Source organism: Electrona antarctica (genome assembly GCF_951216825.1).
Source record: "Electrona antarctica genome assembly, chromosome: 14".
Taxonomy (NCBI): Eukaryota; Metazoa; Chordata; class Actinopteri; order Myctophiformes; family Myctophidae; genus Electrona; species Electrona antarctica.
In genome coordinates, this window is record NC_136795.1 from 8,445,726 (window position 1) to 8,517,814 (window position 72,089).

A 72,089-nucleotide genomic window follows, 5' to 3' on the forward strand; every position below is an offset into this window, starting at 1 on the left:
TTGTCACCTTATAGCAAGGAGGTTAGCAGGTGGAGATGCCGCAGTCGTCGTATTCTGTGAGAAATAGTGTTGCCTGGCTGCCGCAATGGTGGCTTCCAGCAGAGGTTTTAACTGCACACGTGCTATATCCCCATATTTCTTTTCCAACTTATTGTTTTTATTGTCATTGCCGGGGTAGACAATACATTTTATACATGAAGCATCATATAGCATCATTCAGTTCTCAGTACAAAATTGTCTCCCCAAGGAGACAGCAGCAACATTGAAAGTAACACATTTGAAAAGAAATATCCCCATCTTTGAGGAGGGATTTGACATCTCCTGTCAACCTACTTGTCCCCCGGCCTATTGTGTAAACAGGCCTCCATTTTTACACTGCTGTAGAGAGACGTACGGTTGTTTCACCTGGATGTTAGCCCAGATGGTTTAGCAGGACCATAGGCGCACCTACAGCGAGGCCATGAGGATTGCGATGCGTGCCCGAGTGAGGCGCCAGGTGAGCAGCTGCCATGCTTATGGCCTCGCGTGCCGACAAGTACACCGCCCGGGTTCCATGCCAATAGTATCGGAATCTTTTTTTGGCATAAATCAAGGCTATTGAACACCCTTTACGTGTGTTGGTTCAAAAAAATATTGAACCAATGAAAAGTTCTTCGGACAAAACCTCTTAACTCCATTGGACCTATTTTTTTACAGTCTATGCATTGGACCTTCAAACTGTCTGCTAAAGCAGCTAACTCCACCACCTCTCCCACTCTCATACAATTATATAAAGTCGCAATACCAACTTTGATGAGGCAGTATTGCTTTGTTTTAAAAATATAAGGTTTCTTCATTTTCAGAAGAAAGAAAATATATATATATTTTTTTAATTTCCTGATTTTTTGGAGTTAAGTGGTTTCTTCCCGACAGCAGAGATGTACTGTATACATTTAAGAGTTACAGGAAAGAAAATATTGTTCAGAAGCATCAATGTTCAACGTACAATGCTATATATTTCTCTGACGACTATGCTGCAGCTGGCTGCATATAGTGAAATCGCTCGCATCGAGGGCTCTAAATAGCATGGCCAGTCAGTGTGTAGAATTCCAACCCCACCCACCAAATCAAGCTCGGATTCTTCTAAGCGACTGTAGAGTCTGTTTTCCTATTGACCTGTTTTCTATAACCCATCGAGGACTATTAAAAGAGGACAGGAAGCGATCACCGTACGGTGGACTCCATGTTGCTCCCTGGAAGGAAAGAAACATGTGCAATGGGCTATATGCAGCCAACACTTCCACGTTCAGCTCCCTTGGTCTCAACTGCGCATGTTTCTTTCCTTCCAGGGAGCAACATGGAGGGGAGAAGATATTTAGGAGACCATTTGTAGGCTTTGTGTACCATTTCGCCTCTAGTGGCTCCAATGAAGTTGGCCCATCTTCATACATAAACCATCTTTGATAACATCCTCTTCCTCTTGCTGTGTTGACAGTTTTGCAAGAGAAACAAGTGGCCAGGTCTACGAAAACAAGCACACATGAAAATAGCAGATCTACAAGCTCACAGTGACACATTGTGAGGTTGTACATCTGTTATTTAAAAACATATTTAGAATAAATTGAAATATTTTGAACATTTTTAAAACATTTAAACAAAAATGGCACAAAATAGTTTTTAGATGGATCTAGATTAATCTGAGGTTCCTTGACGTGAAGAAATGTGGGAACCACTGGTTTAAACAACATTAGGAAGCAAGCCCAAATAAGCAACTATAGGCTACTGTACACATTAGAAACAAGCAAAAAAAAAACACAACCAGCAACTACCAATCATTTATTTACAAGCGACTTTACAGAAAAACAAGCCAATAAGGTTGCTTATAATAAGCAGACATGGCAACAGTGGCCCAAGGAAGTGAAGCACACACACAAGGAGCCCCAGTATACCGTCGAAACAGGTCAATGTACGGTAGTGACTGCTGGACCCTAACGCCTGGATGGGTGCTACAGCAGAATGCTATACGTCAGCCAAGATGAACATCATGGGTCGCTACCGAGGGTGAGTGAGAAGATGGCGGCCATGAGCATGACGCGGGGCGCAATCTTCTGTTTTTAGGTGATAACCTGGCCTCGGAAACCCAGGCGTTTTTATTTTTTCAGGGAGAAAAAAAAGTCTGGGTCCGAGTCCACTTCAATTCGGCATAGAGTAGCGCAAACATCACTCACTCTCTGCTGATTTCTGATCGCCTGCACCTTTGTTAAATTGACACACACGCACACATACACACACACACACACACTCCTCTCTCTATCTGTCGCTCTAATTAATTAGTTTCATGTCTAGCAGCTGCGCATAGTTTCTCCCGGCGGATCCTGCCGGGAGCTGCCTATGCCATAAAACGCATATAGGTGAGTTCCAGGCTAGTGATAACCTGACCACTGTGGTTAGTAAAAACAGACAGATGTGCTGGGGTGAGAGGTGAGTCACGTATCACTCAGTGATAACCTGACCAATGTGGTTAGTAAAAACAGACAGATGTGCTGGGGTGAGAGGTGAGTCACGTACAGTTGGAGGCCATCGATATTGTCCTTTTCTTTTTGCTGAGGTTTGCGTGATCTGCGCAAAAGGACAGTTAACCCATGTTATAATTTAGCTATTGAAAAATAGCAGATCTACAAGCTCATAGCGCGCCACCGAGTGGCGCGCTACAAGCTTGTAGGTCTGCTATTTTTGAAAAATCGTGAAAATATTTATTTCAGAAAACTGGAGGATTTATAAGGATTTTTTTAAACTGGAGTATGCGTCCCGCATGTCTGGCCTGTGCTGTCAACACCGGGAGCTCGGCCAGCAAACTTGTGCTATATAGGAGCCAACACACAAGCATTGATCATGCAGGGCATCACATCACACACCTATGTGGATTTATCGAGTGTCAGAAAGTGCTAGAGGACTGAGATGACTGCAGATGCCACTGGATGACAGAGAGAGAGAAAATAAGGAGCAAAAACCCTAGTGTTACCTTAACCCATTTTGGTGTTTTAAACATTGTTATAATTTAGCTATTGAAAAATAGCAGATCTACAAGCTCATAGCTTGTAGGTCTGCTATTTTTGAAAAATCGAAGAACGACTGACATAGAAACAAAGCTTTTTCAGAAAACTGTCAGGATGTAGAAGACATTTTGTAGAATCTGATCTCAGGTCAAAATGGGTTAATAACAAAATAAATTACATTTAGGCGTGTTGTATCCTTGAATTCGTAAATTGTATTTTGTACCCAGGCTGCCCCTGCAGGCTGGGTCGTGAGCGTCATTATTCCGACCCATTACTAAGCCTATCCCTAACCGCACGCAAAGCCACATAGTCGGAATTACGAGCCGATCCCGATTCAAACGGTCCACGCGAGCTACATTTGACGACAAAAACAGCCGGTGGATCATATCTGCATCTGTGCGCCGTTCTACAAGGCAGGGGCACCTGGTTTTTAGGAGTCCAGTTGTTATGTGCTCACTTAGATGTGCTTAGTATTCTATCCTGGTCAAATCATTGAAATGTCATGTTTTGTAATACTCGCCGATATGGCAACCTATCAGAGGTTTATTATTTCTACAAATTGTTTCAATGATTGTGTTTTAACAAGTAACTTGCAGCACTTCTCTTTGCTGAGCATCCCCTGGCTCTACTCTCCAAGATTGGATTGCATTTCTCCTACACCTGTCAACTTGGAACCAACAGGTAAGCGTATGATTAATTTATGTTACGTGATGTGACCCACAGCGCTTTTTTTCAGGTGAAAATACATTTTTGAATTATTTTAACCCAGCTCACTACAACTACAAGATAATCACGGTGATTTTGGGGCAGGAACTACAGCCATGAGCGATTATCTGGCAAGAATAGTGTGAACGGTTCAAAGATCCAACTTTAAGCCTCCCTTATTAGGCATGGGGAGAGATGTTTTGCACTCCGTCCGTCCGTCCGTTGTGTCTCCGTCCATGTGTGTGTGTGTCCGTGTACAGCCATCCGTGTACAGCTTATCTCCGGCACCGTTGGCCCGGCCGATGTCAAACTCTGCACACACACTCCCTGGTCTATATTTGATATTTACCAGAATGTCCGGGTGGTTGTGGCGCGCAACGAGAGAAACTATGTGAAATTAACGCGGTAATGTTTGTCACTGTGACAACCAAAGCTTGTTTTTTTGCGCAAGTTTAAGATAATCTTATATCTCTGACGGATGTATGGATGGATAGATGGATAAGTTACAGATACAGAGTATAGGAAAGTATCGGATACAATAAATGCAAAGGTTAGAATAAAAATAAGGAGTAATTAGAAGCACCATCAATAAAGAACAACATTATACAAAAGTATGCAACAGGTTCCTCCCATGAGTATCTCGCCCCAAAACAAAGAAAGTGTGTCAAACCGCGCAACCAGTACAATCTGTGCAATGCAAAGAAAACTATAATCAGTACAGTATAAAGACAATCTACACGTCTTTCGCCAAAGGTATTTCAGGTATTTACAAAACTCTACAATAATGGTACAGGGCTATGCCTTCTGCCATATAGGCAAAACTTAAGTAAGATATCTGAGTGCTTCTGGGGGGCATATACGTTAGTCAGACATACCATTGTACCAATAGTCCGACATACGTGGCCGGTTAAGACTCACCCATGGCTCCGACATGCGCTGCCGGTTAAGACACATAGGTGGTCGGTTAAGACTCACCCGTGGCTCCGACATGCGCTGCCGGTTAAGACACATACGTAGGTGGTCGGTTAAGACTCACCCATGCATGGCTTCCACGTGTGGTTAGGGTTGGGTTAGGTTAGGGTTTGGGGTAGGGTATACACACACTTTTGCACAAACACAAGCACACATCTTCTCCCAGCTGTGTGATTGTGACACTGGCCCTGGAGGGCATCCAGCACCCTGCTCGGGCTGAGGAATGATTGACAGCACATGCAATGCCATCTGATGATCATGGTAAAGGCTGTAATGACCACGCATTATTCTGACCACGACTTCTCCGTTTCCCTCCTCGTTTTTCTCTCCGTTTTTCCTCCCCCTTCCCCTTTGAATGTAAAGATGCCTTTACTATACCAACAGGACTGTTGAATGTAAAGATGCCTTTACTATCTCCGTCATCAGCCCTTATCAACACCATTCAATGCAGCCAGTATGGACATTTTACACATATTGACATTGTTGTTAGCCATTGTCCGAAGTGGCGTTGGTTGCGTTGTCCGACTGTTACTAACCGTAACCCTACATCTAACCTCAGTCTTACCTCAGGTGGCGGTGGCTCAGGGGTAGAGTGGCTGGATGGTAACTGCAAGGTTGCCAGTTCGAACCCGGGCTCCACCAGAGTTAGTGTCGAAATGTCCTTGAGCAAGACTCTGAACCCCTAATTGCTCCTGATGTGCTGGTTGGTGCCTTGCATGGTTTCCGCAGCCATCGGTGTATGCATGGGTGAATGGCTGAATGCTATGTAAAGCGCCTTGGATAAAGGCGCTATATAAATGCACCATTTACCATTTACCGGCCACTTGAGTCCCCTAACCTCATATCAGTCTTAACCGGTCTTGTAAGTCTACTCGGAGTACTTGCGGTAGGCAATATGTGGAAATGTCCATAATTGCCTCCATTGCATGGTCCCGATAAGAACAGACTGGTGATTATCGGTTGATAACATTGAAAGCGGGTGGTTAGCCTGGACAGACTGACCCATGATTCCACTGGAAGCCGGTTAGTTAGAGTGTCCGTCCTGAGATTGGGAGATCAGGGTTCGAATCCCAGACCGAGGCATACCGAAGACTACAATAATTGGAGCTAATCTATGGCTCCCTGCTTGGCTTGGCACTCAGCATTAAGGGTTGGATAGGGGGAAAGTCCCTGCAACAAACTAGCTTCATGTCCAGGGATCGACATTGAGCTTGGCTTTGTTAGGTTTATGTGTGTGCCTGCGTGCGTGCGATGTGCGTGAATACACCATGGGCGACAGGAAAAGGGAGAAAGCTCTTCGGATAGAGGAGGGTTGGGTAATTGAATCGAGGGTGTCATTCCTTTTAGATCAGCCAGTATCAGCACTTGTGTGGGCCAAACAGGATGATGCAGGCAGGGGAATCTCTGTGTGTGTGTGTGTGTGTGTGTGTGTGTGTGTGTGTGTGTGTGTGTGTGTGTGTGTGTGTGTGTGTGTGTGTGTGTGTGTGTGTGTGTGTGTGTGTGTGTGTGTGTGTGTGTGTGTGTGTGTGTGTGTGTGTGTGTGTGTGTGTGTGTGTGTGTGTGTGTGTGTGTGTGTGTGTGTGTGTGTGTGTGTGTGTGTGTGTGTGTGTGTGTGTGCGTGCGTGCGTGCGTGCGTGCGTGCGTGCGTGCGTGCGTGCGTGCGTGCGTGCGTGCGTGCGTGCGTGCGTGCGTGCGTGCGTGCGTGCGTGCGTGCGCGCGCGCGCGCGCGCGCGCGCGCGCGCGCGCGTGTGCGCGTCAGCCAGCTCGACAAAAAGGCGGTGACAGATCATTCCTCTTGCGTGGCGCGGCCAGATGAGAGAAAGCGGGGAGAGCGGACGAGAGAAAAGGGCACTCGCTTATTTTGTCATTCTCCATTCTCTCCCTCGCTCCTCACGAAATCACCCCCCATTTGATTGTTACAGACAAACAATTGGCACGGTCAGCTCCTCTCCATCCCTCGTGCGCGTGTGTGCGTGTGTGTGTGTGTGTGTGTGTGCATGCGTCCTGTAAAGTACAGTATGTAGGTTACTGTAGTGCAGGCATGTACATGATACATCATGTGTCTGTGAGTGTTTGGCCATGGATTGGGCCTCTTATATCTTCCCAGAGGGAATCTTTGAAGCTATATCTTTCCTCTTCGCACACGTGCGCATACACACACGCACGCCACTTAAACCCTCAATAGTACACAATGAACTAATAGTTGGTGTACTGGGGTTTGCACTCTACTTGGTCGGCTCTTTTTCCCCCGGTACACCAAACGTCCAAACCTCAGCCGTTTTCAGTACTTTTACTTCTACTCCACTACACTACAAAAAAAGACTTTTACTCCACTACAATTATTTGAAAACTTTAGTTACAGTACTAGTTACTTTGGAGATTTTAATTTTGATTAGAAAACATTAGAACACAAAATAGCCGATCTACAAGCTCACAATGTGCCGCGATGCGACGCATTGTGATCTTGTAGATCGGCTAATTTCAAAAGATTTTGTACACATTTTGAACTTGTGAAATGGGACATTCTGCAATATGAGTACTTTTACTTTTAGTACTTAAAGTACATTTTAATGCCGATAATTTTTGTACTTTTACTTCGGTACATTTTTAATACGGGACTTACTTGTAACGGAGGACAAGTACATTGTAGTATTGATAAAATTTGAGTACTTTTTCCACCACTGAGAATAAGGATGCTAGAAGTGGTTAAACTCTTCCTCCATGGAAGAGCAGGGTGGAAGAAATGGGTCTGAATTATTAGAAGAAAGAGATCAAAGTGCTGTGCTTTAGCTCACTATCCCATACCTTCCTCTCCATGGTCCTCTCACACAATAGATCCCTGCCATAAGAAGGCTCTTTGAAGACAGAATAGGGTCAAGCTTTTTTTTTTCTCTCTCTCGCTCAAACACAGTATATTATATTGGCTACTCCTCCATAAGTACACTATAAAGGCCCATGCATTTGAGATTGACTGCCAGCTCAGTGTTATTGTTAGCGACTATTTCAAGCTGTAATTGAGTTGCCGCATGCGTCTTTTTATGAGATTAAAGTCACTGTGAACTGAGGAAGTCTCCAAAGCGATCACAAACGTGCCTCCACGACCCTCAGTGGGATAATGGGTGTTCCATTGTGCACATCAGATTAATTTACACAACCAACCTCAGTGTTAATTTACTTTACTTCCCCTGCAAATCGCACTCTTTACGCCAATATACAGTATCTTATTCCTATTGTGCAGTTGTTTCAAATGAATGACAATTGATTTTAAGGTTAACTAAATCTGCTATACAACGAGATCTGTTTCTATACTACCCACCTGAATACAGATTTTTGTGCAACCTTTACTAAAATAAATTGGAAAATAGAACAATGCAAAGGCAGAATAAGGACTAGCTTTACAAACCGCTTTTTAACCTGTTAATTAACCCCAGCCACAACCTTTGGTTGTGTTAAAGGCAATTACTGTGCCTTTCTCTTAAATGTCACACAGTCAAAGAACAATGAAGGCTTGTGACAAAAGAAACATTGATCAGATTGAGATTCAATACACCACAGGTTTACAGCTGTTAAAAGTGGGTGGTCCCAGTTAGCCCATAATACAGACCATGTGGGACCGACATGGGCCTGCCCACTTCTAACCCATGCCCAGTTAGCCCATAATACAGACCATGTGGGACCGACATGGGCCTGCCCACTTCTAACCCATGCCCAGTTAGCCCATAATACAGACCATGTGGGACCGACATGGGCCTCCCCACTTCCAACCCATGCCCAGTTAGCCCATAATACAGACCATGTGGGACCGACATGGGCCTGCCCACTTCCAACCCATGCCCAGTTAGCCCATAATACAGACCATGTGGGACGGACATGGGCCTGCCCACTTCCAACCCATGCCCAGTTAGCCCATAATACAGACCATGTGGGACCGACATGGGCCTGCCCACTTCCAACACATGCCCAGTTAGCCCATATGATAACCATATGGGACCATCATAATTTGCTACTGTATACATTTCTAATCGCCAATGAATAGATGAATTCAATCAAACTCTGGTAATATTGACTTCATACTATCATCTTCCAAATTAGGCATTTCTGCCTTTGAAGGGTTATTTCTCCACAACAGAAAAACATACATTGAATTAACACATTGACTACATAACCCGCTAAACCTGCATTTTATTCCATTGTCTTTCCCTGCGTAATAGGCTAAACCCGCTATTTGTTTTATGTGTTTGGCTTTTCGCGGACATCGTGATGAGGGCGACGCGTTATGATGACGTAACCGGAAATATATATCTATATAACTCTACATCTCCATATATGGAGCCGGCCAGCAACTCTACATCTGACCTCAAAACTATCCCCCCCCCCCATCCGTTCCAAGATGGATGCGGTTTGAGGTGATAAACGCTGTATCCAAGAGGCCGTTAAACCACACCGTAAAACGGATATTTACGACAGTGGCACTAAAGTGACCGGCTTTGTTAATCGTAAATATACGATAATGGCTCGAAATGTGTTAAACACACAACACGGTTCCAGTTTAGTTATCGTTTCCTTTTCTAGTTTTCGTGTAGTTCAGTTCAACGGAAATCCATCCAATCACCCGTCTTCAACCGCTTATCCGTAGTCGGGTCGCGGGGGCAACAGCTCCACCAGAGAGCTCCAGACTAGAGCCCTGCACGGGAGTGATTTACAGGGTCAGTTGATTCCCATTCCCGTTGCAGCCCTCGACTCCAGACTTCCCTCTCCAGAGCAACATTATTGACTTCCTCCTGGGGGATCCCGTTAACGAAAATGTTTTTATTTTGTTTGTTTGTTTTTAGTTTTTTTAGTTAGTTTTAGTTTACTATAATAGCTTTTGCCCACCATGAATTTAAAATCAAATGTTTTATATAAATGTTTAATATCTTTCTATACACACTGAAGATATAAGATACAAGTAAGACGCGCGGACACGGGAAGCGAACGCAGCTCGTAAATTGCAATAACAACAATTAGAACAAATTATGTACTATAAAAAGTTACTTAGTAGTCATGGCTGCCAGTTCCCACCTGATGTCGTGTGGGAGTTCAGACTGATCCAGACCGTACTGAATAACTGCTAGCTTACATAATGTCTTGAGGCTAGGACTGAAGTCTAAGACATACAGGTCACCTGGTCTGTTGCGTGCTCCAAAGAGGATGACATGTTCTCCCACAATGCAACAGCACATCCTACACATCTTAGACGGGCGTTTCCCCTTGGACTCAACCTTCTTCCAGGAGAACGTCTCTGGACTGAATTTCCACACATCATTGAGGATCTGGTTACCGTTACCGTAACCACCGCCAAATATGTACAGCTCTCCATTGTAGGTAAAGGCTGAATGATCATCAAGCTGTAGCTGTAGAGAAGTTATTGTTTTCATCCAGTGGTTGGTCTCTGTGTCAAACACTCTGATGGTGTTGTAGTACGGACCCCCCCAGCCCCCAAATACAAACATCTTTGTCCCGATGATGGTGGCAGAGTGACAGTATGTAGTATGTTCAGTTCCTCTGGTGTTAATTAAAGTCCAGACCATTGTGCTGGTGTCCAACTTGTAGATGTCATTAGTACATCCAGTCTGGGTCTGTCCTCCATGGATAAACATGACCTTCCCCAACACACAGGCTGAGTGGTAGCTCCTCCCCTCTGGAATAGTCCCAGAAACCCTGGGTATGAACCATATGTGGGCGTCGACATCAAATGCATAAAGCACGTTGCCGTAACCTTGGTTAGTCCCCCCTCCCCAGAGGTAGACAGTATCTCCAATCAGAACAGCTGTTTGGCCCAAGCGCCTGGAGGGAGCCCCAAGGTGACGTTCTCCTGTTCCAGGGGTCACTGCAGGGGTCAACTTCCTCCAGCGTAAAGACAGTGTGTTGAAGACGAACACTTCAATGGGATCTCTTCTCCTCCGGTTTCTGTCTCCTCCAAAGCAGTAGATATCGTGTCCGACCACCACAGCAGCCTGGTTCTCCCTATGTTCTCCTTTCAGATGTATCGTCCAGTGAAACATTTCACACAGCAGCTCCACCGTCAATGAGTGTTGACAACTAGTTTACAGATGAACTTGTTAGGATGAAGGCAGCTCGGTTTCCTCGTTGCAAGTCACTAACTGATATTTAGTGCATCGGACACATCTTTTAAAAGAACAATTACACGGTTGTGATGTCATTGCATGATTACGTCATGTTGTATAGAGCTGGCTGTTTCTGACATAACAACACTTCATATTTGGGCATGCCTGACAAATGGGTACTCTACACGGGTACAACGGGTATTGCATAGCCGGGTGGGGCATGTTAAACCGAAACGTTTTTTTGGTGTTTTTGTAACGAGGTACCAAATGGACCCGACATGGAAACAACATTATCACCACTACCAAATCAATGGAGGTCCATGTATAGTGTAGACTCTACTAGTGTATAGCCATTATTCTATATCTATATGGAGCGATGTGCTTGGTGGAATCCTTAGTGCCTATCAGTCAACACACCATATTTCTTTAATCTTTACTACCGTATAAAGAGCAACATTTTGGCAAGTGTCTGACAGTGTGCGGGACCCTTTATTTGTTTTTCAAAGATACCCTTTTTAAGTATGCTTTCTTGCCTCTGCCATGGCATGATACTTGTTGAAAGCTGCAATCAGGTTCTGTGTTCCGGGCTAGTGTCGTTTCGATTTTATTTTATTTTATTTAGCACAGTATAAAAACAATACAACAAAATAAAGAAAGGGGAAAGTGCTAGGGTGAGGCAAGAAGCCCAAGGGGCTTATACGAGGCCTGAGTCTACCTATGTAAGATACAATAGAACATTTTGAACATGATTGTCAACAAGTAGTATAACATTTCCAAAATACATGTCATGTTCCAAAATACATCGTTCACTGATTGGAGACTAGAGATGACTTCAGTTCTTTTTGTTCTGCTGATAGGCTGAAGGGGGCTGATAGGCTGAAGGGGTTGTCTGTCTACGCTGTAGTCCAGACTCCACTTGCATGAATGGAAATGAGGAATTTAATTCAAGGGGCAGTGGTTAACAAGGCTACGGAATTATTTGACTCATTGGTAAAGGTCACAGGTCTGAATGACTGTGAGCTTCAGTTCTTGAGCGATTCTCACGACTCTCTACCATTATTGCCGAATTCCGTGGAAAACGACAGCACATAACTGCGAAAAATGGTGGAATCTGTATGAAAACAATACAATATGTCAAACATTATGTCACATATTGCTAATACAATATGATCAATGCCAAAAATATACACAGTGTACAATTAAATATAATAAGATGATTGATGCAGATAGAAAAAAGCGGCAGATGGAAACAGCTCCTTGTGCTTAGTCTCTTGGTCACTTACAGTAGCATCTAAAGAGTTAAGTCTTAAAAAGACAAGAGTGGCTGCGTACACTGATAGCCAAAGAGCCGATTATTTATTAGGATGCAGAGTAAAAACCAACGTTTCTACAGTACAACTGCCTTCTTCAGGGTAACATAGAAGAAGGCAGAAGGCAGTTGTACTGCCGAAACGTTGGTTTTTACTCTGCATCCTAATAAATAATCGGCTCTTTGGCTATCAGTGTGTTTCTGCCGTGAGCTGGCACCACTACTAAGACTTGTGTGCGTTTAGCATCCTCCTGCACAGTATTACACTTACAGTAACAGCCTACAGTATATGTAACGTGTCAGTTTATACATAAGTGACAGTGCAGCTGCAAGCGTAGGCCTACCCAACAGTATATACTGTACACAATAAAAATGTGTACAGTGAGTTTGACAGCCTGATGGTTGCCAGGTGGAAACGGCTCCATAGACTGGTGGAATGGCCTGATACGTATCACCACGCAGATCCAGCCCTGATGAGATGAGTGAACACTGGTGTGATCAATCAGTGCAGCTGTAAGGAGGAGGGAAGAGTGGTACCTGGAGACAGACAGCAGAGAACCGGCAACAAGAAGCGGCACGCATTACAGTCGTAACGGATGGAATAACTCTTGTTCAGCTCAAAGCTGGCCTTTGCAAACCCCTCTCTTAGGTTTTTGAGGGATTGCTACACGTCAAGCGGCATTTGCAAATAATTCCGCAGGTTTGTCGACCTGCGTGGAATGTCAAGTTTACCGCATTTCACCGCAGCAGGACAGATCCGACAGTGTTTTGTCAGAGGTTGTTTGTGGAAGCATGAATTGATTTCACGGTGTGATTGCCTACGGAAGTGGTTCTCCGGGGGTACCCCAGGGGTCCGCAGCAAAATGATTGATAGTTAGGAACCAAATGGACCCTTACGATGACTATGTATGACTATCACTGACTATGGATGACAACCGAGGACTATGGTACTGACTATGACTGACTAGGCCTACAGGTCTGCAACTCTGACAAATGGAACAGAAAATTGGTTCCATTTGTACACTTCAGAGTTATGGGGGTCCATGGCCTTCTTACACATACCAAATTGGTATAAAAAGGTTGAGAACCACTCACTTACAGTATATCTATTCTACAGATGTGGACAAGTGGTTTTGACAGGAGCGGTACCCCCAGGGGAACGCTTGTTGAAAATGTACCGTTTTGTGGGGGTCTGCAGGCTTTAGCCCATTTATTTTTCCACTGTGCGGAGGAATAGGTGGAGCCCTGTGTGAGACTAAAGATGAGAGACTCAATACTGCTGCACCATTATGCGTACAGCCTGTCTTGTTGAGATGTGGGCCTATGGCCAAAGTAACCAGAAATGTTGCTCAAGGAAGAGTGATGATGACAGCAGAGGGAAGACCAACAAGCAAAAGGGATGGAGACAGAGATGGATGGAGGGGGGTAAAGTGTTTAGCGTTGTTTTTGCTTAATGGATTTGTGATGTCACTCATGGAGGATTGATGACAGCTTGTTTGATTATCAGAGGGATGGAGATACTGGAGAGAGAGAGAGAGAGAGAGAGAGAGAGAGATGGATGGATGGATGGATGGATGGATGGATGGATGGATGGATGGATGGAGGAGAGAATTGTGTAGGTAAGGATGACAAAAAAAATGTAGGAAAGGATGAAACAAGAGATGACAAATCAGATGGAAAGAGATGGAAGGAATGGTTGACCAAGATGCTGAGAGAGTGGGAGAAAGAGTTAAAGAGACAGAAAGTTTTGCATGGATGCAAATGGATGGTTGTTTGCATAATATATGGTTGGTTGCGCATGCTGGGAAATAAAACATTTGAGGCAGTTTTTTTTGTTGTGTTTGTCAATGCCTTGTTTAGTTGGGCAGCAAAAAGGGATTGATCTGCACCACGGTTGTATTACTCAAAAGATGGACCAGTCAATGAAAACAATTCATGCCAAGATAAGATGCATAATATTCCAAAATGATAATATGCTCCCACATTACATTCATGTACATTATACTGGAACACAATATATCCTACCATTATTCTCAGTTGTACACCTCAGCTTGTCAGTTGTTGCTTTACTGTAATGACATCGTCCCAGAAGTAGTAGATCATAAAGGTCAGATTTGTTCAGGTTAGAAACCTCTGTGTTGTTATACTGTAGTATGGATGCATATCTATGTATACTAGGCCAGATCTTCTATCTCATACTAGGCTAAGGCTATATTGCTGTACTTCCCAAAAAGACTGAAGGAAGGCTCCAGCTATTATCAAAATGCTGCAGCCAGAGTTCGAACTGGGACAAGAAACCTGAGCACATTAGTCCTGTACTGTATGTGGATTACTTGGCTCCCGATACAGCCTTTTTTATTTTTTACCATGCTCTTAATAGTTTAGCACTTAAATACATCTCTGACCATGCTCACTGCCTATATAAACCATGTCATCATAAATGAATGTGTGAACGTGTGGAACTGTGGATTCATGTTTTCACATGCTTTTTATGCAAAGTGTTTTCTGACTCTTGTGATGCTCATTTCTCCATTCCAAGTGGATGTAAGCATTTCAGATCTGTCTGTCTGTCTGTCTATGGTACAGCATGTGAGGTCAGGTGTATTGTGGTTAGCTCCCTAGCTGGAACGCCATGTAAACAGAGGATTTAACATACTTGTCTGTGGATCATGCTGTGATTCTCATTAATCCCTTGTCTTCGTTTTGTTTGTGTGATGTCTGCGTGTGGAAGATTAACAGGGGGAGGCATGTGTCAACATCCCACGCTGTTGGATCGGCGAGTGATGCATTTTGTTGATGTGGTTCTACCGCTTCCGAGTTACTGAGGATATGACGGGCATTTCACTCAGTGTTGTTTTTGGCAGCAAATTTTGATTTTAGTTTTAGTGATAGTCTCATGAATAGTTTTCCTTTAGTTTCAGTCACATTTTAGTCACCTGGAATGTTAGTCGACTAAATCTACAGTTGATTTAGTCGAACAATTTTTTTTTTGGCGGGCCTTGATGCCGTCGTAATGAAAGGTTTTACACTTAGCTGATCTACAAGCCCACAACGCGTTGCAGCTTGTAGTGTAGCACTGCATGAAAAGGAGTTAACGGACAATTATGAGTCCGTGTGTCCGTGACGTGCGTGCGTGCGTGCGTGCGTGCGCAAAGAGCAGCTGTGGCAATAAAGGTAAATGGCTCTAACCCTGAGCATGATCACCAAGTTATGATCCACAGCAGCTCCCCATCACGGCTGTGTGTGTGTGTGTGTGTGTGTGTGTGTGTGTGTGTGTGTGTGTGTGTGTGTGTGTGTGTGTGTGTGTGTGTGTGTGTGTGTGTGTGTGTGTGTGTGTGTGTGTGTGTGTGTGTGTGTGTGTGTGTGTGTGTGTGTGTGTGTGTGTGTGCGAATTAGGAAAATAAATGTCAAAACTAAACTATAATGAAAAAAACAAAACTATTTATAACCTTATATTTATCTTTGTAAGAGACAATTCATCGTGCTTATTTCATCATGCTTTTGTCAGAGTAAAAACATGTGCAGTTTATTGATGCCAGATAAATGAATCTTTGTATTTTGCATTGCTGTCATAGTACATGTCAGATAAGATTTTTACATGCTGCTTTTTTCTGTATTTACAGTTTCACACTTTTATTCTTTATTAAACAACGTTTTAAACGAAGAAGACAAGTGTTTGCTATCTGGTGATGCGTACACACACACGTGCTCAGGTGCCAGAATAAGTGTTAAACCAGTCTTTAACTAGTGTATAGGCTGTCTCTATTTCCCTCTCGTTCTAATCAGGGACCACAGCAGAAATTGCATCATCTTGTATGGCTGCAGTACATTGGATCATCAAGTTGTTTGTCTTTTTGTATTTTGCTGGATCTATGACCCTGCCTCAGCCAAGAATTTAAAATCTGCAGAATATGAGATTGATCTGTACTAAACGGGTGATATACTGTATAATTCAATATTTATATCTCATATCTATTTACACTACACCCTCTTGGCATCCTCTCTCTCTCTCTCTGTGTGTGTGTGTGTGTGTGTGTGTGTGTGTGTGTGTGTGTGTGTGTGTGTGTGTGTGTGTGTGTGTGTGTGTGTGTGTGTGTGTGTGTGTGTGTGTGTGTGTGTGTGTGTGTGTGTGTGTGTGTGTGTTAAAAGTGGTCCTCAATCAATGTAACAGTTTACGTGTCAGGAAGGCAGGATTCTGACCGCAGCAGCTCAGGGTCCACCTCATGTTTTCCCTGTGATGTTTTGGTGCACAGAGAGCATTTGTTTTCCCCCTGCGTCCCTTGACACCATTATATCACATTAGCTCTCTTTGAGAGAGAGATAGAGAGAGAGAGAGAGAGAGAGAGAGACATGAAATAATGAGTCCGATGGGGACTACAGCTCACTCTGATAGTTACAAATCATGCTGGTTTAATATGTCCTCCTATAGGCTATACTTTGGTGACAGGGTCACCCAGGGGCTCATTTTCTCCTAATTTTCAGAGCAGTTTCAGATCTTATCTCCGTATTTAATGTAGCCTATATGCCATCAGCCATTATCAATTCCATTCAATGCAGACAGTATGGACATTTCCACATACTGAGGTTGTTGTCAGCCATTTTCCGACGTGGTGTTGGTCGCGCTGTCCAACTATTACTAACCGTAATGGCTAAATCTAACCCTAACCTCAGTCTTAACCGGCCACGTAATTCCCCTAACCTCGTATCAGTCTTAACCGACCATGTAAGTTTTCGCTTCAGGGGCAGTCATTTCACTTCCGCATTTCCTAGTCGCCTATATACTCGCAGTAGGCAAATTAAGGCAATATGTTGAATTGTCCATACTGGCTGCATTTAATGGTCTTGATAAGAACATACTGGTGATGGACATAGGTTGATAACGAAGCGGGTGGATTTTCATCACGTTGCGACATTTTGTGAGCTTGTGATGTTGTTGTAGTGGAATCAGTCAAATCTATTAGGTTGCTTGTCAAGACAGGCGGCCCATGCCATGTTTAATTTTGTGTCTGCCACGCAGAAACCTCCTATCTCCATATTCTAACTTCGTCACGCGAAAGCATCAAAAGTTGTTTTTGAATTTGAATCGTGAAAAGTATAATAGTTTTGGACATGTGAGGTTTCCACCCGACAGAGACAATCTCAATTGAAATGGCCATCGCAGCTGGAACAGGCCTCTTCTCCATCGCAGCTGGAACAGGCCTCTTCTCAGATGGAACAGGCCTCTTCCATCGCAGCTGGAACAGGCCTCTTCTCAGATGGAACAGGCCTCTTCTCCATCGCAGCTGGAACAGGCCTCTTCTCAGATGGAACAGGCCTCTTCCATCGCAGCTGGAACAGGCCTCTTCTCAGATGGAACAGGCCTCTTCTCCATCGCAGCTGGAACAGGCCTCTTCTCAGATGGAACAGGCCTCTTCTCAGCTGGAACAGGCCTCTTCTCCATCGCAGCTGGAACAGGCCTCTTCTCAGATGGAACAGGCCTCTTCCATCGCAGCTGGAACAGGCCTCTTCTCAGATGGAACAGGCCTCTTCTCAGCTGGAACAGGCCTCTTCTCCATCGCATCTGGAACAGGCCTCTTCTCCATCGCAGCTGGAACAGGCCTCTTCTCCATCGCAGCTGGAACAGGCCTCTTCTCAGCTGGAACAGGCCTCTTCTCAGATGGAACAGGCCTCTTCTCCATCGCAGCTGGAACAGGCCTCTTCTCAGATGGAACAGGCCTCTTCTCAGCTGGAACAGGCCTCTTCTCAGATGGAACAGGCCTCTTCTCAGCTGGAACAGGCCTCTTCTCAGCTGGAACAGGCCTCTTCTCCATCGCAGCTGGAACAGGCCTCTTCTCAGCTGGAACAGGCCTCTTCTCAGATGGAACAGGCCTCTTCTCAGATGGAACAGGCCTCTTCTCAGATGGAACAGGCCTCTTCTCCATCGCAGCTGGAACAGGCCTCTTCTCAGATGGAACAGGCCTCTTCTCCATCGCAGCTGGAACAGGCCTCTTCTCCGTCGCAGCTGGAACAGGCCTCTTCTCCATCGCAGCTGGAACAGGCCTCTTCGCAGATGGAACAGGCCTCTTCTCAGCTGGAACAGGCCTCTTCTCCATCGCAGCTGGAACAGGCCTCTTCTCAGATGGAACAGGCCTCTTCTCAGTGATGAATTGACAAAGAAAACAATATTAAATCAGTAAAATCCCCACAGCAAATAACTGCATTTCTATCTCTTCTGCTCTCTGGCCTTGGCACTGTCTATGGTGCTGAATGGTGCATCTCAGAGAGAAGGTTATACAGTTGGGTGCCACCGATATTGTCCCTTATCATTTGACCCATTTAGGCCTGACCTCAACATTTTAAAAAATCCTTCTAAATCCTCCAGTTTTCTGAAATAAATATTTTCACGATTTTTCAAAAATAGCAGACCTACAAAGCTCGTAGCGCGCCACTCGGTGGCGCGCTATGAGCTTGTAGATCTGCTATTTTTCAATAGCTAAATTATAACATAATGTTTAAAACACCATAAGGGGTTCCCGCCCAAAATGGGTTAACTGTCCTTTTGCGCAGATCACGCAAACCTCAGCAAAAAGAAAAGGACAATATCGATGGCCTCCAACTGTAGGTTATTGATTTACACATCGTGTTGCCTACACAACTCATCACAGTGGACGGGTGAGACTGCAGGTCACAGTCTTCCTTGGATGTGGTAGCCGTTTGTCAGGCTCCCTCTCCGAAATCGAACCAGTGCCCATTGATGCCGATCAGTACCATCCCTCAGGGGAATTGGAAGAATGTTGGGGGTCAATGGAAGCAATACGTCTCTGTATTCGACATGCACGTTCCACACCACCACAGGGAGTGCAGTGCCCAGTGTCGAGTCGGTCGGACCAACGGTTGTCCAGAACAAAAGGCCTCTGCCCGGGCTCTGGACTGGCCCGCTGCCCAGACTTCTGGCCTGTTGGATCTCCAACTTCCATAGTTACCGACTCGGTGCTCTACAACCGGCCACCAGTCTAGAGTAAGATAAGGCCTTCACCTTACTCTCAGGTTATAGTATTAATCGGGATGAATCTGAGATCTTGCCACTGTCAGGCTTTTTACCCAGCACTCTTTTTAATCAGTGGAAGTTCAAATGTTCCCCAAAAGGGTATTAAGTATCTTGGCATCCAACCCGCATGCAGCTGGCTATATGAATGTTTCAGGAAAACTTCAAGTCCCTACTTCAGAAAATGAAGAATGGCTATATACCTTTCCCTAGATGCTGTAGGTGTCGGGAAGGTTTTGTTAGTGTACTGCCGTTTGTGCCATTCCCATTTTCTCTTGTTTTGAGTTAGGAAGAGTAGGGAGACCTCTTTGAAGCACACATTGTTCTATTTGCTCTCTAATTATGTGACTATTTATACCCTGTTGTTTGTTGACTTGGGTTCATTCTTACTTTGCTCTGATTCAGTACGTCACCCTGGATAAGAGTGTCTGCAAATGCCTAATGTGAATTGCAATTTGTTTGAGTATATTAGTTTTTACTTTCTTGGGCATTGTGGTGTTAATTGGTTTATTGTTTTGGACTTGGTCACCCAGCATTTGTATGCTTTCCTGCTTCTTTTGTCTAGATTTGTTAGCCAATTGCCCTTAGCAATAAATCACATTTTCTTCTAAATTTGTTTGTGCCTTGCGTCACTCCGCCCAGTCTTGCAGACAGCTTTTAGGTCGTATTATGGATTTAATAGTGTGAGCCAGACAATTGCACGAGTCTCTCCGATCCGAGTCCGAGTCGAGTAGCAAGTCATTTGGTCCAAGTCTCAAGCAAGTCTCAAGTTTTTCTGTTGTGGGCAAGTCAAGTCAAGTCGAGTCTCAAGTTTTTACCCTCAAGTCCAAGTCGAGTTGCAAGTCGTCAAATCAATGACTCGAGTCGGACTCGAGTCGAGTCATCGAGTCTCGAGTCCAATACTCTGCCGGACAGGCCGGTTACTTAAGTTGTCCGAGTCAGCTTGTCTCAAGTCGAGTCGAGTCTCAAGTTTTTACCCTCAAGTCCAAGTCGAGTTGCAAGTCGTCAAATCAATGACTCGAGTCGGACTCGAGTCGAGTCATCGAGTCTCGAGTCCAATACTCTGGTGTGAGCGGTGTGAGCTTGTAGATGTGCAATCTTTGGTGCATGACACTGTGTCACATTCCCGTTGGTCTATAGTTGAGAGGCCACAGGTCCAAAAGCTCAACGAATAGTTTAACCTGTGATGTCATGCCGTACTTTTTATTTGTGTTTTTGAGGGGCGCCCTCCTATATATAGGTTTAATGTTTATTTTTAGTTTGTTTTAAAAACGCCATTGACAATGAAGGAAATAATTACGTCATATTGTCCCTCATTACGTCATATTGTCTCTTTATTGTTAATGGCATTTAATGTTTGTGTTGGCACCGTTTGTTTTACATCACCTAATCAACATGAGTTAGACTTTAATATATTGGCGCCCCTCATTTGGTCATTAAGGTCCACAGAATGAGAGTCCTGCTCTGCCGGAAACATCACAATTTTTGTATTCCACACCAGAGACAACCTAACCTGACTCCGCCAGATGGGGCAGCAGAGAGTACACTGGGTTCCCCCCCTCCTGCTCACATCTGGGAACTCACAGGCCGACTCGATGCTCCGGCCACCAAACGGCCTGGCCAATCAGCGGCAGCTAGAGGCGGGATCAAGGCATACACAGTCCTGCCTTGATCCCGCCTCTAGCTGCCGCTGATTGGCCAAGCCGTTAAATTCCCATTGACAATAAATGGAGAATTTTACGTCATAGTGTCAGAGCAAATCAGCTTTTTGAGGGGTGCTAGCCCCTCCTATATACAGCTTTTGTCCACACACGTCTCAATATTTGCCATTGACAATGAAAGGAGAAATTAGGTCATATGTGCCTCAAATATGACGAAAATGTTGTCCCCACACGTGCCATTGACAATGAAAGGAGAAATGATGTCAAATGTCCGCAAATATGACGTACATTTGTGGCAACACAAACATTAAATGCCATCGACAATGTAGGAAAATTTACGTCATATGTAGACGAGCAAATCGGCTAACCAATCACATCAATTCAGTTGTTCATGAGATGATGTATGATGATGTATAATGATAAGAGCGCCCCTCACTTCACACAGGTGTGATTTTTGTCTTACACAAACATTAAATTCCCATTGACAATGAATGGAGAATTTTACGTCATAGTGTCTGAGAAAGTAGAGATAGTGTCTATTTTATGTCATGATGATGTACGATGATAAGAGCGCCCCTCACTTCACACGGGTGTAATTTTAAAGGTATTTAAAAGTGTCATCAACCCTTTTAACCAAGAAGCTATAGTAGCCTACAACTGCACCGATCTGTGTAAACCTTTGTATGTGTAATCCCTAGAGGCCAAGGAAAAGTCTTTGCCCTGCATTTTTCACATCTGGTCACCACAGTGGTATAAACCATGTTTAAATGTATACCGTTTTAAAAGTAGTATAAAGCATTTTTGGAACGGCAATACCTCTCATTTTATGTGGCCCTCTGGAGTGAGTGTGGAAATATAGTGGCCCTCACGGGCCCTCTCCATTGTCAAAGTTGCCCACCCCTGGAGTAGACAACTACGTCCTTTCCCAATCATTCTTTTTTTTAATTTATTTGTATTTTTTTTTTTCACTATGTAATGTCTGGCTCACGAACTCCCCCAGGCACACAAAATGGATGCAATCAAGTGCTCCCGCTAAAAAGCTGAATAAATAAAGAAGACAGTTTCTTCAACAGAGGGACAGAAAAGCCTGTGGGCACAAGTTACCAAGCACGCAATGTAGAGTGTGTGTGTGTGTGTGCGTGCGTGAGTTCGTGCGTGCGTGCGTGCGTGCGTGCGTGCGTGCGTGCGTGCGTGCGTGTGAGGGCACTTTATGAGCAGATTCTGAGCGAGACAAACTTCAGATGTGCCTTGCACATTAAATGTAACGAAACAATTGTTATTTTTTTCTGTTTAATCTCAGCTGTGGTGTGTGTGTGTGTGTGTGTGTGTGTGTGTGTGTGTGTGTGTGTGTGTGTGTGTGTGTGTGTGTGTGTGTGTGTGTGTGTGTGTGTGTGTGTGTGTGTGTGTGTGTGTGTGTGTGTGTGTGTGTGTGTGTGTGTGTGTGTGTGTGTGTGTGTGTGTGTGTGTGTGTGTGTGAGCAAGAGAGAGATCCCCTTGCCCCCTTTCTTCTTGTGTATCCTGAACATGACCTATCAGTGGCTTGCATCTCCATAAATGGAGCCCATAAATCATCACAGATGTCCTTGATGTGCCTGCAGGTAATTAATTGCCACAGTGTTTGAGCCAGGTGTACGAGGATAAGACTGGAATAAAGCACAGTGGACTATTGTTCCTCCATCTATCTCTACAACTCCATTCCTCACTATCGTTCAGTTTCTATTCTACACAAGTTCTCCCTGTTGACCAGCCTGACTTTTCCCCCTCTCCTCTCAGTTCTCATCTCTATTAAAGCAACAGGGAAATGACATAGGAACAATTACAATACATAGACTTGTGTAAAGAAAATAATAAATGAACACCAAACAATTACAATACCTATAGACTTGTGTAAAGAAAATAATAAATGAACACCAAACAATTACAATACCTAGACTTGTGTAAAGAAAATAATAAATGAACACCAAACAATTACAATACCTATAGACTTGTGTAAAGAAAATAATAAATTAACACCAAACTTCTGCTAGGAGGAATGATCGAGAGACTAGCAGTAGCGGTCCACTTTGTGGTTTGTAGGAATGAAAACAAATTCTAGAATCCTAGGGCAGTTTTATGCGTGTCTTAGGTACCAGGTCTTATTTAACTTAAGACCTGGAGGCGTGATCAATGCCATTTGGCTATTCTGAGTGGCCAAACAGCATTGACCACACCTCCAGGTCTTAAGTTAAGTCATAAGACATGGTACTTAAGACACGCATAATACTGCCCTTAGAGTGCTAAAGTGTAGATCATAATATTGAATAGAAGGTTGACACTGTGCAGACCCTTTCTTAGAGTGCTAAAGTGTAGATCATAATATTGAATAGAAGGTTGACACTGTGCAGACCCTTTCTTAGAGTGCTAAAGTGTAGATCATAATATTGAATAGAAGGTTGACACTGTGCAGACCCTTTCTTAGAGTGCTAAAGTGTAGATCATGATATTGAATAGAAGGTTGACACTGTGCAGACCCTTTCTTAGAGTGCTAAAGTGTAGATCATGATATTGAATAAAAGGTTGACACTGTGCAGACCCTTTCTTAGAGTGCTAAAGTGTAGATCATGATATTGAATAAAAGGTTGACACTGTGCAGACCCTTTCTTAGAGTGCTAAAGTGTAGATCATGATATTGAATAAAAGGTTTACACTGTGCAGACCCTTTCTTAGAGTGCTAAAGTGTAGATCATGATATTGAATAGAAGGTTGACACTGTGCAGACCCTTTCTTAGAGTGCTAAAGTGTAGATCATGATATTGAATAAAAGGTTGACACTGTGCAGACCCTTTCTTAGAGTGCTAAAGTGTAGATCATGATATTGAATAAAAGGTTTACACTGTGCAGACCCTTTCTCCCAAGGATTTGAACCAGGGGATGTACAGTATGCTGTAGTAGAGGCAGAACATTAGGATACTATAATGGGAGCAATCATTTGCTGGAGTGATATTGGGCCTAAATAGTGTATATATGGCAGATATTGATAGATGCTTTAATGTTCATGGGCCTTACATTATTATTAAAGCTAACATCTGGGACTTATTTTAAATGTATTTTAACCAATCTGTATGGTACTGTATGGATATATATAATGGCCATCTAAATGTGATCAGATTACCTTGTAAAGCCTGCCAAATACAATACTGGCTCTTTTATACCATGACCAAAGGCCTGCAGGTGAAATGAAAAAATAATAATTTGAAGTTTCATTCTGATGTAGCTTCGTTACGTGTGCGACGCATGCACGCACATGCCAGATTGTTTGTTTTCACGGGCAGCAAAGCTCGTGGCTTATTTCTAACCTATAATGTTTTCAGATACATATTTTAGCGTGATGATTACGTTTAAAATGAGTGAATGAATGGGTGTCATCTTGAATGAGATTAAAAACGGAGTAGTACTGTAATCAGAAGCAAGCTGTGTTTGGACGGACGTGCAGCAATGGGAATAATACAGGTGAATTAAATCAAGATTCATTTGACACTCGGCACGTCATCACGCATCACGTTTTCGTTCAAAGGAAGTAATTACAATTTGATTTTTATGGACTTTTGATATAAAAATACACGGAAGGTTTTGGCATCCTGTGTGTGTGTGTGTGTCGTGTGTGTGTGTGTGTGTGTGTGTGCAAGGGAGTTGTGCCAAAATGACATCAAGCACCACGGTTACTCTGACATAACTTCTTGGCTTGAAAAATGTATTTGCATTGAACTTTTACTGAATTATTTAGCAATAATAATTGGTTGAATTGTTACTATATTTTCTGTTGATCTGAGCACTGCTGACTTTGTGTTTTGCTGCCTCACTGTAAAAACCTGAACCTCATGAGGCCTGAATGTTAAGGTCGTTACACACCGGGAGGGACACGAGTCAACCATAAGAAGTTGTGATGATGTGATTATTTCACATCAAACTATTAACTTGGTGATTCATACGCTTCGAAAAATAAATACGTTGGTGCGTGTTATTTGTGACGCACGCAGACAGACAGACAGACAGACAGACAGACAGCTTATAGTGATACCGTTTGTCAGCTTCCCTCTGTCTTGTGGCATCTGGATCTCTATAAGTCAATTATATACAGTACAGTAGCATATGACCAGGTATGCAGTATAGGCCTACTGCAGTCACGCTGAAGGTAAGCTCTCTCTCTCTCTCTCTCTCTCTCTCTCTCTCTCTTGTGCGTGCAAAACTGCACAACATGCGTGCGTGCGTGCACAACATGCGTGCGTGCGTGCATAACATGCGTGCGTGCGTGTGTGCACAACATGCGTGTATGTGTGAGAGACATCCTGTCGAGGCAGACAGATACACAGCAGGCGCTTTTTGATTGTGTTATTTAATCTCTGTGGTGCTCTCTGTACCATCATTTTACACTTACAACCAATTAACACCTCAGTACTCCCTCTGGTATGTCTCCATCACGCATCTCATTTTAATCAAAGATAAACATAAACACTTACATCACACACACAAATGCACGCACACGTGTACCCCCTCTCTCCCCCCCCCCCCCCCCCAGATCATGTTATGAACCACAAGGTCTATTAACCACTTAAACCCTCTAGTCTAGACTTAGAGAATTGGGCCGGAGTTGATCTACAAACTCACAATTTGGTTAAACTGTGCTAGCACCTACTACCTGCTAGAGTCTAGACTGATTCAGGGCAACAGGTATAATACATTTGAAAATGAAGTCCAGTGATTTTGTGTTTTCTTGTTCATCTCTATCATTCCATCAGGAATTGCTAATTAAGTTACAGTCAAATATAACTAATTGTTTTAGGCAATAGGCATCCAGGAAGGAACATTTAAAGTTCGTAGGCTATATGCTGTTGTTACAAATCACATTGGAAATATAGAGGGATAATTAGTGTAGGACGTACAGATTTCGGTTTTGAAGCCACATGGTTCTTTTTTCCGTTCTGTGGAGTGACTTTTTTATTTAGGCTACATAAATACAAAACTCTCTCCAATTCTGAATGCCTGCATAGATGTGTTTAATATTGCAGCATAAAAGAACCATGTTCGAAAAAGTGTGTGTGTGTGTGTGTGTGTGTGTGTGTGTGTGTGTGTGTGTGTGTGTGTGTGTGTGTGTGTGTGTGTGTGTGTGTGTGTGTGTGTGTGTGTGTGTGTGTGTGTGTGTGTGTGTGTGTGTGTGTGTGTGTGTGTGTGTGCGACCAACACATTGTGGTTCATTGAAACTCAACAGAAATCAGTAGTTCTCAAACTTTTAACATGTCAAGGTGGGTCCTTGAGTCCTTGACTCTCTATAGCATGAGGCGGATTGATGTACTGTACATTATAGAACATGATAACTCGGTCATGATGTACAAGTACACCCCATGGACATACTGTATATGTCACAGGCACTTACCCCCAAACCAACCCTTGATGCTCAGCACCAGCCAGCAAGGGCAAGGCATTGGGTCCAATGAGAGAGAGAGAGAGAGAGGTGCTGTGGCAGAGGGCTATTGGAAATGTTATGATCAAGTACTGTAGTTGTCATTTGTCACTTGGCTCAGGCTCTATGCTGTACTTATGCCATCAGTCTTCATCAACGCCAGCTAGCGCCATGCATTGTTCACTATGTGTGAACCAATTTAAGGCTTGTCGTGTGTAGACAAGGACTATGTCAGATGTAAATGACTAGCTATACAGCTACTGCTGACACATACTATTATAATGTGAATACGCCGCCCATTTCGTCACATTTTTTATAATTGCATATCAATGTGCAACCATTTTAAAAGACCAGAGGGAGGGAGGGAGGGAACATTTCCAGACAGGCAAATGACTTGAGTTCACAGAGCTGAGAGTATAAACATGGATGTATAGAGATTCCATTGTCACACTGTCAGATGGTGTGCCATGCAGTGACAACAGCTGCCCCCCCCCCCCCCTCCTAAAGACAAAGATGAATAGTGTACAGTGCATACAGTAACGAGAAAGACAAAATATCCCAGAGAGACACAGAGTGAAATATGGATAGCAGATGTTTTCTGTGCCCAGTCTCTGCCCATTATTAGTTAATATATCTCTCTCTCTCTCTCTCTCTCTCTCTCTCTCTCTCTCTCTCTCTCTCTCTCATATTTCATCATCAGTGGAGGTTATATTATGCTGATGATGATTGACATTGTCATATTCTGACTATTAAACATTGCCAGTTCTATGTTAAGCATACGAGCAAACTCAGGTGTGCGTGCGTGCGTGCGTGCGTGTGTGCATGCGTGCGTGTGTGCGTGCACTAAGTTCTCTCCCCATCTGCTGGTCACGTACATACAACTTCAGCATTTAGAATTAATATAAATACAAGAACACTTGAATGGTGCTAAGGTCAAATATGTGCGCTTCACGCACATTGGAATAGAACGGGTCCACAGAAGGAAATTAAACCAGAAAGCTCACTTCACTGTTTTTGCATTTTCCAAATGTCATTTTTATTCAAATTACATTTCATCCCCTATAGCGGCGCACACAGAAGCTACTTAATGGGGCAGAGTATGCATGGAAACATTTTGAACTGAGCATACATAATTTGCATAATTAGCAAGTAGCATCACATGAAGTTATAATTAATGATTGTATAAATTAGATGTGAAGTCCTTTTTTGACTAGCCTACGTGCGTACAGTGAATTAGACAATTGAAAAGTCACTGAACGTGAAAGAGCAATACAAATTGTCTTTATTTTAAAGTAGTAGGCTACATTTAACAAAGGAGGTGTGCAAAAAAAATGTAAACGTTGATTTACTTTTTTCTGTAAAGACTTTATGAAACAAATTGGATTCCAATCTGCATTTGGCAAACATCTGATTGATGCTGAATTTGAGCAGCTAATCTAAATCTGATTGTATTAAACAACAATAAACTCAACAAGATTGCAGCTGTAGGCAAAGTTTGGGTAATCCTCTTTGTCAGCCAGGTTTTTGTTTAACAAAGAATCCACAGTAGATGTTAGTTAGGACTTATTCTTGATGATGTTGTCTGTGTGTTTGAGTTCATAACATGACAACAATGGATTTGTATGAAACAAACTCTTTACAGAGATAAAGAGGATAATTAATAGCATTAATAGCATTGAAGTTAAATTGCATGTGGCTAGACTAGAGAAGTACATTCTGGCACTTAATTTGAACCACTGGCATTTTCAAAACATTCCAAAACAGCACTCTGTGTTTTTAAACCAAAAGTTGTTGTACACAATTAGCTTATCTTCACTAGTTCAATCACCAGCTTGGTGGTATTCAAAATGGATACTTTTCAAATTCCCTCACGGGAAGTGCAGTGAAAACCCAAGCCACCTCATCACACAATCATCACCATGTCAGATGTAAATGACTATAGCTATACAGCTACTGCTGACACATACTATTATAATGTGAATACACCGCCCAAGTAACCCCAAATCCCAAGTAACCTCATCACACAATCATCACCATTTAAACTAAAAAAGGTTTTGATATTTTTTAGTCTTCCCTCCAAGAAGACCTTTGTCGAAACGTTGGTTGTCATTTGAAATAATAAAGTACTATTGTACATTGTGCATGGCTATGATGTGGCTATGGTCCTAAAGATCGGATTTGAGACATGAATCGAATTTGACTGCAATCTAAACAGGGTCTAAGGCCTGATTTACACTGGCAACCAAATCTAGCCTGAATCAGATCTGTGTCACTTCAAGATAGAAATCCGATTTGCTTAAATAACTCTAAATGCAGACCGGTCACATGGAATCCGATTTTTTCAAATGTGACTTGAGTCACATTTAGAGGTATAGTTTCAAATCCGATTTAAATCCGATCTGAGGAGATCTGTCTCAGTCTGAATGCAACGACCACATGAAGTGACCCAAGTCACATATGCAACTACCCAAAACCTCGACCCGAGCGCTACTGACGTGGCGTCATTGCAGAGCGTGAGTATTTTCATTTAAGTAAACAAGAGGGAGAGAAAACAAACAAGAGCAAAAGAAAGAAAACAAGTGAGAGGACAGAAAAGAGAGAAAACAATAGTGCAACATTGTTGTGTTGTTTGTTTGTTTCATTATGTCAGCACTATAGTGGACGCCGGACAAACATAAAAAAAAAAGAAAAAAAAAAGAAAAAAATAACACAGTTCGTATTTGACGCAATATGAAAAGGTTATTGGAATTCAGAAGGGGGGAGGGTTTAAATGCAAACCGGGTAGGATGTGAAATTATGTCAGACTTTGGCGCTCCTGTCACTTTGGGGGATGCCTCCGTAGTCCGTACAAACTAAACTTCTCGAAATGTACAGAAACAAGGCCGTTTATGAGGACATGTTTCTCACGGAATGGTATAGAATGGCTACACACGGTCCTATATCTGCAATGTCAGATTGTTGTTGGTTACCACGGTAACCAAAGCAGATATGTCGACACAGGGCAGCTTCTGAGTTGTTAAAATCAGTCTGAACGCACAGATCGGATCCGGTCACTTGCAAACGGTAGTGTGAATGGTCGGGCCAAAAGACCGGATTTGAGAAAAAGGATTTGACTTGATGTGACTGCAGTCTAAATCGGGCCTTAGTTGCTTGCAGCTACTTGAAGTCACATGGATCCAGAAGTGAGGAACAGAAGCATCAAGCGGGTCACAGCTAGGTTTCTTAATTGGTTACAGTATGTCTGCTTATGATAAGGTAAAAGGCTTGTTTTTATCCGACATACAGCTTGAGCCATCACTTCCCCATTATTTCCACATAAATTACCATACATCCTGCTAATTTTCATGGAAGGATTCCACCTAGAATATTCCCTGGAACCCTAGCATTTACTCAGACTGGTTTTCTAGTAAGAAGCGTACACGGTCTGCACATTATGGCTCATATAAACACATGGAGTAATGCAAAATGACTGTAAAACATACTGTACAGTTTATTCTGTCAAATACAGTGGATACACACACACACACACACACACACACACACACACACACACACACACACACACACACACACACACACACACACACAGGCCATCGGCTAAACTAAGGCAGACAGGCAGTACACGTTCGATGTAAACACCATTACGATGTAGAACTATGTTCTGTCAGATGCTGTTTCACCTTAAGCCTCGTTCCTGTGTGTGTGTGTGTGTGTGTGTGTGTGTGTGTGTGTGTGTGTGTGTGTGTGTGTGTGTGTGTGTGTGTGTGTGTGTGTGTGTGTGTGTGTGTGTGTGTGTGTGTGTGTGTGTGTGTGTGTGTGTGTGTGTGTGTGTGCGTGCGTGCGTGCGTGCGTGCGTGCGTGCGTGCGTGCGTGCGTGCGTGCGTGCGTGCGTGCGTGCGTGCGTGCGTGCGTGCGTGCGTGCGTGCGTGCGTGCGTGCGTGCGTGCGTGCGTGCGTGCGTGCGTGCGTGTGTGTGTGTGCGTGCGTGTGCAGGCTAGGCCTACTATATGTATATATATTATGTGTTTGTTTGCAGTGCCTTAACTTGGTGATGGAACGAGGACAGTCTACACACATAGCCGATGGCTAGAGTATGTCAGCATTAATAACAGTACAGAGAGAACACACACACACACACACACACACACGTACAGCAGGGTTCTGTTTGTGTTCGTCATAGATCATAAACCATGAGCAGTGACCCCATTTCACCTGGTCTTCTCTCTCTCTCTTGCACGCGCGCTCTCTTTCTGTCTGTCTCTGGCTCGCTCTTTCACTCTCTCTCGGTCTCTCCCTCCCTATTTCTTTTGGCTGGGGTGCAGGCCAGACCTATCAAATACCTGCCCAATTAAAAAAATCCCATTGACCTTTTTTCAATCACTTGATATAAGAACTGTCGTCCAAAAATAATAAAATGATCCCTGGGCTTTCTGTTGGGGATGTGTCCTTGTGTTATTTATATTTATTTAGTTTTATTTGATTTGTATGCAGGCTTGTATTTTCAGCCTCTTTGGATAGGTAATTTCCGGCATAATGTTATGCTTGGTAATTATTAAGTGCCTAGAAGCACTTCTTACAATCAGATTTTTTTGAATGGGAAAATGTCTTTATGACGTGACTTTGACAGCAGGTCTTACCGGTACATATCCTCTTATTATGTTATATCGTCAATGAATCCAAGTCTGTCCATCACTAACCTCTGAAGCTAGTCCATCACTGAGTCGCTGACTGAAAAAGTTACAGTTTTTAGTTGTCCTAAGTAACGACAGACTAGCCAATCACATGTCTATGTTGGCATGTTATTATTTGGTGGGTTCTTCTGCGTGACACCATGGGAGCCAAACAACAACCGGACGTTTGGTGGAATGCATTGGAGTCAGTGAGAGCCCAGTGACCAGCTCATGAACAAACACTATTTCTGAATGACTGAGATATTTTGTAAAGTAATCGCTTCTGGAAAATAACAGAAGACATATAACGCATTATTGTCTGCTGTGTTTCTTTTCGATGTGTACACTGTGTACTTTTATAGAGTTATCTAAAGAGCAAAAAGTACGTTTCTGAAGGTGCCAAGTATCGCGAGACTGTCCGCCGTTTCCTGTCTGGCAGCCAAATCTTGCGATACCTCCGATATCTGCTGCTGTTTAGATCCTCAAATAAAATGATGTACTGTGCACTCTGTGCACATCGAAAAGCAAGTGATTAGAAAACAAACTTTGATATGTCTTTTTGTATATTCCTGAACCGATTATATGACACAGGTCTCAATGGTTCACAAATAATGTTTGTTATGAGCTAGTGAAGCTGGCTCCATTCACTGCTTTGTAGTCATGTAACTTCCGGTGCGAGATGAAAGTGTCATGGCACAGCACATGGTCACGTGACCATGATCTTTCCTTCTCTAAGTTTCCTTGCCTCAGACCAAGGACTGTCTAAAGAGGACGAGACGCGAAGACCGTACGGGCGACGCCATGTTGCTCCATGGAAGGAAAGAAACATGCACAGTTGAGACCAGGAAGTTGTACATGCCCACATTTGTGCATGTACAACTTCCTGGTATCAACCAAGGACAGTCTAAGAAGGATGAGACGCGAAGACCGTACGGGCGACGCCATGTTGCTTTGGAAGGAAAGAAACATGCGCAGTTGAGACCAAGGAAGCTGAACGCGGAAGTGTTGGCTGCATATAGCCCATTGCGCATGTTTCTTTCCTTCCAAAGCAACATGGCGTCGCCCGTACGGTCTTCGCGTCTCATCCTTCTTAGACTGTCCTTGGTATCAACTGCGCATGTTTCTTTCCTTCCATGGAGCACCATGGAGCAACATGGCGTCGCCCGTACGGTCTTCGCGTCTCGTCCTCTTTAGACAGTCCTTGGCTTCAGATGTTTCAACCAACCATGCAATGGAGATCTGTAACAAAAGGTGGTGAATATATTGGGAATGATTATGACAATGACAATCTGACCGGTTTAGATTTTTTTCGGAGGTGTGGGAGACAACCCACGAAAGATGCTAATGTCTCCGCTAGGACAGTGGTTCCCAAAGTGGGGTCCGGGGACCCCCAGGGGTCCATAAGGGAGTTCCAGGGGGTCCCCAGCTAAATGATAGTTGTGAACCAAATGGACCCTTATGGGTCTGTAACTCATAGTTAAAGGTACGTATATTCAGTCATTTCACTTAATTCAAATATCATTTTTTTGGGGGGCGGGCCTTGGTGCACGTGCTGTTGGCCTGTTGCACATCCCCCCCACTGTAGAGCGTGCATGTGCACATCTTGTCAAATCACCCAAATCACTGAATGCTCCTTTAAATTAACATTAATTTTACAATATAAATTGGGGTCCAAGAGATATAAATGTCATCAAATTGGGGTCCGTAGCCTAATGCAGGTCAAACTGGGGGTCTTTGAAATTAAACAGGTTGAGAATCACTGCTAGAGCCGTCGAAATCTTCTCTTATGAGGGTCCCTGGCATATCTTTTCAAATGTGGGTCCGCGGGATAGTTAGTGTCAATTTGGGGGTCCTTGACATGAAAACGTTTGGGAACCACTGCGCTAGGAGACTTTGCAAGTCTCCTACCAAGATGATGATGATGATAATAATAATAATAATTATAATAATTGTAATAATTATAATAATAATGAATTGCATTTTTATAGCGCGTTTGCATTTTATATGCACTATATGTGCCTACTCAAAGCGCTTCATTCATACATACAGATGACTCCATTGATTCCATTGTCAGCAACTTGAACTTGAAAGTGGTAAATCAGAATAATCATGAGCTCAATCAATAAACAAACAAACAATAGTCTCATAGTTACAGTGCAAAGAGAAAGGTGCCTTGAAGAACGAAGGACAGACTATACTATAGTATCCAAAATCACTGGTCTATTCAGTTATATATGTAGCAGAGTGGCTCAGCGCCTCAATCTGATGGCCTCAAAGGTCCTAATAAGTCTCCGGGGGAGATAATGGACTTTTCACGCGGGAGACCCGAGTTCGAACCACGGGTGTTACAATGGTGCCGTGACCCGGAGTGGCTCAGAACCTCAGCCTGATGGCCTCAAAGTTCTAATACTGTATCTCCTCCGGTCCATAGGGATGTCTAGCGGTTTAGATATTGGACTTTCACACGGGAGACCCGAGTTCGAACCATGGGTGTTACACCTACATGAGGTGCTGGGTGAGGAAGGGTCCGATCCTTTGGGTGTTATAAAGTAGGCATATACAACTACAGTGACTGCTGCAATGTGTGCCTTGAAGGACTAACTGCCCAGGACAACACCCAGGGTATTGGCAACCAGTAATTAAAACTTTTTTTGTAATCAGAATCCTCTATTAAGCCTTTTCATAACTGCAAGCATTCCTAAAATAATAATTATCATGCAGTTTGGATAGTTGTAACTACATATTTCCTGCGGACAGCACACACCCGAGAGGGATAGAGATAGTGTTTGTGTGTGTGTGTGTGTGTGTGTGTGTGTGTGTGTGTGTGTGTGTGTGTGTGTGTGTGTGTGTGTGTGTGTGTGTGTGTGTGTGTGTGTGTGTGTGTGTGTGTGTGTGTGCGTGTGCGCGCGCGCGCACAAAAGAAAGAGCAAGCGCTTCTTGCTGGCACTTCACAGTCTATGGAAGGCACTCATTTCAGGCAAAAGAATGTCACAATTGATATAAGATTACAGACATCCTTGTATTAATAATGTAGGATATAGCCCCTGTAGCAGGTTTTGTGACTAAACTTGGATGAACTTGCACAGTGCCATAGTCCCGTCAAATGAAAAGCCCTCCAGAGTTTCATACTGTTACACGGTCCATGCTGTCCTGCAGCCTTATACTACGTTTTCCATTACTAACACTATCCCTAACATGAGTCTTAACCGGCCACGCATGAGTCTTAACCGGCCACGCATGAGTCTTAACCGGCCACGCATGTCGTAGCCACGGGGGTGAGTCTTAACCGGCCACGCACGAAACGGGATTTCTGATGAAGTGATGATGAATCTGAAACCAAGCAGGCTCTGTGTTGTAGCGGCGATGACGAGGGAAGACAGGAGTCAGGCAGGAGGATCTTAGTCGACAATTCCTGTCAGTTTTATTGAACAGAAATCTCTGAGTACAATGCGAGCTGTCGCCCTATGGTAACTTAAACTAACATAAACAAAACAGTGTATATATAACGCCCGACGAGGACACCACAGCTATGTTCGAGCAAACGGCTTTACGGCAAAAATCACATCACGACAGTCAGCCGAAAAGAAAGGCATGTGCTATTGTTTTAAAAAGAGGACAGAGATAACAAATAAGGCGAGTTTAGAGGCGCCCAGCGTAATAGAATAAAATAAAATATAAATGCGTTGCAACAGAGCCGACAAAGAACCCTCCACCGTAACAAAAGGAACTCACATCACGCAACCACAACACAGAGCCACCGCTGCGGATAGCGCTGGTTTGCGACTCCGCCGTCGACCAAAATAGAAAATCTAAGGATCCCTATAAAATGTTCGCGTTCGAGTGGCAAGAAAAATGAATTCCTACCAACATTCCCGGGAAATTTCGGTACCATTATGAAGTATCTGAAACCAAGCGGCCTAGATCTGTGCTGTAGAGGCGACGGCGAGGGAAGAAAGGAGTCAGGCAGGTGGATCTTAGTCAACAATTCTGGTCAGTTTTATTGAACAGAAATCTCTGACTGTACTGTTACAGTACAAGGCGCCATGGGCAGAAGGCCCCGCGACATTATGGAGTCACACCATCCACCAGTACCAAAAAGGGCAGATCTCAATGTGAACACACACGACTGTTGACAACATTGCAGTATTATACTATACGAGGCCTCCTCCTGGGAGGACAGCCTAATAAACTTTATAACCAATCGGATTGCTTCTACAAGCAGCATGTTCCTGTGAGGGTAGGAGGATCTCACAGCAAATGGCTCATGTAACTACATTATATATTTTACCAATAGGACAAACGAAATACCTGTACTATATGCAGAACATTGTTTAACACATGTAATGAAAGATGAAAGGTACAATGTATTCTTAACTCCAAATGATTAGGCACAGATACATTTATACTCAAGTCAATTCTAAAAGAGAGAGTTCTCTCAGCACAGCTTTTAAGAGGCTGCTTAGATGTCTGTCTAAACGTTACCGTGGACAACCAAATAGTAGAGCACTTTAGTCTACGGTCTTTTAGTCTAAAGGCTGGACACACAGCTGTCTCTAAATATAGCCTCAGGTTCTGCCTGTTTCAACAGCCACTTGCAAACAGCCGTCTTACGGACAAACAAAAACCCTCGGTCACTCAGCCAATATACCTTAGCTCAGAATAGGTCTTCTGTGCCTGTAAAGGGAACAGCTGACTGAGATGTACATGTGTCCAGATCCGATACATCACTGACTTTATGGGCAGTCCCCCTATAGGTTTTGACCTTGTCCTCTTCTCTGCGTCTTTTTCTCACTCAGTCTCACACTCCTTAAGTTTTCTTTCTGTCACACTCTCTCGCTCTCCTGGAGAACAGCTTATGCAGGTCTTTTGTTGAACTTGAGAGATACTTGGCAGTAGATGGAGCTCATTTTCTGTCACTTAGCCATTGCCGCTCCGCTGCTGAATTTTTCATCGGCATCAGAATTTCCAGCGGAGCAGTGGCGTGCACAGACATTTAGAGGGGCAGGTGCTCAAGTTAAAAAAGGGCACCTTGTGCAGCGCGTGGAACCGGCCGGTTGCCTTAATCCATTTTGGGCGGGAACCCCTTTTGGTGTTAGCATTATGTTATGCTTTAGCTATTGAAAAATAGCAGATCTACAAGCTCATAGCGCGCCACCGAGTGGCGCGCTATGAACTTGTAGGTCTGCTATTTTTGAAAAATCAAAAAAAAAAAGGGCACATTGCCATAAGGGCAGGGGGTGCTCTAGCACCCCCTAGTGTCTATCTGTGCACGCCACTGCAGCGGAGATAAAACATTGTTTCACACTTTCACTGATGCTTGTGACGCCCGGTGCGCAAATCCTCTGTGTGTATGGCGCACACGTGCATACGTGTGTGTGTGCTGTGCGTGCGTGCGTGCGCACGCAGGGCACATGGACATTGTATCGTATATTGACGTGGAAAGGTTGCCTCGTTTTGTGCATGGGTGTGTATAAATATTGGTGTACAGTGCACAATTTGTAGAGCGTGTATTACCTGCTGGGACTAATTCTTTCCCCCGTTCCTCATGTTTTGTTCTCTTTCTGTTGTCAGGATGACAACACACAGATAACAAGGTGAAGTGACACGTTGTGTTTAATCAGGTGAATATACAGATACATTGTGGGAGACACGTTCTCATTTACTGCACCACCTCTCTCTGTCTCTCTTCATCTCTATCTCTCCATCGTTCTCCACCTCCTTCCACACAGTCCCGCTTCTAGCGCCAACACCGTGTAAATATTATCTTTTGCATGTTTTGTTTTGCCCCGTTGATGTAGATAGCACATGACATAATGACACCAGCGCTTATACTCCTCTTTAGTTTTGGGAGTGAAGGACACTACTGGTTTCTTTAACCGCATAAACATTTACTTAACTTAGTTGCCCGGACTCCGGAGCCCTCGCGGCGGTGTTTGGTTTGACTTGGTGAGAGAAACAATCAACCAGATCTATATGAAAACAAGACAAAATATGCGACTATAGGCCACGTGATATACTATAGGAGCCAGGGCAATACATGAATGAATTCAAACTAAGTTGCATATAATGGAGGTGCTGTTGGCTGTGGAAAGAACTGGTGATGTGAGGTGAGGTTGTGGGGTGAGGTTGTGAGGTTGTGAGGTGAGGTTGTGGCTCATAGCGCGCCACCGAGTGGCGCGCTACGAGCTTGTAGGTCTGCTATTTTTGAAAAATCGTGAAAATATTTATTTCAGAAAACTGGAGGATTTACAAGGATTTTTTAAAATGTTGAGGTCAGGCCTAAATGGGTCAAATGATAAGGGACAATATCGGTGGCACCCAACTGTACAGCAACCGGGGGGCGGGGGGGGGGGGCATTAAGCCGTTGCTGTGTGAATTGATGCCACTGGTAGGCAGGTTTCCGAACGGTCCACATAGCACTCCTCTGGGACACACTACAGTATGAAGGAAGGTTGAAACTAAGTGGTCCTTTAAGGTCGTGTTTTTTCCATGTCACTGCCCCCACCCAGTGTTTTGTCTCTTTCCCCAGCTGTCACTTTAATTCCATCATTGATCCATTCATTAATTCCATCATTGATTAATCGATTATACAAAAACAAAATCAATTGTAGTTTGATGAATGTCCTTCCCTGCATCTTCTGTTCTCATTCCTAATTATTTACGCCTCCCTACATTCACCCTCTTGTTCTGCAGCTGCAGTTTTTCCCACATGTATGCTACCGTATGATTGATGTTTCCAGCGCCGTGACTCAGGCATGAATATTTTACTAGAACCAAATATAATTTTGCAGGAGAACTGAAGGAGAGAGAGGGAGGGAGAGAGAGAGAGTGCAGATGAAGGATGAGGGAGGGAGCAGCTATTGCTAAATACAGAACGTGTGTGCGTGTGTGTGCGTGCGTGCGTGCGTGCGTGCGTGCGTGCGTGCGTGCGTGCGTGGCATCCCATTTCGTTGAAAAATAGCTAAAACGTCTCCCTTCTTTTAAAGACCATTTTATTTGTTAAGCAGTGATGCCAAAGAGGCGGCGTTATGAGCCGAGGTCAGACACATCATGAATCACATAAGTGATCTAAATCATCTGATCATTCTTTATGACACTCTGGTTTACCGGCTTAGCTGTGAAATACTGTGTATTATTTCATATCAGTATAGTCTTATTTTTGTTGCCTTTCGGAGGCCTGCTTCAGAGTGATAATGCATGACTGTGCCTGTCACTGCAGGCGGTGTGCCTATGGGCCAAACATTTCTCATTCAACAACGTGAACATTACAATATGAGGTATGAAAATCACATTTCACATCATGTTCCCCGAGTTTGGAGAAACATGCCTTTAGCCACACCTGCACCATTTTCTTGCAATCTGCTGCATGCAAAAAATATGTGAAGCTTATCACCCACTTGCCAAGGTTATTATTATTTTTTGATTATTTCTAGCTTTTCTTTTTATATGTGGCTGTCTTCACCCTCACAATGACCTACTGTGCGGATTTAGTCCATGTAATTAAAGAAAATAAATCATCTTAGGTTGGACTAAATCTCTTTATTTTGTTTCTCAACTGATTCTGACTACTAGCCAGGATTACAAAAATCTACCCTAATCTGCTCACTGCAAATACCCTAAATTTGCCTTATCCAAGATGCCACCATTGACAACGTATTATATAAGGCAATATTTTCTAAGTTTCATTATGTTTTAAGTAGCATGTAACGTGTTAAACTATGGAGTTTTCATGATTCTGAATCCATTCCAAGCATTAGTTTTGCATGAAAAACACTCCTTGGACTAAATGTGGTCATAGCCACTTACCCAAATGTCCCCAACATGTGCTGACCTCATCACATTTGTGATGACGGCTATGGCCGTTTTTAGCCCAATGAGTGATTTTTGTGCAAAAGCAAAACTAATGCTTGGAATGGTTTCAGAATCAGAAAACCCCTTAGTTTGACACGTCACATGCTACTTAAAGCATAATGAAATTTAGAAAATATTGCCTTATAATAGGTTGTCAATGGTGGCATCTTGGATTAAGGCAAATTGAGGGTATTTGCAGTGAGCAGATTAGGGTAGTTTTTTTTATCCTATCTAGTAGACCTAATGTCCTGTCAGAATCAGTTGAGAAACAAAATACAGCAATTTAGTCCCACCTCTGCCATTTAAGGCGAGACATGGTAGGTGAAATCATGTTATTTTTTTGTTTTTTGCTATTTTGCTTCCTAAACATGTTTTCTTTCAAACTAAAGCAAAATAAACATTCAAAACACAGATTTAGATGTTTATTTTAGTAGTTTATTTTAGCCAATTTGCTGGGTGAAAATCCACCCTCTCAATTTTCATGATTGGTTGTTTTGGTACAAAGGAAGTGACCATATTTGGATCAAACCACAGTCAGCTCGAGGTCCAGACCTTTCCAATGATATATGGCATTATATGTTGTTGCCAAGGTTTGGATGAGATATTTTGTCTCAAAATAGTGGCTTCAAATAAAACGTTTTGGAATTTTACAATACAATTCTTTAAAGGCCGTTTACTCAAAATGAGTTTTCCTCATACCTGGGACAAAGAATCTCCACTTCAGTTGCACTCACATACACCAAACTTCCCAGTCTTATTCATAACTATATTCTGCAGATATTTACAGATGGGTTTGTTGATATATCATTCACAGCCTGATTTACATCACATTTTATACCTAAAAACATGCCTGTTGACACTATTTTCTGATTTGTGGAGTGATAATTAGAGATATCTAAAATCCCTTCTGTAATTTTCTTTGTCTCTAATATGTCAACAAAATGAAACAATCATTTTGAACCTGTCTCTAATATGTCAACAAAATGAAACAATCATTTTGAACCTGGCTTTATCCGATCTTCAGATTTATCGTCCCGAAATGTATGCAAATTAGCGCATATAATGCCTAATTTACATATTTAAACATATAATTTCAGAAAACTTGTAATACAAAAGATCTTAGTTTTAATATAAGTAATCAACTGGAGAAGTTTCATTGTGATAGCTATTAGTTAACCTTTTTTCCCTATTCACCTACCATGTCTCACCTTAACACTTTGAGCGCATAACCCGCCATACACAACATTTATTCCATTGTCTTTCCACGTGTAATATGCTAAACCCGCTATTTGTTTTATGTGTTTAATTCGCCGTTGTTAGATGGTTATAATGAAAATCCGGTTTTGTCGCGGATATTGTGACAAGGCGCATTATGGTGACGTAACCGGAAATCAATCAATATAGTATTGGTATAGATGATCTTAGCCCGCTTTGCTCTTGGTCTGTGACCTGGATCACGGAAGTGGCTTTTTTGTCGGCTTAAAAACAAATCATGGGACTATTTTCAACTGGATTTGCATGGATCAACACGCAAATACTTCAGCGTATGCTCCAAAGGTAATTAAACAAACCCGCTAGTCACGATATCTTGTCAATTATAATAGAACGCGTGGAATGTGTTAATTATTGGACTAATTAGCAGGGATGGATCACTCAGAGAGGCAGGGGAACTGGGAATTGGCTTAATTATGAAATAGAATCACACCTGTGTGAAGTGAGCGGTGCAGCTGTACTGTGCGGGGGTCCCCGGGGGTCCCCGCAACATCCAGACCCCCAGGAACGTGCCCAGAGGGGGGGGGCGGCCCGGTTCCGGCGAGCCTTGAGAAATGACAGAATTACTGTGTTGCAGCTTTCCGTGCCACAGAGACAGACGCACATACACTTACGTACGTATAGGGACACATAATTGCGTAATGGAGCGGAGGCACCGCTCAAAATTCTTGGTGGGGTGTGGGGTGTTCAGTAACAGTATTTTTTATTATTCGTTTTTATACCTTTGACATGCAAATGATAGCCCTCAGATCTTATATGTTATATTATATGTTTTTCTTCTGCTATTTTACTTTTGAAATACAAGGGGTCTGAGTCATACATATTACATAATGTCATTATGCATGCCTGCCCCTGAGATTTCTGCCACTGGAAATGTAAATAAAAAGATCTGAATAGAAAAGTAGTCACAAATATGCGCCATCTCCGTATAAAACGCACTTGTACAGTCGTTTTGACATGCTCAAGGTGTGATACATGTCCTTGTGCTTCCGACAGCAGGCCCCGATTGAAGAGGGATTGTTTCCTAAGCCTTCTCATAGCCCAACAACCTGAACATGGATCATGCATCATGTATTATGTAGAATGGTGTCACATTATGTCGGACTCTGCCTACACTCACCTCGGTGTGCATTTTAATTGGCCGTGGTCATATTGGGGATTTAATGCATTTTTCATGAATTCTTCCCCCCACAGAAATAAATAAATTGTAATGATTTCTCCCCTGGCTTGCAAACTAGAGAGCCATCTCATTAATAAACATGGATTTATCTTTAAGGTGAAAGTATTGTAACGTCTCTCTGCCTGCTGCATGAAACCTAGATTAAACTTGATGAATACATTGCCGCTATTTTGCAAGTGTTGTTGGCCCAACGGGGGCAAAATATAATGTGATAAAGTTCAACATTAAATTAGCTTTTTTTGACCCTAAAAAATATTCAGAATTATATTACTGTGTCTGCTCTGCCTTGGTTGTGTGTGTTCAGTGAACTCACATTGTGTTTAACACACCATTTATCAGCAGTATAGTGCATCGGTCCCAGACACTCCTCACCACACAACGCATTTATATTGCTTACTGTTTAATGTCACTTAATACTAAACCTATGAGACTTATACTGTGTATGTTGTTACTGTCTGAATGTATGTTTGGTGATGGGGATTTATATACCGTATGTCTGTTTACTTCATGTTGTTTGTACGGTGCAGGCACCATGAGCCACCTAGTCAAATGACGGTCAAGTGCCTTCTGGTTCTGAATCCGTTTTTTGTTTTGTCAGAAGGAACTTGACTTATAACTCAACTTGGAATTGAACCTGGATCATATACAATTGCATGGCGCTGTAATCATGGCAATAATATTATTATGGGAGTAAATGCTGCAGGGTTCTGAATTGAACAGTAACAATATGCTTATACTGTAGCTCAGAAACTCCCTCTAACGATTCAAAGGAACATAATTTAAATTAGCATTGTTACCGGTATAATACGGCTTGCTTACACATCAAGCAACTATGGTTGGATGATAGTGGATATATGGATCCACTTGTAAGTTCCTCCGGGTAATACTGTCCCAGCAGTTAAATACAATGCAGGGGAAAAATGCAATTATAGTAATACTGTTACACACACACTGTACAGTATTGGCAAGTTATAGTGGAGAGTCAAGTAGGCTGAGCAAAGCAGACAACGAGATGCTATTCCTGTTCCGTGTTCTTCCACGGTAATTAACTGGAGGGGTGTGTGCGTGCGTGCGTGCGTGCGTGCGTGCGTGCGTGCGTGTGTGCGTGCGTGCGTGCGTGTGCGTGCGTGCGTGCGTGCACGCGGCTGCGAGCGCTTGTACAGTATACGTAGATAGCCGTGACAGAGAGAGGAAGATGTCAGGGGAGAATGATTGACAGTTAATGGGGCGATGGATGATCATCACTAGACTGTAGAGAACAGATGGTAGTGGGAAATATCTGCGTACGCGCACATGCACGCGTACAGCACATAATGGTCAGTGTATGGCTACATGGCCCACATGATCATGGTGCACAGATCACTCAAGGGCAACTTGTGTCATTGCTGGCTCACACATTTTTATTTCTCATAATTCTGTACTTGTGGGGACATTTGGAACTCCGAGTAAGGATTATATATGGGTTGAAGTGGTTAATAATGTTTTGTAGTAATAATCAACTGAAGTTGTCAAATATATGTAGTGGAGTAAAAAACAAAAGTAAAGTAAAGTAGAAATACCTCAAAAGTACAGTACTTAAGTAAATTATGTACTTGGTTACTTTACTTAGTTACATGTTGGTACAGTAACACTGTCTGTTGCTACCTTGACATTGTGTGTCTGTGATTAAGCGTCTGTTTGTGTGCCACTGATTAAACATCTGCTGTATGTCTGTGATTAAATGTCTTGCATGCAAAGCGTCGACATCGTGTTTCTGCGATTAAACGTCTGTCTGTCTCTCTTCATCTGGGGGAACCTGACCTTTTAACACCACCTCAGATCGATTTGCCCCCCCGGCTGCTCTGCCCATCCATCTCTGTTTGCTCATCTGTCTCTCTGCGCCGTGCAATATCCACAGTGTTAGTTTGACCCTGAGAGTGTACAAATGGAACCTGTTATGGACCCGTTTGGTCCCCTGGCGTACACTCTCTGAGTTACAGGAGCACACAGGATTTCACAGTGTGCCATTCTTATTCCTCTCTCCCTCTATCTCATGAGAGGTTGTGGTTTGATCTTTGCTCTCTCTCTCTCTCTCTCTCTCTCTCTCTCTCTCTCTCTCTCTCTCTCTCTCCTCTCTCTCTCTCTCTCTCTCTCTCTCTCTCTCTCTCTCTCTCTCTCTCTCTCTCTCTCTCTCTCTCTCTCTCTCTCTCTCTCTCTCTCATGGCTGAGACGGACTTTGCTGTTATTGACATGGCCCTCAGAGGTCATCACACTGTGAAATCCTGAGTGCTACCACTGTAAATGGAACTAAGGCATTTAGCTACAAGTGGATGCATTTAATCGCGCTGGGGATCTTTCTGTGAGTGTTATGGTTGAGACAGAGTTTGCTGTTGGGTTTATTGACTATGATAGCTGAGCGAGGTCGTCAGGGAGCAGATGATGATGATGATGCTGCGTTTACCGTGACCCTGTATGTTGAACTTGACTCCCTGTGGCCCGCATGGTATAATCCACACCTGGATCAAGTAACATTAGCATATTGTCGCTGTCTGGGAGGAAACCTTGTATCTCCATATTTAACAGTTTTCTGTTTGCGAATGAATGGCCTATATCATAGTTCTAGCTTTTAGCTCAGTTGACTACTTCACATAGTAAAGAGGCCTGAGGTTACCTTGTATTCACTGATGGCTGAGAGGTGCGGTGAGACACGACGAACAGCGGAGTGTCTCCAACCCTCTCGCAAAGCGAAAGACAAAGGGTGACCGTGCTTTTGCAGTAGTTGCACCTACATTATGGAATGCCCTACCTTGCACTTTAAAAAACGCTGAGTCTGTCAATATTTTTAAGAGTTTGTTGAAAACGTTTTTATTTCGTAAACATTTTCCTGATTTTACTTGACCTTCTTGATTATGTGTTCTTATTGTTTGTTGTTGTACACTGTCCTGTTGTAATTTTGATTGATTTTATTGTGTTCATTGTACAGCACTTTGTAACCTTGTTAAGAAAGGTGCTTTATAAATAAAATTTACTTACTTACTTACTCTCAGACATTATAAAATACACGGTACCCTTGGACCTCGCGTGGCTTAGTTATTGCTCTTCTAAAACGGTTACGATTACAAACAATAGGCATATCTCACAGCCCGCTTTTCACGCCCACTTCCGGTAAATAATGGTGTCTTTAACATTAGCATTTACACGTTTTTTTCTCTGGAGAATCTAAGTACATTTTCTAATGTAAATATGTGACAGACCAATATTATTATGAAGCAAACAAGATGGTAAATCAGCTCGAACAGATAGAACAAACCTTACCTTGAGAAAACAAAAGTTGTAGACTTCTTAAATTACCTCTGTTAACATGTAGCATCTATGGAGTGACGTCACACTATCACCACTAACCCCAAAAGGGGGCGTATTAAGGGGGCGGGGAAATTCTGTGAGATAGCCTTATTGGCAATATCAAACTCATACAACTATTCCTATACTGGAGAAAGCAGTTACACTTTACGGCCACCAGATAGAGAGCCACTTCCTTGTTAACTCAGCCAGTCCGACTTTGTTACGTTGTCAACTTTTGGAACAACATTGACAAACAACATGTATATGGTACAGTAGGTCAATCTCATGGTACCTAACATATTCAATAGAAATCCATATTTTTCTTATCTAGCTTTAGCTGATATGTATGTGAACATCATGTAATAAACGCTAGCATGGCTACTTGGTCAGCTGTTCACGGGGGAATAGGAGGCGCTTGCTGTCTATACAAGCCACGCCCGGAGTCACAGTCCTATGAGCACGGGCTCTTTGAAGTCCGCACGGCCTTCACGGTAGCCTCGGTCCCAGGCTTACTTTTCTGCGAAAAGAAGAGCCTGGTCACAACCTAAGGCAGAGAAGCTATCGGGCGGATGTATCCTCTGGAACATCCGTCAGCTCTATTTCCCCCGAATATGATATTTTCCCGACCAATCACAACACTTGTTTCATTCGCGGAGAATGTAAACTGATTTGTAAAGCATCAACGTAATTTCCTTGGGCGATACTTCCGCTAAAATCCCACAACTTCCGATGATAGTCTTTTCAGCGTAGGTCTTTCCCAGGGTGCGGTTTGTATGAAAATGAAGCGATTCCCTTCCCTAGTTCAGCTGCAGCACCGTGGAAAGGAATAACACACCAGGGATTGATGTAAACTGATTTAAGGTGTAGACCGCATTGTGACGTATGCGGTCTAATCAGAAACCAGCCAATCCGAATCAAGTATTGGGACTAACCGTTTTAGAATTACATTGTTGTACCATTGAGCCAATAGAGCTGACTTGCTTGCTCAGGGGATAAATTGAATTCTGACCTTCAGGTAAAAAAAAATGTCGGATCCTGTCTAGACTATTATGTCTCAGGGAGACAAAGTACAACTACCGCATTTTATATTATATCAACGTACAGTTGGGTGCCACCGATATTGTCCCTTATCATTACAGTTGGGTGCCACCGATATTGTCCCTTATCATTTGACCCATTTAGGCCTGACCTCAAAATTAAAAATAAATCCTTCTAAATCCTCCAGTTTTCTGAAATAAATATTTTCACCATTTTTCAAAAATAGCAGACCTACAAGCTCGTAGCGCGCCACTCGGTGGCGCGCTATGAGCTTGTAGATCTGCTATTTTTCAATAGCTAAATTATAACATGTTTAAAACACCAAAAGGGGTTCCCGCCCAAAATGGGTTAACTGTCCTTTTGCGCAGATCACGCAAACCTCAGCAAAAAGAAAAGGACAATATCGATGGCCTCCAACTGTACTCTACTATTACAGATTGGACAAAATTACATTTTACTCATTAAAAAAGGTTAGAAAGTATACAGGTTATTATTCTTTTCCATTTCCTAAAAAGAAACCGTTTCGGACATCCAAGGTTTCCACCCGACAGCGATAATATATTTAATTGTTTACATAATCCTGCTTGGAATACCTGATGGTGTTTTTTTCAGTTCAGGGCAGGACACAGTATGTGGTTTCAAAGGTTTATTCCAGTAATTATTTTATTAAATTATCATATTGCAAGCAGGTTAAAAGTGAAAGTTCCTTTTGGACTCCAGACTGTAGCAACCTGCCTGCTTCTATTTATCATGCTGTTTGTCTCCCTTAAATACGATCTAAAGTGTTAAATTACAAACCCCCATTTTGGGAGCGGGCTGATTTTTTTTTTGCAATCCGAAACTCATTTGTCAACATTAAAACGGAAGGAAAACATGACTTCAATCCAAAAATAATAATTGTGTTGTAAGCAGTGGACTCAAATGGCCCCTAAACTGAGCAGTAACACAATATTAGCTGGCAAAGGCCATGCAGCTGCTATTCTGTGCCAGATATTGTTTTGCAACAAATAAGACCTATTTTTAAAATGTTGGATTACGATTTGAAATGAAATCCTCTATTTATTTTCTCCTCTCTCTTGAATCTTCCATCCTCTCTTGGGTCATTATATAAGACTATAGGCAGGATAAACGAAGCACTCAGAATTACTATCAAACTCAATAGCTCAAATTGTCTTCTACGTGTATAATGTAACATTGTCCCAATGTATGAATGAATGGACCATTGTAATGCACTTTGAGTAAGCACTCTGTGCATAGAAAAGCGCTATAAAAATGCAATCCATTATTATAATGTATTTCTGTATGTTTGCAACACATTTTTAGTCTTTCCTTCTTTCTCTCTCGTTATTTTCTTGCCACCCACTCTCTCCCCCAGACAGGAGTGATTATACAGACCTGCACACTTGGTGTTCATATTCGTCTGCAAATCCTACTTGACCCTCCAGGTATATGTAGCTATGTTCAGAACAGGAGCCAGAGAGCTTATAAAAACCCAATACTTTTACATCAAAGGTCAGGCTTCCTAACCGAGTGGACAGGATGAGAGTGGCAGACGGATGAAGTGATGGAGAGAGAGAGGAGGCCAAGGTGGCAGAGAAGTGACGAGAGATTAACACGAATAAAAGAGAGGTCGAGAGGGGAATATTAAACGGAAATATGCCAGGATAAAATAATCGAGAAGAGGTGAGGATGGACCATGCCGGCGAAGGTAAGACAGGACAAAGGAAAGCAGGTATAAGAGATGACGGTGCAAGAGGAAAGAAGTAAAATGTAATCACCATACCAGTGTTTTTTGCTAGCTAGCTGTTAATTCAGTTGAAAGCGTGGACTATTTCAAAAAGTGTAGCTGAAAAGGCATGACATCATGGTGAGATGCAATATTAACCAGAGACAGATCATTCATAAATCATAAAGTATGTCCTGTAGGCCTATCACCTGAAAGATTTATGTAAAATATTTGAAGAATTAGGAATTAATTCGAGAAAATTTTCCCCACACATGCAATATATTTACAGGTAGGTTAATTGGGTGTCAAGGACCTTTCTCATGAGGTGTTCTTGTTTATGCAGGAATTATCCTTTTTTCCTGAAACATGGATTTTCAGGGAATTGATTCCCAGCACCACAGAAGAGTGTGTGTGTGTGTGTGTGTGTGTGTGTGTGTGTGTGTGTGTGTGTGTGTGTGTGTGTGTGTGTGTGTGTGTGTGTGTGTGTGTGTGTGTGTGTGTGTGTGTGTGTGTGTGTGTGTGTGTGTGTGTGTGTGTGTGTGTGTGTGTGTGTACTGTATGTATGTATGTATGTATGTATGTATGTATGTATGTATGTCTGTCTGTCTGTCCTAATATGTATCTTAAGTCTGGTAAGGAGGAAGCTACTGAGTTGACTGTGCACAAAATCTCCTATTTTTGGATTCTGTACACCCCAGAATATGGATGCTGCGGTGCAAGTGGTCCAAAACGATATGGTGTGCTTTGGAAAATAGTCGGCATTATGTCTCACCTAATCAGCTGGCTAAACGGCTATTTTGTCCGAAGAAATGTGCCACAATCGCAGGGTACAATTGTTCTAGGCTGAATGTGTCTCCAACCACATACAGTAATGCTCTGTCTGCCAGTACAGGCTGCATTAACAGCATCTACTGAATTGTGCCATTTTTAGATAGAGATAGAAGAGGGCTGCACAGCCAAATCTGCGGTGTTAACTTAACTCTGGGGGAGGACACAAGGATGGGAAAAGAGACACGGTGAGAGAGGGAGAAAGGAAGGAAGGGGTTTATTTTCTTGCCAGTCTTTCTGCAAGCAGAAAGCAGGTAATTAACCAGAACTGTGACCCTGCTAAGCCATGCTAACACTGATAGCTAATAACGGTTCTACGCTCACTGCCCGTCAGATGCAAACTGCGTGTGCATGCATGCATAGCCTACACACACACACACACACACACACACACACACACACACACACACACACACACACACACACACATCTCCTGTGTACATCTCCTCCCTTCCTCCTCCTTTGTACCTCTCAACCGTGATGAATTCAGCCACAGTGTTTCACTTGCTTTGGCCTGCTTTATACTTTGGTGTATGGAGCTTTCCAAAAATAGCTGACAAGAACTTTCACAGCTTGTCGCGTGAGCTTGTCCGGCAAGCGACAACGTTGTACAATGGAGTATAAATTCAACATTTGCTGATCTGAGAACAGATTCTCTCTCTGCCTGCTTAATTCTTCCCCCCATAAACCGCTCCTCTCCTCCCTCTCCCTCCTCCCTAACACCCCATCTCTCTCTCTCTCCCTCCTCCCTAACACCCCATCTCTCTCCATCGTCTGACTCAACCTGTCTTTACCTGCTGTTCACGTCTGTCTGTCTGTCTGTCTCTGTCTCTGTCTCTGTCTCTGTCTCTGTCTCTGTCTCTGTCTCTCTCTCTCTCTCTCTCTCTCTCTCCAATGTTTCCCCCCCAGTAGGAGCGTCATGCCTCCTCTGGCACGTGAGCCAAAGCCCAGATGTCTGCATGGACTGCTTCTGGAAACTAGGTCAGAGAGAGAGAGAGCGAGAGAGAGAGAGGGGGGGGGGGGGGGGGGAGAGAGAGAGAGGGGGGGGGGGGGGGGGTGGAGAGAGAGAGAGAGGAGGAGAGAGGGAGAGAGAGGAAGAAAGAAAATGGGGAGGAGCACAGATGAAGGCAGAGGGTAGAGGAGAGCATTTCTGGAAGAGCCAGGGTGGGGATAGGGGAAGAGAGATGAAAGGAAGAGAAAAGTAGACAACCAGAGAATAGCGCGTGAGAAGATGGAGAAACACAATGAGAAACATAATACACAAAACATACACCCCCCCCCCCCCCCCCCCCCCCCCCCCCCCCTCCTTTTTTACTGAATTCTATACAGTACATCCCCAACAATTCTACCATGTTCCTCCAACCTCAGTCTGAAGCTTGGAAACATGAACATCTGCTCCCTATTGGTTCACATGTTGTGCATTTTGTGTTCATTAATCACTGAGCAGACCTCTCCCCCTGAATGCATTACCATGAATATATGGATATGGAGGTGAGGAAAAAGCTTCCTTTTGGCTGACCTCATCAGCTGGCTAAATGGCTAATGGCTAAATATGCCACAATCTCAGGATACAGTGAGTATAGTGAGAGTCTGTACAGTATTAGTGAGGGGAAGAAAGATTGTTGCAGCTCCATTTCAATGTCTTCCTAGTAACGTTAGGAATTTCTCTAAAGAACAACAAACAAACAAGCAAACTCAAAACAGTGCATTTCTTTTTTTTCTCTAAACTGCCTCCCCCTGGCCAGCCGGGATCGCCTGATGGAGGGGAAAGGAACTGGTTGGAATAACGTGTTCCTTCCACGCGCTACGTCCAACCAGGGAAACCTGGATTACTGCATGTTTTTGTGAGGGTACCTACCCTAGGGGACCTCCCCCCTGTCAGGTGTAAAGGAGCAACTTGGACACTCAGGCATGAAGGAAGCATGCGTTCAAGTCCGTTGCTCTCCCCATGTCCCCCATATATGGGGACTAGGTTGGCGGAGGGTGTGTAGAGCCCAGGATCACATTAGATAATTGACACAGGGGTGAAAAATGGGTTACAAACTCGTGGGATAAAAAATTATATAAAAAAAAACAAAAAACATATTCCAGTGTATCCTACAATTTACAATTTAGGCATTTAGCAGACGCTCTTAATCCAGAGCGATTAGGCAAGAACAAAAGCATGGGAATACATAATATACATAATATATACATAATATACATCACATATATATCCTCACCAGTGTCATGCCCTCGTCTCTGGTCCAACTTGGAAAAGAGACGATGCTCTGAAGGTGGTCTATACAGGGGACAGGTGGTCATTATGTGGTCGGCAGTCTGCTCGAGCTCCTGCTCGTGGAGGATTTTTTTAAATAACTTTTATCCCACGATTTTGTAACCCATTTTTCACCCCTGTGTCAATGTGATCCTGGGCTCTACACACCCTCTGCCAACCTGGGGAGAGCAACGGACTTGAACTCATGCTTCCTTCATGCATGAGTGTCCAAGTCGCTCCTTTACACCTGACAGGGGGGAGTTTCCCTGGTTGGACGTATAGCGCATGGAAGGAACACGTTATTCCAACCAGTTCCTTTCCCTTCCATCAGGCGCCCCGGCTGGCCAGGGGGAGGCAGTTTAGAGACCAGGATTACTGCATGTTTTTGTGAGGGTACCTACCCTAGGGGACACGGGGAGGACATGCAAACTCCACACAGAAAGGACCTTTTGCCAACTCCGCCTTGGGTATGGGCACTGATGACGCGGAGGAGAGGACACACACACAGCGTCCCGAGCGGGAATCGAACCAGGACCTTCTAGCTGTGGAGGATTATTGAAGTTGCCATGTCCTGGTGGTCAAATCTGGCATTGTAAGACTTACATGTTTAAAACGCTGCCTATGGCGCATGCTTCTATCGTCTGAAAGTTGAAACGCTAGTGAGGCTGCTCTACTGGCTCCAACATTGGAGCCAATTGGAGCTTATTTCTCCTGTTTCTCCACTATGACTGCATTATTCACTAGCAAGCACTGTGAGGGGCAAAAAACAGAATATGAAGGATGTGATAGATGTTGCCATAAAGGTTGTAGGTTCCATTTGTGCACACAAGTCTGTTTTGTCACATGAAGGCTTTCAAGTCGACAGTGACCTTGTTGCCTCTTTGAGAATTGCATTCAGCAACTACAAACCTGACTTTAATGGACTGGCAGCTAGGACCCAGTGCCAATGTAAGGGTGTGAACAGATTCCATGTTATCTTTCTGCAAGACTGTTTTGAGGTTGTTGTTGTTTTTATTTCGGTATTGAAGTCCAAAATACTGTTTTTGCAAAGCATTTATTCTGTTGTGTTAGTTTGTCAAATATAAATCTGTTTTTAACCAAGTCTTTTATCTTACTTAATCTTGAGTTTTAAGTAGCCAAAATGTACTGTAGCCTATATGAAACAGGATCATTGAATCAATGCTATCCTCACTTCCCACATTCACACACCAATGGTGGCGACCACTGGAGGCAATGTGGGGTTCAGTGTCTAGCCCAAGGACACTTCAACATGTAGACAGGAGGGCCCTTTCTGAAACCAGTCCCTTGACTTGAAGTGCTCTCGGGAGGTTCCCTCGTCAGGAAGTGCCCCTCCAGCTGAATCAAGTTCCCTTGATTAGGGTGCTGGGTATGAAAAATTGTTTGGAAATACACTCGCCCTCCTTGTGCAGAAACAGGAAACAGACACCATTCTTTGCCATGGTTACCATCATGCAATTGTGTTAATTGCATTGCATCGTGCATGTTTGTGTGACATGTGGATTTCATTAATATGGAAAAAGGAAATACAGCGTGACTGTCAAAAATGACATGTCATATACATCCATGGTGTTTATAAATCATTGTGTTAAAAGTTGTTTTGTTTGTGTGGTTTCATTTATAGTTTTTTCACGGTGGGGTAAATAAAGAGCCCTTGTGAACATCAGTTGGAGCGTTGTCTATTCTGCATCGGATGAAGATTGTTTAGGAGGAGTTTATTTATCATTTATTTGTGGTGGTACTTGCATTTGTAGGTCGCGGACAGAGAGCAGGGCTGCACAAGGCAATCGAGTCAAGATCGGCACAGACTCACTCTTGAGGGCTTTATAAGCCACTTCCACTCAAGGCTGCTTGTTTTCGGACGACACTTAATATGGCGCAGCCTCGCGTGAACGCGCATATCGAGGGCAAGTGTGTAGGGCGAGTGGCGAGGAGCTGGTTTCAGAAAGGGGGGAGGAGCCGGGTTTCAAACCGCCGACCATTGGATCATTGGATGACCTGCTCTACATCCTGAGCCACAGTGACAGCCCCATGTGCTGTACTGGTGTGTATACTGTTATGTGCGTGCATGCGTACACATATGTTTGTATCATAATGTATATGTGTGGATGTATGTCCCGCATGTATTTCAACAATATGTGTATGCTCGTCATCTAAGACCAAATCACAGCCATGCCACTATAGTACAACAGCAACAACTTTTGTGTGATATTGTTTAATTGTCTCACAAGCTTGCCACATCAACACTCCACATTTTATTACTTTGGCTCTCTGAATTTGTCATTATACAAGCACCCTATTTTACTAGTACCACTTTATCCAGATCATGAATGTTGATATCGGCTCCCAATGGGAGCTGAGCTCTGGGGGTCTTCCGGGGGCCCTGCAGTATATACTGTACACATTTTGTTGATATGTATTAGTGTTATTTTTTGAGTGGTGTAAACCACTCCTACGACTGGCTTTGTTAGTATACGTGTCTGTCTGTCTGTGCTCAAAAAATGAGCATGGTTGCGACACCTTTGATGCACAGCACCATTCAAATGCTCTGTACATGATCCCAAGGCCCCATTTGAAAAGTGACACCAAGAAGAACAACTTACAACCTAAAAATCACTGAGAGCTCAGTGGCACCCTTGTTAAGATGACGTCCATGTGAGCCAGAGGTTGTGTCAGCTGAGTTCCTCCTACTTTCACTCTGCAGCATGTTTTGGAGAATAACATCCAGAAGAGAACTGGAAAGAGATGGAAAGCTGAGGAGATTCTCAGAGAGCATGGTGGCACTCTGTGATAAGCTGCTGTCTATGTGAGCCACAGGTCATGGGTTCAAGTTCAGCCCATGGCCTCAGACGGCATACTATAGCATGCCATTTTTCATCATTTTTGAGGATTTGTAAAAAACACGAAAATCACTCCGAGACCATGGGCTATAGCCCATGTCGAACGGCATACTATAGCACGCCGTTTTCATCATTTTTGAGGATTTGAAAAAATGACGAAAATCACTCCGAGACCATGAACTATAGCCCATGGTCTCGGAGGGATTTTCGTCTTTTTTTTAAATCCTCGTTTTTCATTATTTTTGACCATGGGCTATAGCCCATCTCGAACGGCATACTATAGCATGCCGTTTTTCATCATGTTTGAGGATTTGAAAAAAAGACGAAAATCACTCCGAGACCATGAACTATAGCCCATGGTCTCGGAGGGATTTTCGTCTTTTTTTTAAATCCTCGTTTTAGATCATTTTTGATCATGGGCTATAGCTCATCTCGAACGGCATACTATACATACCTTTCAAAGATTCCTGTTCAGGCAAACATGTCCACCGTAAGATGAACCTAAGTAGGTTTGAATGGGGTTTCTAGGTGTAAGTATGTAGGACTAGTAGCGTGCCGACGAGTATTATAGAACCTCTATTATAACTTCATAGTGTTGCTGTCACCCTGAACATTGACCACTTATAGACACTATTAGTTAACTTCATAGTGTTGCTGTCACCCTGAACATTGACCACTTATAGACACTATTAGTTAACTTCATAGTGTTGCTGTCACCCTGAACATTGACCACTTATAGACACTATTAGTTAACTTCATAGTGTTGCTGTCACCCTGAACATTGACCACTTATAGACACTATTAGTTAACTTCATAGTGTTGCTGTCACCCTGAACATTGACCACTTATAGACACTCTATTAGTTAACTTCATAGTGTTGCTGTCACCCTGAACATTGACCACTTATAGACACTCTATTAGTTAACTTCATAGTGTTGCTGTCACCCTGAACATTGACCACTTATAGACTCTATTAGTTAACTTCATAGTGTTGCTGTCACCCTGAACAATGACCACTTATAGACTCTATTAGTTAACTTCATAGTGTTGCTGTCACCCTGAACATTGACCACTTATAGACACTCTATTAGTTAACTTCATAGTGTTGCTGTCACCCTGAACATTGACAGGTATAAGTAACGTTTAATGTTTAGTAATGTTTAATGTAGCAGAAGAGGCAATTCATTGAACAGAGTTTTGCACAATTTTAACGTCCCAGATCGATTGAAATATGAATCTACTGTGCTGACTACACCTCCATGATATATTAGGAGTACAATAACATTCCATTGTGAATAAAAACGTATTATTAACCACAGTGTGGTTGCAGTGTAATGCTAAAGGTTTAATCACAGGGCTGTCTGCTTCATGTAATATAATTAAAAGTGTATTGTGAATCAATTAATTGAGTGCTATCCTTACTTTCATGCAAAGCACCAACTTCAGTGTTTACGGACCGACTGACCTATAATAACAATGGGCCTCATGCGCCAACCGTTCTTAAGAAGTTCTTAAGAGGAAATTTGTTCTTAGACCCACTTAGGAAGTTTTTAAGAAGGTTTTGGGATCCCTCAATCTTTTCTTAGCTGTGATTTGTTTGTAGGTAAGAACAGAATCTACGCACACTGTGGAGCACTCTTAGGGTGCCTTTTTCGTTCTTAAGTGTAATCTGAAAACATAAAGGGAAAACAGCGCCATCTGCATGATGCTCAAAGTTTGGTCTGAGGACCTCAAGGGGTCCTTGAGGAAGTTCCAGGCAGTCCACAGCAAAATATGGAATATTTTACCACTTTAATCCCATTTTATACTTTGAAAATAGCCAATATACGAGCTCACAAACGCGTCCCATTACTGCCCATTTTGAGCTTGTAGATCGGCTATTTTCAAAACATTTTGATAAATCTTCAAAACATTACCCTAGCAGAAAATATTTTCATATGGGGGTCTGCAGAATGCATGTCAATTTGGGGGTCCTTGACATGAAAATGTTTGAGAGTTGAGAGTTCACAACCCAACCCAAACAAACGCACCATACCCACCACATAACCCCCCCCCCCCCCCCCCCCCACAGTTGACTATTGTGAGATAAATAATAAAATACATTCATGAATATTGAAAATATTAAAATATTGAAATATTGAAAATGGGAAAAAAATTCTGTTCACTTCAGTACCTCCACAGTATTATTGATTTTTAATGTTTGGAGTCTGGTGTTCCACCATATTTAGACTTTAGTTTAAGTATTCTTGACTTCACTCAACTTTATTTCTATGTGTGAGGTCCTGTGAGCTGCAATCACACACAGGTGTGACTGCAGGCAAGGCCATGGAGTCATGCAAAACCACACCCACCTGGGTGAACACAGGTAGGAAAGTGAATTCCCAATGCCTTATATGGGATTGGTGGGGCGGTTCCCTATGGTAATTAGGATGCTAATTAGGATATGTGGGGCGTCTACCTATGATAATTTGAAGGAACTTATTGGCGCATGAGGCCCAATGGGCCTCATGCGCCAATAAGTTCCTAACTTTTCCTCTTACATTTCTTCCTAAGTGAATTCCTAAGAGAAGTCCAGTCAGATTCATGAAACGTTCTTAAGTAGGCAGAATTGTTCGTAAGCATGTTCTTATGATGATGAATCCAAATCCTCGTTACTTGAAGGGGTGTGCCAGTTCATTCAAATTATCATAGGTAGACGCCCCACATATCCTAATTAGCATCCTAATTACCATAGGGCACCGCCCCACCAATCCCATATAAGGCATTGGGAATTCACTTTCCTACCTGTGTTCACCCAGGTGGGTGTAGTTTTGCATGACTCCATGGCCTTGCCTGCAGTCACACCTGTGTGTGATTGCAGCTCACAGGACCTCACACATAGAAATAAAGTTGAGTGAAGTCAAGAATACCTAAACTAAAGTCTAAATATGGTGGAACACCAGACTCCAAACATTAAAAATCAATAATACTGTGGAGGTACTGAAGTGAACAGAAATGTTCACATTTTCAATATTTCAATATTTTAATATTTTCAATATTCATGAATGTATTTTATTATTTATCTCACAATAGTCAACTGGGGGGGGGGGGGGGGGGGGGTGATGGCGGGGGGGGGGGGGGTGTTATGTGGTGGGTATGGTGCGTTTGTTTGGGGTTGTGATCTCTAAACCAGTGGTTCTCAAACATTTTCATGTCAAGGACCCCCAAATTGACATGCATTCTGCAGACCCCCATATGAAAATATTTTCTGCTAGGGTAATGTTTTGAAGATTTATCAAAATGTTTTGAAAATAGCCGATCTACAAGCTCAAAATGGGCAGTAATGGGACGCGTTTGTGAGCTTGTATATTGGCTATTTTCAAAGTATAAAATGGGATTAAAGTGGTAAAATATTCCATATTTTGCTGTGGACTGCCTGGAACTTCCTCAAGGACCCCTTGAGGTCTTCAGACCAAACTTTGAGCATCATGCAGATGGCGCTGTTTTCCCTTTATGTTTTCAGATTGCACTTAAAACTCATCCATCGCCAAGGACTTATTTAACTTCTTTTTCATGATGTCCTGGAGCGCCAAGGACGTGTTTTTCGTGTTTTATAACATGGTAAAAAAAAATATATATATATATATATATATATATATATATATTTTAAAATATATAAAATAAAATAAAAGATATATGGTGGCGGTCTGGGCCTTTTGGCGCCCCCTAGTGGCGATGGATGAGTTTTAAGAACGAAAAAGGCACCCTAAGAGTGCCCCACAGTGTGCGTAGATTCTGTTCTTACCTACGAACAAATCACAGCTAAGAAAAGATTGAGGGATCCCAAAACCTTCTTAAAAACTTCCTAAGTGGGTCTAAGAACAAATTTCCTCTTAGGAACTTCTTAAGAACGGTTGGCGCATGAGGCCCAATATGCCTATATAGCAGCCCCCCCCCCCCCCCCCCCCCCCCCACAGTTGACTATTGTGAGATAAATAATAAAATACATTCATGAATATTGAAAATATTAAAATATTGAAATATTGAAAATGGGAAAAAAATTCTGTTCACTTCAGTACCTCCACAGTATTATTGATTTTTAATGTTTGGAGTCTGGTGTTCCACCATATTTAGACTTTAGTTTAAGTATTCTTGACTTCACTCAACTTTATTTCTATGTGTGAGGTCCTGTGAGCTGCAATCACACACAGGTGTGACTGCAGGCAAGGCCATGGAGTCATGCAAAACCACACCCACCTGGGTGAACACAGGTAGGAAAGTGAATTCCCAATGCCTTATATGGGATTGGTGGGGCGGTTCCCTATGGTAATTAGGATGCTAATTAGGATATGTGGGGCGTCTACCTATGATCATTTGAAGGAACTTATTGGCGCATGAGGCCCAATGGGCCTCATGCGCCATGACTCCATGGCCTTGCCTGCAGTCACACCTGTGTGTGATTGCAGCTCACAGGACCTCACACATAGAAATAAAGTTGAGTGAAGTCAAGAATACCTAAACTAAAGTCTAAATATGGTGGAACACCAGACTCCAAACATTAAAAATCAATAATACTGTGGAGGTACTGAAGTGAACAGAAATGTTCACATTTTCAATATTTCAATATTTTAATATTTTCAATATTCATGAATGTATTTTATTATTTATCTCACAATAGTCAACTGGGGGGGGGGGGGGGGGGGTGATGGCGGGGGGGGGGGGGGGTGTTATGTGGTGGGTATGGTGCGTTTGTTTGGGGTTGTGATCTCTAAACCAGTGGTTCTCAAACATTTTCATGTCAAGGACCCCCAAATTGACATGCATTCTGCAGACCCCCATATGAAAATATTTTCTGCTAGGGTAATGTTTTGAAGATTTATCAAAATGTTTTGAAAATAGCCGATCTACAAGCTCAAAATGGGCAGTAATGGGACGCGTTTGTGAGCTTGTATATTGGCTATTTTCAAAGTATAAAATGGGATTAAAGTGGTAAAATATTCCATATTTTGCTGTGGACTGCCTGGAACTTCCTCAAGGACCCCTTGAGGTCTTCAGACCAAACTTTGAGCATCATGCAGATGGCGCTGTTTTCCCTTTATGTTTTCAGATTGCACTTAAAACTCATCCATCGCCAAGGACTTATTTAACTTCTTTTTCATGATGTCCTGGAGCGCCAAGGACGTGTTTTTCGTGTTTTATAACATGGTAAAAAATATATATATATATATATATATATATATATATATATATATTTTTTTTTAAATATATAAAATAAAATAAAAGATATGGTGGCGGTCTGGGCCTTTTGGCGCCCCCTAGTGGCGATGGATGAGTTTTAAGAACGAAAAAGGCACCCTAAGAGTGCCCCACAGTGTGCGTAGATTCTGTTCTTACCTACGAACAAATCACAGCTAAGAAAAGATTGAGGGATCCCAAAACCTTCTTAAAAACTTCCTAAGTGGGTCTAAGAACAAATTTCCTCTTAAGAACTTCTTAAGAACGGTTGGCGCATGAGGCCCAATATGCCTATATAGCACAGTGAGTCTTAGCTCTGGTCAATAGCTCTAATGTGTAAATGCAACGCATTAGATTAGAGCTATGGACCAGAGCTATAAGTGGGTCTCAGACTGGGGGGTCCGGGGACCCCCTGCAGTACCTACCTGTCGGTTGCTGGGGTCCGGGGACCCCCTGCAGTAGCTAACTACCTGTCAGTTGCTGGGGTCTGGGGACCCCCTGCAGTAGCTACCTACCTGTCGGTTGCTGGGGTCCGGGGACCCCCTGCAGTAGCTACCTACCTGTCGGTTGCTGGGGGTCCCATAGATAGAAATGCCACTAAATGGGGGTCCGTAGCCTAATGCATGTCAAACCAGCCCTAAACATAACCTGACAAAAACAAGTAGTCCGTGTTGGAAAAGAAAATACGAACGGGGCTTGAACTGGCAAAGTAACGATGTTGGGACTCAAAGACAGATGACTAGCCCACTAGACCACTGAGGATGTTAGCTTGTTGGAGATAACCATCTGTATTGTCTATTTAACCCGTGACGTCAGCCACTTCCGGGTTCTACTCAAGAAAACTTCCACGTAATATATTTTCTTTGTAGTGAACACTTTACAGTTACATTAATAATTCTACTCGAGTTGGAAGCATTAAGACCTCAATGGCTTCCTTTCTGAAAAATAACGTTATTGTAAAAAAAAAGATTCACGCGTTCATATGTAGCTATTTAGTATTTACAATGAGAAGCGGACGGGACCCGGATGTAACGTAGGAGGACTACAATATGACTACAAGAAACTCGCGGGAAAAAATTTGCAGGCGTGGCCTCACACCGGAAGGAAGTGACCCCCCCCTCAAATACAGCGCAGACGCGTTGGGGCGTGTTTGGTCAGTGTTTGTTTGAGAATCAATTGTCAGCTTATCATAGCGCGATGGGTAGAGCACAGTTCCATAGATTTTTTTGGTTCATTGCAAAGATGGTTCGAATCCCACTTCACACACTGATATTTTCATTTATTTTTGTATTTTCATCATTCTAACTGTGTTTTATAAGTGCATGTTGTCACTGTTTCATACAAGTGAGATTCCACAAACAATCGGATGGGTATTTAATGATCTTTATTTAAAAGAATATAGAAGATAGCTCCGCCCCTTCCTGAAACAACATCTGTGAAAGACGGCTCATGCACGCGCAAAACCAGTCGGGAATCCACTAAACATGGAAACAAGTTAAAATGTCACACCGGTCTCTCCAGCTTTTTGTTAAACAGAAAAAGCATTTTCTGAAACTGCAACGCAGTCAGGATACAGATTAAACAAGTGAGATTGTAATGTAACAGACACAATTAGAACTGGAATATTAAGCTCATAAATAGCTACTTTCTTCTGATTGGCTGAAAATGTGTCACCTACCTGAAGATTTCTTTTCTATTTATTAAAGAGCTGGAGAGACAGGAATATTCCTGTTACTGAACACACACTCTATAGCAATGATTACTGTCACAATATAAAACTATTTAACACTGTTACTGAACACACTATAGCAATCATTACTACACAATATAGAACTATTTAACACTGTTACTGAACACACACTATAGCAATTATTACTGTCACAATAACTTTGTAATGCTACTGATGTTTGTGTGCAACATTTGAGCTGACAGGCCTTTTTTATGTCAATCAATCAAGTCACCTTAATTCAAGTGATAGATTATATACAGGGGCATGCCATGTGGTCTACCTGCACAGCCTTTGTGATCTACTGGTAGATCACGAGGTACCTTTTGGGCACCCCTGCAATACAGGATTCCTGTCCAGAATTGTTTTATTAAATATAGAGGGTTTAAGTCGTTCTGAATTTATGTGTGTTTCTTTCTCTGTCTTTCTTTCTTAGGACGGAGATCAAGGTAGACACCGTTGGAAGGCTCTAGCCAGCAAGCCCGCTCAGTCAGCCAACGCAGCCAGCCAGCCCCGCCAGTCAGCCAGTGTAGAAAGTCAGGCTGCCAAGCCAGTGCACTTCAGCCATTGCAACCAAGGGTTAGGGTTAGTCAGCTCAGCCAGGCCTCTCTCGAGGCCTGGCTCTCTGTCTGCCTGGCCCGGTCTGCCCTGCCTTGCAGCAACAGAACCAGCCGGCCTGGCAAGCCAGCCAGCTCAGAATGCGAGCTCAGCAAGCCAGCGCAGCGAAAATCTTTACAAGCCCAGACTCAGGATGCCCAGCAGACAGCCAGGGTCTCCTACCTGACAGCCAACAGTCAGCCAGACCAGACCCGCATTTGCAGCAAGCCAGGCTCTCAGCCCTAACAGTGCAGTGCCTTTGATTAGTCATCCAAGCCAAAGGGTAGGGTTTGACTGCCCAGGCCTGTAGTGCCCTTGATTAGTCATCCAAGCCAAAGGGTAGGGTTTGACTGCTCGGGCCCAGTGCAGTGCCCTTGATTAGTCATCCAAGCCAAAGGGTAGGGTTTGACTGCCCGGGCCTCCTGCCAGCTGCCAATGCTTTCCTGCAACCCTTCCTGCTTGCCAAGGTCTGCCACAAACTGTCTGTCCTGTCCTGAGCTCGCTTGGTGTCTATGAGTGGCATGAGGCGTTGGAGTAGCAGCCTCTCATAGAGCTTGTAGGTGATGCAGAGGTGGGAAATGGGTCGGTAGCTCTTTGGGGATGATGGGTCTTTGCCATGTTTGGGGATTGCAACCACTTTGGCCTTTCTCCAGACAGAAGGGATGGTTTTCTCTGCCATGCATGTGTTCAGCATCCCCAGGAGCCAGGTCTTTGCGTTAGGTCCCAGGTGCTGTATCATTCTGCATGTCATCAATCCCTGCTACTTTTCCAGATTTCAACTTTCCCATTGCAGTTTCGAGTTCTTCTAGGTCGAAGGGTTTGGTTTGAGGGCTGGCTGATTGTGGTTGGTCTGATACCACTGTGTGATGGTGTTCTCCTGTGGATCGGCAGCGGTGTTTGTTACGACTTTTGGCCACCAGTTGTGATGCAACAGAGTTTGCTGTGACCATTGTGATTATGGGTGGTGTGGTCTTTGCCAAGAAGGCATATTGTGGCCCATGCCTTCCTGCTGTTTATTGTCATGTTGGTGTTCTCTATCATTTCCTTCCAGACTTTCCTCCGTTCATCCCCAACAATCATAGAGAAAGACAGGGCCATCCATGGCAGTGGCACGGATTGTTTGTGGGTCTGCGCCCCACTTGGAGTTCACTAGTTTTCACAGGATGTTATTGTGGGTGTTGACCTTGGCTTTTGTGTTCTCCAGGTGTTTTTTGAAGGAGAGTGTCCTGTCCAGTGTAACTCCAAGTTACATGGGGTGGGTATGGTTGGAGAGTTTGTGACCATCCCAAGTGACGCTCAGTTATTTTTTCGCGTCTCGGTTCCTCAGTTGGAAGCTGCATAGTTGGGTTTTTGATGGGTTGGGTTTCAGGTGGTTGTATTGTAGTAGCTTGACATTTCTTGGAGGGCACTTTCAAGGACAGACTCAATCTTCTGGAAGTCTGCTTGTTGGGTGGTGCGGGGGGGAGGTGCCTTTCACACAATGTGACTACCAGACCACAGACACATTCTGAATGTGAACTACAGCGCTTAAAGCGACCAGAGTACCGTCCTGTCCTCCTATCTTTATACTAGAGTACCGTCCTGTCCTATCTTTTCAATGCAACATTGATATTCTCTTCAGGAACACAATTCTTACCTCGCTCTTATAACAACATTTGTTATCGTACCAATACCACGATCGCACAGGGCGTAACTCAATGTCTCAGGACACTCACAGTGAAAACAAAAATTGCGTTTGACTTGTACTTTTTCTGCTGTACTTAAAGCGTGCACACACGCACACACACATGCACACGCACAGACGGAGTGCACACACATGCTAACCAAATGTAACTCTGAGAGTGTAAAACATGTAACCAAATGGACCCTTACAGGTCTGTAACTCAGAGTGTACAGATGAAACAAAATGGGAAGGTCCAACACTGGTTATCGAAGCGTGCACACACGCACACACACATACACGCGCACACGCACGCACACGCACGTGTAACCAAATGGACCCTTACAGGTCCAACCAAAACTGTTTTTTTGTTAATCATCGAATGAAATGTGTGAGGTCGGCAAGAGAAAGTTAAAAAAAATCATAGCAAATACCGGTAATTCCATTTTTTTTGTTTTGTCCTATGTTTTTCTTCTTTATATATTACTTTACTGTTGAAATGTACATTTTACATTTCAACGAATGGACCTGTACATGACAACAACACAAAAACTAAGGCACTGGTGTCGTACTTCTGGTTTACCGGAACGGGGTTCAACTCCCTGCAGTGCCCTGCTCAATGTGTTGTATTTACATGGTCCAACTCCCTGCAGTGCCCTGCTCAATGTGTTGTATTTACATGGTTCAACTCCCTGCAGTGCCCTGCTCAATGTGTTGTATTTACATGGTTCAACTCCCTGCAGTGCCCTGCTCAATGTGTTATATTTACATGGTTCAACTCCCTGCAGTGCCCTGCTCAATGTGTTGTATTTACATTTCTGCGCGATTCTTCATCATTGAGGATTTGAAAAAAGGTGAAAATCAAGGAAAAGCGAAAGTCCGTGGTCTCGGAGGGCATACTATAGTATGTCGTTTTTCACAATTTTGGAGGATTTAAAAAATGTGAAAATCGCGGAAAAGCGACAGGCTATATAGTCCATCGTCACGGAACGCATACTAGTCAAGGTCATTTATACTGGTCAAGGTCATTTACTAGTCTTCTGAAGGTCATTTAATAGTCTTATGAAGGTCATTTATACTGGTCAAGGTAATTTATACTGGTCAAGGTCATTCATACTGGTCAAGGTCGGAGGATTTGAAAAAAAGGTGAAAATCACTGAAAAGCGACAGGCTATAGTCCATGGTCTCGGAGCACATGCTACAGGGTGGCATTTTTCACGGTTTCTGAGGATTTGAAAAAAAGGTGAAAATCACTGAAAAGCGACAGGCTATAGTCCATGGTCTCGGAGCACATGCTACAGGGTGGCATCTTTCACGGTTTCGGAGGATTTGAAAAAAAGGTGAAAATCACTGAAAAGCGACAGGCTACAGTCCATGGTCTCGGAACACATGCTACAGGGTGCCATTTTTCATGGTTTTGGAGGATTTGAAAAAAAGTGAAAATCACTGAAAAGCGACAGGCTATAGTCCATGGTCTCGGAGCACATGCTATAGGGTGGCATTTTTCACGGTTTCAGAGGATTTGAAAAAAAGGTGAAAATCACTGAAAAGCAACAGGCTATAGTCCATGGTCTCGGAGCACATGCTATAGGGTGGTATTTTTCACGGTTTCGGAGGATTTGAAAAAAAGGTGAAAATCACTGAAAAGCGACAGGCTATAGTCCATGGTCTCGGAGCACATGCTACAGGGTGGAATTTTTCACGGTTTCGGAGGATTTGAACAAAAGGTGAAAATCACTGAAAAGCGACAGGCTATAGTCCATGGTCTCGGAGCACATGCTACAGGGTGGCATTTTTCACGGTTTCGGAGGATTTGAAAAAAAGGTGAAAATCACTGAAAAGCGACAGGCTATAGTCCATGGTCTCGGAGCACATGCTATAGGGTGCCATTTTTCACGGTTTCGGAGGATTTGAAAAAAAGGTGAAAATCACTGAAAAGCGACAGGCTATAGTCCATGGTCTCGGAGCACATGCACTGTCTCTGCGTCACTCTCTCTGCGTCACTCTCTCTGCGTCACTGTCTCTGCGTCACTCTCTCTGTGTCACTGTCTCTGCGTCACTCTCTCTGCGTCACTGTCTCTGCGTCACTCTCTATGCGTCACTGTCTCTGCGTCACTCTCTCTGCGTCACTCTCTCTGCGTCACTGTCTCTGCGTCACTCTCTCTGCGTCACTGTCTCTGCAATCACTGAAAAGCGACAGGCTATATATAGTCCATGGTCTCGGAGCACATTCTACAGGGTGGCATTTTTCACGGTTTCGGAGGATTTGAACAAAAGGTGAAAATCACTGAAAAGCGACAGGCTATAGTCCATGGTCTCGGAGCACATGCTACAGGGTGGAATTTTTCACGGTTTCAGAGGATTTGAAAAAAAGGTGAAAATCACTGAAAAGCGACAGGCTATAGTCCATGGTCTCTGAGCACATGCTACAGGGTGCAATTTTTCACGGTTTCGGAGGATTTCAAAAAAAGGTGAAAATCACTGAAAAGCGACAGGCTATAGTCCATGGTCTCGGAGCACATGCTACAGGGTGGCATTTTTCACGGTTTCGGAGGATTTGAAAAAAAGGTGAAAATCACTGAAAAGCGACAGGCTATAGTCCATGGTCTCGGAGCACATGCTATAGGGTGCCATTTTTCACGGTTTCGGAGGATTTGAAAAAAAGGTGAAAATCACTGAAAAGCGACAGGCTATAGTCCATGGTCTCGGAGCACATGCTACAGGGTGGCATTTTTCACGGTTTCGGAGGATTTGAAAAAAAGGTAAAAATCACTGAAAAGCGACAGGCTATAGTCCATGGTCTCGGAGCACATGCACTGTCTCTGCGTCACTCTCTCTGCGTCACTCTCTCTGCGTCACTGTCTCTGCGTCACTCTCTCTGTGTCACTGTCTCTGCGTCACTCTCTCTGCGTCACTGTCTCTGCGTCACTCTCCCTGCGCCACTGTCTCTGCGTCACTCTCTCTGCGTCACTCTCTCTGCGTCACTGTCTCTGCAATCACTGAAAAGCCAGGCTATATATAGTCCATGGTCTCGGAGCACATGCTACAGGGTGCCATTTTTCACGGTTTCAGAGGATTTGAAAAAAAGGTGAAAATCACTGAAAAGCGACAGGCTATAGTCCATGGTCTCGGAGCACATGCTATAGGGTGGCATTTTTCACGGTTTCGGAGGATTTGAAAAAAAGGTGAAAATCACTGAAAAGCGACAGGCTATAGTCCATGGTCTCGGAGCACATGCTATAGGGTGGTATTTTTCACGGTTTCGGAGGATTTGAAAAAAAGGTGAAAATCACTGAAAAGCGACAGGCTATAGTCCATGGTCTCGGAGCACATGCTACAGGGTGGCATTTTTCACGGTTTCGGAGGATTTGAAAAAAAGGTGAAAATCAATGAAAAGCGACAGGCTATAGTCCATGGTCTCGGAGCACATGCTACAGGGTGGCATTTTTCACGGTTTCGGAGGATTTGAACAAAAGGTGAAAATCACTGAAAAGCGACAGGCTATAGTCCATGGTCTCGGAGCACATGCTACAGGGTGGAATTTTTCACGGTTTCAGAGGATTTGAAAAAAAGGTGAAAATCACTGAAAAGCGACAGGCTATAGTCCATGGTCTCTGAGCACATGCTACAGGGTGCCATTTTTCACGGTTTCGGAGGATTTAAAAAAAAGGTGAAAATCACTGAAAAGCGACAGGCTATAGTCCATGGTCTCGGAGCACATGCTACAGGGTGGAATTTTTCACGGTTTCAGAGGATTTAAAAAAAAAAGGTGAAAATCACTGAAAAGCGACAGGCTATAGTCCATGGTCTCGGAGCACATGCTACAGGGTGGCATTTTTCACGGTTTCGGAGGATTTGAAAAAAAGGTGAAAATCACTGAAAAGCGACAGGCTATAGTCCATGGTCTCGGAGCGCATGCTATAGGGTGCCATTTTTCACGGTTTCGGAGGATTTGAAAAAAAGGTGAATATCACTGAAAGGCGACAGGCTATAGACAAGTCCATGGTCTCGGAGCACATGCTACAGGGTGGCATTTTTCACGGTTTCGGAGGATTTGAAAAAAAGGTAAAAATCACTGAAAAGCGACAGGCTATATAGTCCATGGTCTCGGAGCACATGCTACAGGGTGGAATTTTTCACGGTTTCGGAGGATTTGAAAAAAAGGTGAAAATCACTGAAAAGCGACAGGCTATAGTCCATGGTCTCGGAGCACATGCTACAGGGTGGCATTTTTCACGGTTTCGGAGGATTTGAAAAAAAGGTGAAAATCACTGAAAAGCGACAGGCTATTGTCCATGGTCTCGGAGCACATGCTATAGGGTGCCATTTTTCACGGTTTCGGAGGATTTGGAAAAAGGTGAAAATCACTGAAAAGCGACAGGCTATTGTCCATGGTCTCGGAGCACATGCTACAGGGTGGCATTTTTCACGCTTTCGGAGGATTTGAAAAAAAGGTGAAAATCACTGAAAAGCGACAGGCTATAGTCCATGGTCTCGGAGTGCATGCACTGTCTCTGCGTCACTCTCTCTGCGTCACTGTCTCTGCGTCACTCTCTCTGCGTCACTCTCTCTGCGTCACTGTCTCTGCGTCACTCTCTCTGCGTCACTGTCTCTGCGTCACTCTCTCTGCGTCACTGTCTCTGCGTCACTCTCTCTGCGTCACTGTCTCTGCAATCACTGAAAAGCGACAGGCTATAGTCCATGGTCTCGGAGCACATGCTACAGGGTGCCATTTTTCACGGTTTCGGAGGATTTGAAAAAAAGGTGAAAATCACTGAAAAGCGACAGGCTATAGTCCATGGTCTCGGAGCACATGCTATAGGGTGGCATTTTTCACGATTTCGGAGGATTTGAAAAAAAGGTGAAAATCACTGAAAAGCGACAGGCTATAGTCCATGGTCTCGGAGCACATGCTACAGGGTGGTATTTTTCACGGTTTCGGAGGATTTGAAAAAAAGGTAAAAATCACTGAAAAGCGACAGGCTATAGTCCATGGTCTCGGATCACATTCTACAGGGTGGCATTTTTCACGGTTTCGGAGGATTTGAAAAAAGGTGAAAATCACTGAAAAGCGACAGGCTATAGTCCATGGTCTAGGAACACATGCTACAGGGTGGTATTTTTCACGGTTTCGGAGGATTTGAAAAAAAGGTGAAAATCACTGAAAAGCGACAGGCTATAGTCCATGGTCTCGGAGCACATGCTACAGGGTGCCATTTTTCACGGTTTCGGAGGATTTGAAAAAAAGGTGAAAATCACTGAAAAGCGACAGGCTATAGTCCATGGTCCATTGCGAGAATAACATCCAGAAGAGAACTGGAAAGAGATGGAAAGCTGAGGAGATTCTCAGAGAGCAACCCCGCCCTGCCTTGCCTTGCTATAGCCCATCTCGAACGGCATACTATAGCACGCCGTTTTTCATCATTTTTGAGGATTTGTAAAAAACACGAAAATCACTCCGAGACCATGGACTATAGCCCATGGTCTCGAAGGGATTTTCGTCTTTTTTTTAAATCCTCGTTTTAGATCATTTTTGATCATGGGCTATAGCTCATCTCGAACGGCATACTATACATACATTTCAAAGATTCCTTTTCAGGCAAACATGTCCACCGTAAGATGAACCTAAGTAGGTTTGAATGGGGTTTCTAGGTGTATGTAGGACTAGTAGCGTGACGACGACGAGTATAATAAACTGGAAGAAAAGTAACGAGTGTGTGTTTTGGTCCTGTTGATTGAGCAGAGCAGGACCTATAAACCTTGAAGGTTTATAGGTCCTTCTCAGCTCAATCAACAGGACCAGAACACACCTGGGCTGGCTGCCAGGATCACATCCACCAATGGTAGGCTGTCTGTGTCCTGTCGTGGTTTCTCCTCTGAATTATCTGATTAACATCCACGATAACACTTAAAAGCATCATCTCGAACGGCATACTATAGCATGCCGTTTTTAATCATTTTTGAGGATTTGAAAAAAAGACGAAAATCACTCCGAGACCATGGGCTATAGCCCATCTCGAACGGCATAATATAGCATGCCGTTTTTCATCATTTTTAAGGATTTGTAAAAAACACGAAAGTCACTCCGAGACCATGGGCTATAGCCCATCTCGAACGGCATACTATAGCACATCCTCATTTTTGAGGATTTGAAAAAAAGACGAAAATCACTCCGAGATCGGAGGGATTTTCGTCTTTTTTTTTAATCCTCGTTTTTCATCATTTTTGTTCATGGGCTATAGCTCATCTCGAACGGCATACTATAGCATGCCGTTTTTCATAATTTTTGAGGATTTGTAAAAAACACGAAAATCACTCCGAGACCATGGACTATAGCCCATGGTCTCGGAGTGATTTTCGAGGATTTTCAAATCCTCGTTTTTCATCATTTTTGACCATGGGCTATAGCCCATCTCGAACGGCATGCCGTTTTTCATCATTTTTGAGGATTTGAATAAAAGACGAAAATCACTCGAGACCATGGACTCGGCGTAATTTTCATCTTTTTTTCAAATCCTTGTTTTTCATCATTTTTGACCATGGTCTATAGCCCATCTTGAACGGCATACTATAGCATGCCGTTTTTCTACATTTTTGAGGATTTGAAAAAAAGACGAAAATCACTCGAGACCATGGGCTATAGCCCATCTCAAACGGCATACTATAGCATGCCATTTTTCATAATTTTTGAGGATTTGAAAAAAAAAGACGAAAATCACTCCGAGACCATGGACTATATATAGCCCATGGTCTCGGAGGGATTTTCGTCTTTTTTTAAATCCTCGTTTTTCATCATTTTTGATGAAAAACTGGTTGGAACTGGTTGGAATAACGTGTTCCTTCCACGCGCTACAGTACGTCCATCCAGGGAAACTCCCCCCTGTCAGGTGTAAAGGAGCGACTTGGACATTCATGCATGAAGGAAGCATGAGTTCAAGTCTGTTGCTCTCCCCAGGTTGTGTACTACTGTGTAGAGCCCAGGATTACATTAGATAATTGACACAGGGGTGAAAAATGAGTTACAAAATCGTGGGATAAAAAATAAATAAATGAAGCATAAGTAAGCAACAAAGTAAGTGACTTCCAAATCGGTGACTTCTTGAAGACATCTAAATCAATGACATGATACAATACAATGTCAAATTAACAGCTGTCACGCACAGCAGCAGCAATCTACAGCAGTAGGCTGTCCGACCTAAAATAAACATTATATATCACAGTTGTAATCTCAACACAGCGTCTTTACATTCTAATTGATTGAAATTGTGAATTTGACGTTTGATGTAAACTAACATGCATCAGGACTAAAGTGACACAGCGAGGTTGAGCATCGCAGAGAGTTGCACTCTGTATATCATACATGTATGTATGATATAGTACTACCACCAGTGCGCTTTTTTGTTGCTTTGTGACACTTTTGCCTAAGTTACTTGCATGTGAATATATAGGCCTACAGTTCAATGAGCAGTACAATCTGCACAGTATGACTCATCATTCTCACATCTAATTATTAACCTTTTACCCTAGACATACATTGCCTATATGAAATGAGCACAACATTGTGAGCTAGCAGATCTGCTGTAATAAATAAGTCTATCTGACTAGCTTGACCAGACTAACTGACTATCTATCTATAGCTCAATTATGTTTAGAAAGCCACATCATTTCTGGCAGTGTCCAGTAATAACCAATTTATGGGGAAATATTTTTAATAGGTTCTCCAGACCAGTAATTCCCAAACGTTTTCATGCCAAGGACCCCCACTTGAAAATATATTGCAGGGACCCCCATAAGAGAAGATTTTTACAGTTCTAGCAGTGATTCTCAACCAGTTTAATTTCAAGGAAGGACTCCCAGTTTGACATGCAACATGCTACGGAGTACGGACCCCCATTTAATGGCATCTCTGAGACCCCACTTTATATTGTAAAATCATTGTTAATTTAACTCTGAGAGTGTAACAAATGGAATCCGTTTGTACACTCTCAGAGTGACAGACCCATTTGGTTCCAAACTATCATTTAGCTGGGGATTCCTTGGAACTCCCTCAAGGACCCCTGGGGGTCCCCGGACCCCACTTTGGGAACCACTGCTCCAGACAACTGGGAAAGGATATTCAGCCATTTGTTGAGGGGCGCTAGCTCCTGCTATACACAGGTTGTCTTTAGTTCAATGTTTGTTTTGTAAACGCATTGACAATGAAGGGAATTCTACGTCATTTAATGTGTCATTTATGTCATATTGTCTCTTTATTACTTGCGCAAGTAAGGTGGTCGTGCCGGCTTTTTTTATGCGTATGCCCGTGGTATATATACTGATTTTGAGAGTGACGTAATGAAGATATGTTTCAGTGTCGGGTGGATTAAAGGTAATGTCTCTATGTATACATGTATGTAATCTGAAACCTATCTTTATTACTATCTTTGTCAGTTATACCCCGGCATTGATATATCTATGCATATGCATGGAGAGGTTTTACTGGCCAGAGTTTTGTAGAAGTTGCCCAGAATGCCAACTCACCGCCCCGCGCCCGTCCCAGCGCAACCCATTGATTCCGCTCCCTATGATGCCATTATATTGACATTTTCACGTATAGCGATGGACATAGTGGGGCTGCTGCCCAAGTCAGCGCGAGGACACAAGTATATACTGGTGTTTGTCGATTATGTCACCCGGTACCCCGAGGCCATCAGGGTACCATCAAAAGCCATTTATAACCCGGTATTGATACATATCTTAATTACATCACCATCAACATCACTATATATACCTCCAAGCATACGCATAAAAAAGCCAGCCGACCACAGTGTAGTACTTTCAACTTATAACTTACATACATGTATACATACGTTACTTGTTACTCAACCGATATTGAAACACGTAATTACGTCACCATTGACAGCCAGTTATAAGTTAACCCGACTTTAATTTCAATGTTTTACAGCGGCTGAGATTTGAAAGTTCGTAGCGGTCGACAGTACTTGCACACTCTGCTTGCGCACTAGTAGGCCATTTATGGCCTACTTGTGTGCAAAGCGCAAGTAGGCACTCGACATGCAGAGTGCAATTCTAGTTAATGGAGTTTAATGTTTGTTTTACATCACCTAATCAACATGAGTTAGACTTTAATATATTAGCGCCCCTCACTTCACACGGGTGTGATTTATTGATCTACTGACCAGCTTGGCCAGACTGACTGACTGAAATTTACGTCATCTTGTCACAAACTTTAAATGGAGTTGGTACAACATATTATGTTCAGGAGGAAGACTACGCTGTCAAGATAAGATCGTTGGTTACCTCCGCCACCTATTCCATGCTAATTCCATTCCTAGGCCTGCCTCAGGTATCCAGCTCAATCAACTTCACCACAGTTACAAGTTAACTCCACCATTTACCTGCCATGGTAACTGATCTCAGCTCCACCCTCGCCACTCACCGAGGCCTCGCTGCCATGGCAACTGTCAAGCTCTCCGCCCCTCGCTCCATCATGGGAAGAGTATATATGCCAGTCTGTTTCACCTGCCACTTGTGCATTGTATCTCGTACCCCTCCCTCCCTCCCATTTCTTGTACTCACACTCTCCAGTTTCAGGTTCCAGACGGGGGTCTCGGATTGGAGGCGTGTCCTCCTCGGATTGGA